The sequence below is a fragment of the Quercus robur genome, chromosome 10 (genome assembly GCF_932294415.1).
Source record: "Quercus robur chromosome 10, dhQueRobu3.1, whole genome shotgun sequence".
In the NCBI taxonomy this organism is placed as follows: domain Eukaryota; kingdom Viridiplantae; phylum Streptophyta; class Magnoliopsida; order Fagales; family Fagaceae; genus Quercus; species Quercus robur.
Window position 1 is genome coordinate 12,549,703 of NC_065543.1, and position 72,089 is coordinate 12,621,791.

Genomic DNA, 72,089 nt, shown 5'->3' on the forward strand with positions numbered 1-72,089 from the left:
TCTTCCTCCAACCTTTCTCCTCCCTTTTTGCCTCTTTATCTCCCCACTATTCTCTACTTTACCGTTACACTTCATCATTTTTTTTTCTTATATTTTGACTCTTCTTCTCTCCCATTTTATTTTTGTATAAATTCGATATCATTTATTTCATTCAATCCAAATTTTTCCTACGAAAAAACTGTGAGTGCTCTCTCTCTCTCTCTCTCTCGGTGGATTTTTGTTCTTTCTTATAACTCTGATTAAGGTTGATTTTATTATTATTATTATTATTATTATTATTATTATGTTTTGGTATTGTATTTTTTAAATTTTATGTCACAAAGTCTTCTCTCTCTCTCTTTTGTAGTTTTGGTTGAATTTTGGTTTGGGTTAATACTTAGTTTTTTTTGGAAATAGGAATTTGCATTTATATAGAAACAATCTACATGGCTATGAGTTTGAATATGCCTGCCAATTTTCTGAGTAATAAATTATTATAAAGTCTATTTTGTATTTCTTTGGTTTCATTTTAATTTTGGTTAAAATAATATTGTAATTTTGTGATAAGTTTTTATTATATTGATAATCTCCTTATTCCTTAAGAGATGTGAAATTTGAATAATAAATTTGAAACTTATAAAGTGTAGTTGCATATTAGGCAAATATAACACTTCAAAAGAAATTAGAAGAAGACAATTCACCTAAAAAAAAAAAAATTAATCAATGACTTTTATGACTGTGTAGGCTTGCTAAATTCCACAATCAATGACCATTATGATACAAATTTGAATGAGCTTTTACCTTATCTTTCCTACGAAATCCCTTCCACTGGTTTTGCAATAGGCACAAAGGGTCAAGGCGCAAACACAGTTTATGGGCTTGCCATTTGTCGTGGTGATATCTTAGAGAAAGATTGCAAGAGTTGTATTGTTAATGCAACCAACGAAATTCGGTAACATTGTCCCAATAATAAAGTTGCAATAATATGGTACTATTACTGAATATTGAAGTATCATAATTTGGATTTCTTTGGCCAAATTGACTGTGACACATTGTTCTTCGCAAATACCCCAGAAAACATGAATACTAACCAATTGATTAGACAAAAGAAAGGAGAGTGGTTGGCCCAAATTGCAGGGCAAGCTTCTATGAATGCACAAATGTTTTCAATCAGAGACTTCAATGTTGGAGACAATTACAAACTCCACGGGTCAGTTCAATGCCCTAGAGACCTTTCAAGCTTAGACTATATGAAGTGCCTCAATGATTCAATTGGGTTTAATCCAAAATGTTGTGACTTGAGTAAAGGAGTGCAGATCTTTAGTGCGACTTGTGACCTAAGATTTGAGACTTTCTACCACACAGTATAAATTTGGAAGTTGAAGTATTCTGACATCAATTCTACTATCAAAATGTAACGTTTAATTGGAATATACTTTAAGTTTGTCGGTGATGTACTTTTCTACTTTAAGAGTTGGTGATGAACTTTTGTCCTTTACAAGTTGTATCCAAACTGGTACACAATTGAATAAGATTTGTTGTAGTTCCTTAATTTTATTTTTCACTAAGCTGTGCCATGTATGGGGGGGGGGGGGGGGGGGAGGAAATCAACATAATATAATACTCTCTAGGTTGCATCAATTAGCTCATTTAATTTCTGTATAAATTCGATATTATTTCTCCCATTCGATATATATTTTTCCCACGAAAAATGGTGAGTACTCTCTCTCTCTCTCTCTCTCTAGATTTTTTATCTTTCTTACAATTTTGATTAAGATTGATTTTTTTTTTTTAATATGTGTTATGGTATTGTGTATTTAAAATTTCCCAATCACAAAATCCTCTCTTTCTTTTGTAGGTTTGCTTGAATTTTGGTTTGGGTTAATACTTAATTTTTTTGGAAATATGAATTTGAGTTTATATAAAAACACAATGTACATGGCTATAAATTTGAATATGCCTACCATTTGTTTGACTAATAAATTATTGTAAAGTCTATATTTTATTCCTTTAATTTCGTTTTTATTTTGGTTAACATAAATTGTAATTTTGTGATAAGTTTTTATTATATTGATAATCTCCTTATTCTTTAAGAGATGAGAAATTTGAATAATAAATTTGAAACTTATAAATTTTAGTTGTATATTAGGCAAATATAACACACTGCAACAGAAGTTAGAAGAATATGATTCACCTTAAAAAAAATATTAATCAAACATACAAAAAATAATATTATGATATATTTGTAGAGATAAAAAATACTTATAGATTTTTTTTTTAAGTTGAATCTCCCTCAATGGATCTTTGAATATTATAGAGGAAAATAATTAGTAGGAATACTTAGGGGGCAATTAATATTATTGGGTTATATGGAACTTAGTTTGTGTTTGATTTGGATTATGACCCGATCTAATATAAAAGTGTTATTATTTTTAATAGGAGATTTTCTGAGACTTAGTCCATAAAGCGGAAGCTTGGGCCGATTACGGTTTTTTTTACGTGTTTTTAGCCCACTGTGAATCCTATGTGTGGGATATAAATACCGTTGTTTCATATTAGAGTTTGTGTTGTTTTGAGAAAGAAACATTGTACTATTGCATCTTGTAGTTTTCTTTGAAAATAGTGAAATCACTAAAACTCTGTGAATGTAGACAAATTATCGAACTACGTAATTTATTGTGTTGTGTGATTGTCTATGTGTTATTTTTCTATCTATTTTTTTCATCTCTCACAAGATGGGAATTCATGTATATTCCCAACAATTAACATTATGAATTTTTGATAATTCAATATGTGGGGGAGGGATGTCTTATTGGAAAGTGGAAACACTAGAGGTGCTATGATGAATGGTTCTTGAGTTTTGATAGAGAATATTTGTTCTTAAAATGAATTCTACATGGCCTTTATGATGATAACTTGCCTAGCAGCATTTTTTTTTTCCCTTGGTAACTAGCTCACCATGGAGAACATGGGTATAGAATAGATATGTTAGATTCTAAAAGTTTAGAACAATTGGCAAACCGTGAACACAAACTTGTCTAGATATAGATTCTAGAATCTATAGGTATTATTAGACAATGCTCAAGGTGATTCAAGTCAAGATTCAAGAAAAAGTAAGCTGCAGAAAGAAGATTTCAAAATTTGACTGGTTCGACCGATTGAGAGATAGGCTTGATCGATTGAAATATGGGTCTGCAGAATTTTAAATTCGGCCCAATAGCAAGTCAAGCCCAAAAAGGATAAGGGTTTTAGATCTACTTCTTCTACTATATAAAGGAAACCTTAGGCATGTTTTATTATGACTTTGGAGGTGCTCTTATGAGATCTAAAAGGTTCTGTGCCTTCCTCTATCAAAGTTACTATCGGATATCACTCTCATATCTTTATAGTTGAAGATCTAAACTTTCAAGATTGGTCTTGGAGTCACAAATAAGAGAGTTTGTGTTGATAAACCTTTGAGTGGAGTCTCAAAATCACAAGTGTGGGTGCTTGTGTTGCAAAGCCTTAATAGAGAAGGAGTTTGTGGATTTGATACTTGCACGTAGTCGTGTAGTAAGTTCTATATGTGGTAACAATAAGATGTTAGTGATCTAAATCTTATTGTAAACTTCGATTCTTTATAATGAATTTGCTTTTTACCTTAAGGATAGTTAGGTTAAATCATCCCCAAGTTTTTTACCAGTTTGGTTTTCCTGGGTCATTATATCGTTGTGTTATTTATTTTTCCGCTACTTTGCATGATACAATTGTTTTGTTTTAACATAGATTCAGGGCCGGCTCTATGGTAGAGCAAAAAATGCAACCGCCTAAGGCCCCAAGTAAAAAAAAGGCCCCTAAATTTTAACCAATAGGATTATTTATAATCAATAAATAAAATAAATTTTTTTTATTAGATGAAAAAAAATAAAAAAATAGAGAAAAATGCAACGTCGTCCACAATATTTTTCACAACACCTGTACAACTAATGCTAAGTAGCAAGTTATTACAGCCTATTGTTGATGGCAAAAAAATAATTATAGTGATATTTTCAAATAAAAAACAAAAAACAGTTTAAAATCTAGGATTTGTTGTAAAAAATATTGTAAATGTTGCACTTCTAAAAAAAAAGAATAATAATAAGAGTTTAATTAGCAAACTTTTACTAGTTTTCATATAAATCTACCACTAACACCACTGTTTTACTTACCACTATCAATCTACCACATCAACAAGTATGAAAAATTTTGTCAAATTTTTTTTGTCTTAAAAATTCAAAAAAAAAAAAAAAAAAATTCTATGTAGTTCATGTTAATTAGTAGTAATTTTGCATCTAAATAAGATGATCAATTTTCACCTTAGGCCCCTAAATGCATCAAGCCGCCCCTGCATAGATTTGAATAATAAATCTAAGTATTCACTTGGTTAATTAATTAGGTTAAACAATCTAGTTTATAGGGATCAAAACCTAATAAGATATCAAGTGGATAGGTTTAGACAACCTATATGAAAAGACATAAGCTTAAGGGCAAGTGGGCAACTAAGATGAGTGGCATCAGAAAAATCTGGATGCCACTCAAGACTTGTCATGGGCGCTGTAACTTTAAAAAGTTCCTGTTTCTTTCTCTGATAAACGGAGAAGTAGGATGCTTACTATCATTATTTCTACGTTGATGCTTATTGATAAATTCTACCATCAAATTCCTTGTACTATGTCTATGCTTAGAATGGATTTTCAACTCAAGCAGAGATGTTTCCAATCAGGCAGCTAATTATTACATTGCAACTATGAAAAGCAGCCAAGACCACTGAGAAAAACAGCCAAATTCCATCTAATCAGGGGTAACTATTTGCTATTACTCTATGGAGCACATAGATACATGGGAATAAGGAAAACTATGAAGGAAACCTGATCCATGCTACAGATGTGCTGCAAAGTCGGAAGCATATGAATTTTTTTTGAGAAGAGAAGCTCAACATTCTTGGTAGGATCAACCATAACACCACATAATTGTGGCGAGAGGACCAAACTCTCACCTGTAAGACATTCGTCTAGTCTTTTTCTTTAAAATCAATTTGGAAATTTGAATCAGAAAAACAGTGAACACTTGCAGATAAGTTAGAGCCTATGCCCAGTAGAAATGATTCAATTCTAATAACGTGATAGCCTAAATATAATAATGTCTTAAAATCTATTGGGGTCAGTGAATTCCTATTATTGATTCTTTATAATGACCAAATTACTGGTTCATTGTTTTTTAGATTCCAAAGCCAACCTAGGTACTAAGCATGATTTCTTTTACAAGCTTAATATATTGAGATCAATCTAATACATGCACATCCATTTGGTGGACTAAAGGATTTTGCTAAAATCAGATGATTAGTTATATTGTAGCTAGGAATAAAAGAAAATGTAGCAATCTGAAAATTGGCTTGGAGGCTGGTACTTGGCAATGTTTACAATCATAGTTACACATTTACCTTTTAGATGTTATGGACATTGCTGTCATGTTTGATTAGCATAGAGGTTGCACAGGAATGATGCTTAGATACAAGAATAGCCTTTTTTCATCAACCCAAGTATCCCGCATTTAGATTAATGGAATATGAACTTAGGAAGGTGGGTAGCAAAAGCAATCAGTTCAGTTGGTATTTGATTTGGGATTCCTTTCCTACACCTCATAATTGCTTCTAGGCTCAACCCTCATGTTCTGATGTTCATAGCATTAAATGAAAAAAATTAGAAATGTTTTAAACATAGGTGATTATGAGGAATGAGACGCTGTGGGGTGGTGACATGCACATTTTGGTAATTGTTGCTAATGAGTTTGTTTGAGAAATGGAATTGATCTATCCCTTTGGCGAAGTCTGGGTGTACCTTAAACTTCATTGAGTGCATGATTTGATTTTGAATGGGAAAGGTAAGGAATTTACTTAACTATTGCTTTCCTGTATGTAGTTTTTACTTGTTTTATAAGCATGTATGATTTTAGATTCAAGGGTTTAAGGTTTCTCCATGAAAAAGATTGGTCAAAATTCAGAGACTTTTCCGAGTATATCCACTACAACAGCCCGCGCTTCACAACTGGACTGCCTCACTAGGGCCACATCCTAGCCAGTACCATCATGTATGCCTGCAAGATATGAAGATCTTTGTAAGCATATAGAGCAAGCTGCCTGAGGTTGCTTTTGGTGAATTTGATCAGGTGGTTTGGGTGCATACAAAGTCAGGTTGTTTAACTTGTGCATCAGCTTGGGAACTCATATATATAGTCAGATATAAGGCTCCTATGGTGAATCGGTGGAAATTGATTTTGTTTCCACAATCAGCTCCTAGGCATGCATTAATTTGTTGGCAAGACAGAGATAAGATAGAATTGGTGAATTGGTGGAAATTGATTGTACAAAGGGAAATACTTGTTCTTTGAGTGCCTTGTTCCTTTCTAATGATGATTGGTTTCAGCTGAAAAAGAAAACCCAAAAATTGATTGGAGAAGGATAATTAAGTGGGCTGGTCACATTTGGAAAGGGAAATTTTAACATTAAAGATCATAAAACTTCATTTATCTTTGTAGAGATACCGGATGTGCTATTGATAATAGAGTAGACACTGATTAAATCCATCATCTTTTTTACTCATACTAGTTTGCAGAGATGCATTGGTTTGCCACATCCATTCTCTTTGCTTTGGAGGTAATGATTCATCCATAACTCCATAATAGACCCCATAATTACTATAACTTCAAGTATTTTCTTGAGAAGATAGCTAGTCTATAACTTCAAGTTTATTACAAAGAAAATGGAAAAAAATTATTACAAATTTTAAAACAAACAACTTACAACTAATGTGGCAATAATATAATTGGTACCACATGATAATAAATGAATTATTGAATACATTTTATTTGTGATCATGCAATTTAGTAAAACTTTTTAGCATTCATATATGTTTTCCTAATATAATTTGAGAAATGCTACGTTCACAATATTTTCACTTCAAATCTTATATGATAAGCTGTTAATAATGAAAAAGAAGAGAAAAAAGTAATTTTTGTGGTGGGCCCAGATTGAAACTTATAACAACTTGTCATTTAGGATTTATCGTGAAAATATTATGAACGTATCATTATTCAAAAAAATTGGTATCACAACCTTATTTACATAATTTTGTGCATATGAAAATAACGATCATTGTGACAATATAGATAGCCCAAGTGACGTACTTGAAATGCTGTGTCAAGGAAATCGTAGTCGCAAGGAAGAATATTGTGGCAGCCAAAAGAATTGCACCTTGTTCTAGTACTTTCACAGCGGTGGGAGAAACTTTGCCAACAAATTTGGAAACAAAGAGAGCAGAGAAAGTGAGGACGTTTGCTAGAGAAAGCCATTGAAAAGATGGAGGAAATTGGGAGTTCATTTCCGTGGTCTGGATTGTTATTCCAATGGCTGTTGTGAAGCAAAACATCAGGACTATGTTTTGCCATTCTATATTCTTTTTATCAATATCTGAATTAATTGGGGCTGATTTTGGGTTCACAATGGGTTGTGAAGGTGGTGGCTGCATTGAAGTCTCTCCTAGTGAATCTGGGTCGATCTCCACTGAAGCCTCTCCAAGTGTATCTGGGTCGATGACAGTTTGTGAAGGTGGTGGTTGCACTGACGTATCTCCTAGTGAATCTGAGCCAATATGCAGTGAAGTCTCTCCTAGTGAATCTGGGTCAATGACGTTTTGTGAAGGTGGTGGTTGCACTGAAGTCTCTCCTAGTGAATATGGCTTGATGACAGTTTGTGAAAGTGGTGGTTGCATTGAAGTCTCTTCTAGTGAATTTGGGTTGACGGTTTGTGAAGGTGGTGGCTGCACTAAAGTATACCTTAATAAATTTGGGTTGATTTCCATTGAAGTCTCTCCTAGTGAATCTGGGTCTATGGTTTGTGAAGGTGGTGGTTGCACTAATGTATCTCCTAGTAAATTTGGGTCGATTTGCATTGAAGTCTCTCCTAGAGAATCTGGATCGTTGATGGTTTGTGAAGGAAGTGGCTGAACTGAAGCATCTTTTAGTAAATCTGGGTTGATGATTGTTTGTAAAGGTGGTTGTTGCACCGAAGTTTCTTCTAGTGACTTTGGGTCGATGAGGGTTTGTGAAGGTGGTGGCTGCACTGAAGTATATCCCAGTAAAAATGTTGGATTATTCTTATTTTTGCTGAACCCAACTTTTTGTAATTTTCAAGTCAACTTGTTCAACATTTTTATTAGGGCACAATAAATTAGTTCAACATATAAATAAATAAATAAATAAATATATATATATATATATATATATATATGTTTGCCAAGTGTATATATACAATTTTTTATAAGTCAAGGTGCTTGCATGTAGAACCGCCAGTGAAACTATTGCTCCTATCAACTATTTTTTTTTTTTTTTTTTAAATCTATTGCTAATGTCGTACTAAGGCATTATTATTGATTAAGAGAAGCTAATATTTTGAGATCAACTTAATTCGTGCTCATCCATATGGTGGACTAAAACATATTATTAAAACCAAAATCGAAGTTATATTATTGTAACTAGGAACATAAAAAGAAAATGTTGAAATGTCAGTAGTGGAATTTTTTTTCCTGGGATCATTAAATTATAGAAAATGTTCATGAAAACACTTAAATTAAACAAAATTTAATAAAAAGAGAAGCTGAATCTATCAAGTTATCGACAAAAAAACACACATATTTAGTTTTACAATTTCTTTTTACAAGATTTTTTTTTTTGAAATAATTACATGATAATTCATTATTAGTTATTATTATCTAGTACCATGTTATAGTTAGCTCAATTGGCAAAATTTATTATAGTAATTATCTGGAACAAACGCCATAGGTTGAAACTATCTCTCAAAAAGAAAAAAATTGTCATTATCTATTGTGAATGTGGATAGGCCGTAGGTGTGATCATTTTATTTTGTTAAATTTGTATAATAATTTTATTTTCATGCAGTTGTCATTGGTTTTATATAATAAAAAAAAAATCAAACTAAATGACAAAACTCAACCCACTAGCACTGTATTAATTATTAACCCACACAATCACTTTCATCCATACATAAATAATACATTAAGTATCTACTTAACCAATCAAATGCTTGAACAATCACTAACTTTATTTATTTTTTGAATCTCTAAGTTTATACCAAAAAGTTATTATAACATGATAACAATTAACACATGTAACAAACCTTATGTATTTCCTATTTATTAAATTAAATTATATTTATAAAGTTATAAATACCGTTTCAGTGGCCATTCCAGTTTGTTTGTTGGAACTAATATTCGGTATCGGATAATTTCAATGTATCGTTTCAAGATTACCACTATATATACACACACATTGTCTTATAGTTTATACCACATAATTTTATCAATTCAAAATTTTAGAAACAATTTATACCACATAATTGTAGTAGTAAACATCAAATATGTCATCAAAAAAAAGTATACATAATAATTTAAAATTTTATATTTATCTACCTTTAAAAAAAAAATTGGGAACACCCTGAATTTTTTTTGTACCAATAAAATTAAATTTTGGTCCATAATTTGAGCAATTTAACAATATATTAAGGTCTTTCAAGCAAAAAGAACCACATACTTTTATATTCTTTTAAGCCTATACTATGACTTTACTTTTAGTTTTTACTTTACTTGACACACTGTCATTGTACGACTACTTTTCCTCAAAAATATTATAATATATATTATACAACTAATTGGTCAAAGTCATGTAAATTTAGCTTTTTTCATTGTACAACTACTTTTCTTTTTTCTTTTTCCAATAATTCTGATTAAAAAAAATAGTAGTTTAAGTTAATTAAGTGAATAAACTTAAAAAGTTACTTAATTTTTATATAACATCAATTAATTTATTATATATATATAAAATAAACTTTTTATTTTTATGATTATAATTAAACATGTGATTGTCCATTCTAAGGAAATTTGATTAAATGTACACGAAAAGTGTCCCTAAATATTATGTTTTTACATTTTGCTATCATATTATTAGTAATAAACTTATTATATTTTTATTTATATAATTTAAAATGTTATTAATTATATTATTTATGACGTCACTGGTTCAACCATCGGTCGGATCTTGGTCCAACCAAAAAACTAGTAACCAGTCCCTTTTTTGATTCTTTCACCGTACTAATTTATAAAACCATGGAAAAAACCCAAAAAAAAAAAAAATTTGAAAAAAAATTTGGAAAAAAAAATTATAATAAAACCACTAACAAGACTCAAACCAAATGCCAATAGAAAAGCCCAGTACAAGATCAATCTCTTCTCAAACTAAGACTATCACTACTCCAACACCAACACAATTACGTTTTTAATTCAACAAATATTAAAAAAAAAAAAAAATCCTCAATGCCTTGTGGATTCACAAGTCATTAAACAATTTAAATTAAAACTAAATCAAACCTAAAGGCTAAAAGGAAATAAGAAACTTACTCTCCCTAGCCATCGCGGCCCATCCTTGTTTAACAACACTAATAACAACCACAACTAAACTTCACAAGCTTTATGTTGTAAAATTTTATGTATTTACGTGTTTTTTTTATTGTTGTTAAAATATAAAATTTTCTTTTTATTAGATTATATAATTTATGCTTTTTGAGAAATATTTTCAAAAAAAATTCTTGGAAACATCACAGTCAATCAGCCACCTCTACTCCCTTGGCAAGGTAACATACCAAAGCCCAAGCCCATAAAAGATACTTTCATGGGAGGACATCTACCTCCAGCGATTACTTTGAGACGTGCCAAGCAACTAAAGTAGTATGGCAACGGTTACATTGAAGCAATTAAAAGAGGTTATCAAGCCTTAATACTCACAAGATATATGGCACTAAAGATGCAATCAAAAAAAAAAAAAACATGACACATTGCAAAAGGGACTAACATAATTGTGTCAGTCTTAAGTGTAAATTGAGAATTCATTCCACAAGATGGGACACATACAATCCGACAGAATAGTCACCGAACAATTGTAGTAGTATCTTAAAAAATTAGATACTCTATTGGCGATCCCATTGGTTTGTACACATGTTCTTATTTTTATTTAGTGTTTATTGTGTTAACTAAGTTGTAATCCTCTACGTGTCTGGCAATTTATTTTACTTAGGAGTGTCAAATGGGTGGATTTGGGGTGAACATAATTGGGTTGAGTATATAAAACTCATTTACCCATTATAACCCATTTAACTAATTTGCTTCTAACCCAAACCCAACCCAACCCAACCCAATTATTATGGGAAAACCCCAACCTACCCAATTACCCAATTATCAAAATAACCAAAATGCCTTTAAAGTGAAAAACTCAAATCCCACTGCTCCATCCAGCCTTATCCTTCTCTGGTTCAAAAAGTGAGGTTGGAAAATTTCATCAAATCTCAAAAAAAAAAAAAAAAAAAAAATTCACAGTAATCCCAAACTCTAATTTTGCACCCAACCAACAGAAAAAATTGACAGACAATTCTATCAAGAACCCAAATAGACAGAACAAAATTGATAATCAGGGATTAGGATTTTCAATGTGAATAGGAGAAAATTTTCAGTGCGAATAGAAGAAAATTTTGCACCCAACCAATAGAAAATTTTGATCCGTTCCTCGTCCTTAGGGATCAACTCGTGCACGTTGATCCACATGCTGGTGTGTTGCCAAATTGACTTGATGATGCTCTTGGACTTCCCGATCACCCCTCTGGCCTCCATGTCGTGGCACAGAATCAGGAACAACTTCGCCACAGTCAGCGACAGGTCCAGCTGGGGCTTTGCGGCTTGACTCGACCCGCCTCTGTGGCGGTGGTGAGGCGGGCCTGGCGGAGCTGGAGCCGTCGTGTAGTGGTGGTTGGACCGGTTTTTTTGCTTTGCTTTGTCCCTTTGTTCTCTGTTTGTTTCTTGGGAAAATGGGATTTTTTTTTAAAAAACTTGGAAACCCTAGAAAATGAAAGAAGAGAAGGGAGGCTGAAAGAGGGGTAGGGATAAGTTATTTTTATTTTTATTTAAGATGGGGATGGCTGGATTGAATTTGGGTTAATTGTTTTTGAGTTAAATGGGACCCAATGAGTTTTTAGTTAAAAACCCAATAATTATTGGATCTAATTGGGTTGATGTCCATTTAACCCAAATAATAATTAGATGAGTTTGGGTGGGCAAATAGGTTTGGGTATATTAAATACCATAAATTAGGCAAATAGTAAGTTAAGATTATCTTATTCTTACCGTTAACTTGTGCATTTCACAAAAAGTCCTATTAAGTTAGGTGTTTTCAAACACTAGACTCTAATCCTCGAAGTCAGATATTTAATTTGAGAAAGTGTGAAGTGTTAAAATCTCAAGATCCACTTCGAAAAACCTAAAACATAATTAAGAGACTTAGATTAATATAAAATTTGATTTCCTATGTTAAGGAATTTGCAATCATGTTTGATTTGCAAAGTTTGCACAGGAATGATGCTTAGAAATGAGGACAGCGTTTTCATCAACCCAAATAAGTAGCATTTGGATTAATGGTATACGAACTTAGGAAGGGGGGTAGCAAAAGCAAGCGTTCACTTGGTATTTGTTTTGGTATTCCTTTTCTGCACCTCGTAAATTGAATGTAGGCTCTAGTTGGCATTTGACAAAACTAGACACAAGGACAACCTTCATGTCCATAGCATTGATCTGACTCTTGATAAACAAATTTTTTAGACATGGTTTTAGGTAATGTTAATATGAGGAATAAGACATGGTACTGGTGCAGTAACATGTGCAATTTTGTCATTGTTCTAATGAGTTGGTTCGAGAAATGAAATCGATCTATCCCTTTGGAAAAGTCTGTGGGTACCTTAAACTTCATCGAGTGCTTGATTTTGACTTAGAAAGGAAAGGGATTTACTTCACCATTTGTTTTCCATGTGTATAGTTGTTACTTGTTTTGGAAACTCCTATGCTTTTATGAGTTTCAAGAGTTTGAGCCTGTAATTTAATTTTTATAACAGATGATAATCAATTTTTATATAAGAGAGTTAACATCTTAAGCAAATTTTGCTGCAGGCTGTTCTGATGACGTTGGTTCTACATCCCTTTGATGTTTTCCATGTGTATAGTTGTTATTGTTTTGGAAACTCCTATGCTTTTATGAGTTTCAAGAGTTTGAGCCAGTAATTTAATTTTTATAACAGATGATAATCAATTTTTATGTAAGAGAGTTAACATCTTAAGCAAATTTTGCTTCAAGCTGTTCTGATGACGTTGGTTCTACATCCCTTTGAGATTGTTGTACTAATCTTTGTTCCATATATAATTCCATCTACATTTGATAGTGGTCTCAAAGATGCAAGTAAAAGAAGAAAAGATTTTTGATGGATTAACAAAATAACATATGATATTAGTGTTAGGATTAGTGTCCTAAAATCCTATTGTATGCCATGTATGACATTATGTTCTGTGTAATATACTTGTTTTATTATTATCTAAAATAGTGATAGCATGAATGTTTGGATATTATCATATAGTCCTTAAGATGCATAGTATGTGATTTAGTGACAGAAGATATAAATCACAACTTTTTTGTAAACTCAAAACCTTAGCTTGTAATCGGTGATGAAATTGGGCATTTCATTTGCGAAGACTATAACATATTAATTAAGTTGATTTGTCTTGATTATGGAAGTAGAGACTTCTAGTTAATATGTTGATAAAAGAGATTTTGTCTTAAAATTTGATTAGGAATTTGGGTTAAAATAAAAAAATGTAATGCTAAGTCCACAATATTTATTTTAGAATAAATTGTTACTTGTAATAATTTGCTACTTATAATTTATTGCGGTTTTTTTTTTTAGAATCAAGAATTTATTGTTGGAAAAATAGTATTGAGTGAATAAGAAATTCAAGTTTAATTTGTTCACTTGAAGATGTTATTAAAAGTGATGAAAATCCTAAGTCCCACATAGGAAAAAAAAGAAATAATATATGAGTTTATAAGCTCATGGACTAGACATTGGGTTGGGCTCTAGTATATGTGAACTGGTCCCTCTTGTCAAAATAATAATTTTTTATTCTTTTATTTTTGAGCCAGTTAGTCTGTGCATAGCAGTTATTATTTGAACCGTGTGTCTATTTACTAACATATATAAATTCATAGTTCCTCATTCATGAAAACTAATTTTTCTAGAAAAAACTCTCCTAGAGAGAAAATATTTTATGCATTTATTTTGAGTCAAAGAGAGAGAAAGAAAAATAGAGTAGTTCGTAGAGCACGGATCTTGTGTGATTATTTTTCATGCTGTAGATAATTTTATTCTGGAAGGCAGACGTATGTAAGTCTCAAAGCATCACCAAAAAAAAAAAAAAAAAAAAAAAAAATTAAGACAAAAAAACTCAACAACGGGAAAGCGTCCAAAGTAACGGAACTGGAGTGGTCAACAGTACGTGACTGGTTCTAAAGGAAAATCCAAACCCGAGTAAAAAGAATCAAATTTGAACCAACCCGACCCGTCCCGACCCGTAATTTTCGTCCAACCATATAAAACACAAAAAAATGATTTTAAAAAAAACCAAAACAAAACCCAGACTACATCCACTATAGTCATTTTAGCGTCGAAACTGCAAAACCCTGATTCCTCTCACATAGCGCCATCCGCCTCCGCCACAATGGAAGAAGTATGCGAAGGCAAAGACTTCTCCTTCCCTAAACGCGAGGAGGAAATCCTCCGCCTCTGGACGGAGATCAAGGCCTTCGAGACTCAGCTCGAACGGACCAAGGACTCGCCGGAGTACGTCTTCTACGACGGTCCGCCGTTCGCCACCGGACTCCCTCACTACGGCCACATCCTCGCCGGCACCATCAAGGACATCGTCACCCGGTACCAGTCCATGAACGGCTTCCACGTCACTCGCCGCTTCGGCTGGGACTGCCATGGCTTGCCAGTCGAGAACGAGATCGATCGCCGGCTCAATCTAAAGAAACGCGACGACGTTTTGAAGCTAGGGATTGATAAGTACAACGAGGAGTGCCGAAGCATTGTCACCAGGTTTTTCAATTCAATTCTAATGCTTGTTCATGCATTTTTTTTTTGATAAATACATTTATTTTTTTTTATTTTTGAAATAATAATCTGAATGTTTTTTTGTTCATAATGAATTAAAGATTCACTTCAATTATCAAATTAGGTCATAAAGATTAAATTTTCGTGAATTTAGCAACTCACTTTGTTAGCATATGAAGGCATTTAAGCAATTTTTTTTTTAATTTATAAAAATTTTAATTTTTTGTTAAAATGGTCCTCAGAAATAATAAGATATTTTAAATAATGTACTTATTAAAAAAATGATATTTTAAATGATGTATTTTGTGAATTTTTTAGTTTTAAAAAAATGTTTAAACTTCGTTGACAGATTTGGATAGAAAGATCAAATTGGTTCATTTTAAGGACTGGATTGACAAAAAAGTGAAAAAGTTTTACTTAAATTATCAAATTAGTTCATAAAGTTGAAATTTTGTTCATTTAGCAACTCAATTTGTTAGCAAGTAAAGGCATTGAATCATTCTTATTTTAATTTTCAAAAAAAAAATACTAACAAATAATAAGATGTTTTATAAACTTTGTTGGTTAATTTTTAATGAAAAAGAATGTCTAAAATTGGCTCATTTTTAGGACTAAATTGACAAACATTGAATTTTGAAGGTATTAATGATGTATTTGGTTTTGGTAGGTATGTGGAGGAGTGGGAGAAGATAGTGTGGAGGACAGGGCGGTGGATCGACTTCAAAAACGGGTACAAGACCATGGACTTGAGCTTCATGGAGAGTGTGTGGTGGGTCTTTGCCCAACTTTATGAAAAAGATCTTGTTTATAAGGGTTTCAAGGTCTGTATTTTTCTCGATCCGTTGATCTTTGAATTTTCTTGTTTCTCTTTTAAAGAATTTGGTAGTTACTAGTGAAACTGTTAACTGTTAAATATGTGCTTCTTCATATTCTAATTTGGGAAATGGCTTTCTTATTGAGTTGACGCGTAATGAATTTTTAATGAAATTTTTGGATTTCATTCTGAGTTCCTTTGGATGTGATATGATGGTTTCAATTATTGTTGTTGATGGTTCACTTTAATGGAGCTGGATAGTTTTAGCACTAGGAAGAAGCTGATTTTTTTTTTTTTTTTTTTTTTAAGTTTTGAAATAGTTATTTAATTTATGCTGGCAGTCAGTGATACTAGAAAGTTATAATGTCTGTGTTGTAATTTCTCATATGCAAATGAGCTGTAGTTCAAATTGGCATCTTCTCTCCTTGTAAGAGAGGGTGCAATTTTCAACTCAAGACCCATTACCTGCTTGTGGAAATTACCAACAACTAAGCCTCTGCCACATGTATGTTTTTCTCCATTCTATTTTATTTTATTTCCCACCACATGGATCCTCATCAGCCAAGCCTTACTTAGATGACATTTTATTTTTTCTCTCTACCTTTTTTTTTTGTGCCCTCAACTTGAGTCAAAATTATTTCTTACTTGTGTTAATTGAGTCCTTTGAACATGTCCAACTCATCTCAAGCAACTCTCTCTCATTTTTTATTGCTACGTCCACAAAATTCTCACTACAATTTACAACAAATCCTAAATGGGAAGTTGTTATTGGAGGGTAACGAAGTGATATCAGTGGTAGGCCAAGATTAGAACCAGCAACAATTTGTCATTTAGGATTTCTTGTGAAATGGTTGTGAAAATGTTTTGAACGTAGCATTACTCGTTCATCAATAGGGGCTTCTCCTGTCTTTAAGTGATTTTCCTCATTCTAAATTCTATCTTTCAATGTATTTTCACTTATTCATCTTAGCATTCTCATTTCAGCTGCACTTATTTTTTGAATATTTCTTCCTAATGGCTCAACATTCAGTACCATAGAGTATAGCTGATCTTATAGCAATCTTCTAAAATTTTCCCTTTAACTTAATAGGTATTTTACTTTATGATCACATAGTATTTTTAATGCTCTTCTCCATTGCATATACCCTACTCTAATCTGATGATTTACATTATCTACAATCTCTCAATCTTTATGAATCATTGATTCTTTATGATCACACAACTATGATTCACTTTATCTACAATCTCTCAATATTTAGGATTATTGATCCAAGATATCGAATGTTTTCCCTCATTCCTAATGTGCTTCTCCACTTCTTATATTGAATCTTTATGAATTGCATTTTCTAGGACTAAAAGAGATTTAAATTGAATTTTTATATTATTTTTACATATAAAAAAAAATTATTATTGTTATTGATAAATTACTTATTATACCAAAATCTTAAGTTATTTGAAAATGGTGAATTTAATCATGATAAAAATTCTAACATTTTTTCCTCACGTGTGGGCTCAACCCTCACCCCCCTAATATAAGGGGGACCCAGCACATGGAATTAGCATTTTATATGGAGGTAGAGTTGAGACAAGTTGAAGTTCATGACAACTTGTTCTGATATCATGATAAATTACAGATTATCTTTAAAGTTCAAGCTTATTAGGAATTTGTGAATTTAATTATTAAACCATAATTCTTACAATTATTATGGTTTTGGGTGATGGTGAGGTTTTAAAATTTTAAAGTGGGTTCAATTTAATTGCTTGGATGTTGTGTTTTTCAGGTCATGCCATACAGCACTGGTTGCAAGACACCTCTATCTAATTTTGAAGCCGGTCAAGAATATAGGGTTTGTGATCTGAAACTTCTGTTTACCATTCATATGTGAGGGTTGGTTGCTGAACTAATCGTCTTTAGTGTTTATTTATAACTTGTTCTTGGTATGATGTAATTTTATTTATACCTTGTTCTGTGATTGCTTAGCCCCTTAGGAGTGAATGTCCTTGGATTATCCGGCAATTGGTTCTTGTGGGTGGGGTTAGTTGTCCGTAGGTTTTACTGACTAGAGGTGATTCCAAAGGACTCTTCTTTAGAAAGGTTCCCTACTTTCTAAAAAAAAAAACTTATTCATGATTGGTGGCTGTGCCCAACCAGTCAAATTGGGGGAACTAGGTTCTGGCCACTCTTGTGGTAAACTATCATTTCGGTTTTAAAGCAATTAAATGACTGATTTTTATACAAATTCTTGAACCTTGATTATATAGATTCAATTATGTAACATTCTAGGAGTGATACAGGATGTCCCTGACCCTGAAATAATGGTGACGTTTCCAGTAATTGGTGATCCACACAAGGCGGCTTTTGTGGCTTGGACGACAACTCCATGGACCCTTCCTAGTAATCTTGCCCTTTGTGTCAATGCCAATTTTGTCTATGTGAAGGTATGTTTAATATGTTTAGTCAACTTATATGTGAGCTTCTGTGGTAGACTGTTAACACAGCTAGACGGAGTATTATGATATAAAATTTCCAAATTTACCCTTTAAATAAGATGATTATATTGGTTGTTGTTGGATTGGGTTGAAGGACTTATATTGGAAGGATTCTCCATTTTTAACATTTGTCCCAGCATAAAAATAAAATATTCTTGGGTTTTTAAAATTGTGGGATTGAAGGGTGGCTGTTTGAAGTTCTTTCTGTCTTTAACTTTTATTTAAATTTTTTCAATTTTTATTTTAATTATGTTTTCATATAGAAGTTGGGGTCCTTGGAGGCTCATGCCTTAAAGTGTCAGGCTTATGTGACTGCATTTGCATTAGATCTTGTTATATCTAAGATATTTGTGTATTTTAACATAGGTATCTGCTATCAAGTAGCAGAACACAGGTTTGAGTCTCCCTACTTTGCAAATTTGGAATTTTATTTACCCAAAAAAGAAGAAGATATATGGTGTTTATCAAGTTAATTGATAGTTCCTAAATAAATAGATTACCGAGCAGTATGTTTACTGATTATGTTTAAAGATTGTAAAGATTGCCACTCATTTTCTTGGCACATATTTACCGGTTTTTGTTTGTGGCTGTATTTAGCATTGTTGCTGTATAACTGTATAATGGTATCCGTTTCATGTCATATATATATATATATATATATATAGCCTACAATATGTGGAAGTGTTGTGTGTTATATGTTATTTTGGTATCTAATTTGAGGTGGAAAAGAATACCAGGTTCGCAACAAGTACTCTGGAAAAGTATATGTGGTTGCTGAATCTCGTTTGTCAGCACTTCCTAGTGAGAAACCCAAACCAAATGTTGCTAATGGATCTACAGATGGCTCCAAAAAACCCAATCCGAAGACCAAGGGATCTTCAACTGGTAAAACTGGAGATGCTTTGGATCATTTTGAAGTGTTGGAGAAAGTCTCAGGGGCTTCATTGGTGGGATTGAAGTGAGCACTACTGTTACTCTTTTTGCTTAATTACTATTTGTCATCAGATTACTTCCAGATGATTACCACTGTTTTTGTGAATTTTTAGTAAAATATGATTATGGGGTTTTGGGGGTACTGAAACTGGAAGGTTGTGTACTGCAGGTATGATCCACTTTTTGATTATTTTAAGGAGTACTCTGACTCTGCATTTAAAGTTATTGCGGACAATTATGTCACCGATGACAGTGGTACTGGAATTGTGCATTGTGCGCCTGCATTTGGTGAAGATGATTATCGTGTGTGCATTGAAAATCAAGTGATAATCAAGGTCTTCTTTTTTATTTATTTTTTAATTAAAGATGCATATAATGCTACAGACTTGAGGTTTTGGAAATTTTGATTTAGTACCTTTAGATGAGCTTGTTTGTATGTTCTGTGTGGTCATGCTTCTGACATTGTAGAAAATATGGTCTTAATGTTTGGAGTTCTTACATTTTGGGTTTGACCTTTCTGTTGAAATTATTATGTTCTTTAACATTAGTTCCTGTATTTTTGGTGGATTTTGTTATGTAATTCTATTCCACTTTTATATTATTTTGTTTGAACATTTTTGTTTCACATTTTATTCCACTACATCTTTTGTTCCCTCTCCTTTCCTTCCTAAACCCCTCCACTTTAGAATTGTCTAGTCATTGGACGTTTTCCATACATGGTGGTTGTCTTTATTATCCTTTTTTTTTTTAATAAAAAACAATGTGTGTATCTAAAGTACATTATATCGTGTATATTAAATGGGGAGTCCATGGACCATCTTCTCTTACACTGTTTAATTGCTTGGGAGATGTAGAAGCTTTCCATACATGGTGGTTGTCTTTATTATCCTTTTTGTTTTAAAAAATAAAATAAAAATGTGTCTTTAAGCACATTATATTGTGTAAATCCAATGGGAGTCCATGGACCATCTTCTCTAATACTGTTTAATTGCTTAGGAGACATGGAATCTACTGTTATGTCTATTCAGAGTTGGTTGGGTAATGCCTAATTCAGTGACTGGTATGTTGGGTTCTCAGAGTGGGAGTTTAGGAAAACTCAACAATGGGAAAACTTGGATGGCTGGTTTTAATGCCTTGTGTGGTGTCTTTGGAAAGTGGAATATTCATGCATTTGTGGAAAGGGAATTGCTGGTGCCACATATGAAGTTTTCTTTTCTCAAGACTTTAGACAAGTAGACTTCAAATTCTATTGGTTTCTCCATGCTTCGCTTCATAGACATTTAGGTGATTTATATTTTTGATGTTAATTTCTTCGTTTGATTTTTTTGTTTTGTATTTTTTGGGGCGGTCTCTCTCTTTGTATACCCCATTGTACCAAGACAATGCCTCTTTTTGCGCTTTTCTAATGTCATTAAGTTTCTTATAAAAATAAAAAACATCATATTGGATATGTATAAAAAAAGTGTTGAATCGGATTAGTTGCAGATATATAAAGTATGTCATACTAGAACAACTCCAACAAGCTTTCTTTGGAGTGGGTTGGGGGATGAATCAAAATTCCATTTGTTGAATTGGTCTAAGGTTTGTGCCCCTCTTCAGTATGGTGGATTAGCTGTTAGGAGTTTGAGACATTTTAATGAGGTATTATTAGGGAAATGGCTGTGAGATTTGGGACTGAAAGAGGTGTTTTGGAGGGTGATAGGGGTTAAGTATGGGAGTGAGGGGTGAGACAGGTGATCTTATCCTGTTACTAGTCCTTATGGTGTGAGTCTGTGGAAGACTATCACAGTTGGCTGGCCTGCCTTTTCTCATTATATTTAGTTTGAGGTTGGGTATGGGGCTAGAGTGAAGTTTTGGCAGGATGTCTGGCGGGGGATAGCCCCTTGAGAATGTGTTTCCCTATGTAGTTTCATGGATATTTTGTTGGTTGCCAACTAGGAAGAAGGGGTTTTGAGGTTAGTAGCTATTACTGGGTTTTGGCTTGTGTTAGTGATTTTTCCTTTCCTTGGAGGAGCATTTGGAAGCCAAAGGTCCCCTGCAAAGTGGTTTTCTTTGTTTGGACTGTAGCTTTGGGGAATATTTTGATGATTGATAACTTGCAGAAAGAAAAGTTTTGATATTGGATTGGTTCTGTGTAAAAGTAATGGGGAATCAGTAGACCACCTCTTACTTCATTGTCGAATTGCTGTTATGTTGTAGACTTTGGTGTTCGCTTTGTTTGGTGTTCATTCTATAATGCCGAAGACTGTGGTTGAGCTATTAGCTTGTTGGCTAGGAAAGTTTGGGCTTCATCACAATAGTTTTACTAGGAAGGCTGTCCCTCATTGCTTGATGTGGTCTATTTGGCAGGAGAGAAATAACCTGAGCTTTGAGGACACTGAAAGGACAGGATGAGACCTGAAACTTTTCTTCCATAAACTTTTAGATTGGATGACAGTTTTAGGTAGTCAGTCTATTGTTTTGGTTAATGCTTTGATGGATGCTTGTAATTTGTGTGTGTGACTGTATTTGTTCCCAGTTGTATGCATCCTGTATAATTAGGTCTCTTTTTTGGTTTCAACAAATTTTCATTATTCATAAAAAAATAGAGCACATTATACTCATACAAAAATCATCTTGAAAATCACCTGGTTCCTGTAAGTGATGTTGCTTTGGTGAAGTTTGATGCTCTGTTGCTCTGATTTCATGATGGGAATCTGCCATCATCTATGCACTTCAGTTTTTTACGCCCCAAAATGTAGTCCTCTTTGAAAAGTCAAATAAATAAAATTTCCCTCTTACCCTTTATTTTTTTTAAAAAGTCAATTTCATTCTTCTCGTGTATAAATCAATGAGGGCAGTTTTGGAAACTTGTACCTTTTAACTGATATACAACTCATTAAATGATGTTTCCTTAAAAAGTAGGATATTCTAAACAGGTCCAACCATTTGGGACGGAGGTAGTATTACTTATGTTGTTTAATGAGCAATTTGAAATACTCACCGTCTCCCCCCAAATATGTTGTAACTGAAATTTTATTACTTTTGCTCAGTCTGTTTGTTTTGGTGCACTCTATGTTTTGCATTATTTTTGGAAGGTTTCATTAATGTTTAAATTCCCCAAGAAATTTGTTCACACATGCTTGAATTTTCTGTCCTGTCTTGGAGATACTTCATCCTTTGCTTTGTTTTGTTCTATTGTAGGGTGAGAACTTAATTGTGGCAGTTGATGATGATGGCTGCTTTACTACAAAAATTTCTGAGTTCAGTGGGCAGTACGTGAAAGATGCAGATAAGGATATTATTGAAGTAATTAAGGTAAGGTTCAGACGTATTTGATTATGAGAGTGCTTAGAGGATAACAACAATAATATTTGTGTGGGTGAAAACTCTGAAAATATTGCTGACAGTTGTGTCATCATACAATTCAATACTTATCTTGTAATTGTACGAATTCCTTTATTTCTGAGTTCATGTCCTAAATCTAGTATTTGGATGTCAATGAATGAAAGATTAAAGTATCATTGTCAACTAAAGTTAAAAAGAAAAGTTTGAACCTGAAAACAAAGTTATGTTTTGGGTGGAATGCTATAAATTTTATACCCACTGTGTCATTTACTTGTTTTCCATCATTTTCTTTGTTATATTGTAATTTTTTGTATTTGCTCAGGGAAAAGGTCGGCTTGTTAAGTTAGGAAGCTTTATGCATTCATATCCCTTTTGCCCGAGATCAAAAACTCCTCTGATTTATCGAGCTGTTCCAAGCTGGTAAGTGCATTCTAACTAAGGTTTTTTTGTTAACCTTGACTGCACTTATATTGTAGCTAGCTGTTTTGTTAATTTCCCAAATCCAATTCTCTTTGAACTGATTTATTTATTTATTTAAAGTCATTGGGTTATGTATAAGTTTTTGCACCCACTTCATGAGGCTTCCAACCTTAAGCGGGTTCAATGGTTCAACTCCTCCCCTCTTGCAACCCCCCGGGGCCACTCACTCAGTTACCATAAAATAATATTTCAAAAACATGTCTGATTTTGCTAACAATTGCTGGCGTGACCCTATTCTGAAGGTTGTAAAATTCCAGCTATTGGGAACAGATGCTTAAATTTAATTTTTGCGTTGTTTTTCTATTCATTGGTTTGTATGGAATCTTACCAATATGGTGTTTTCTCCTGTACTTGATGCTGACATGGGAAGTCCTTAGAAATAATGGAGAGATAATTTCTAAGTTAAAATCATGGGAAGTTTCGTTCTGGAGGGATGTTAATGCTTACACTTTAAAAATTCTTAAAGCATTTTAAAAATAAATAACTTGTTGCGACTAATACTTCCATAAATAATAAATATGATTGATCTTTAGTAGGTAATTGTTAAAAGTAGAATGGATAATCGTGTTGACTGAATGGAAGATAGAAAAAAGCAAATGAGGGGTTAGCGCTATTCTGTGGATGTGCAACTCAATTTTACTTTGTAATACAATGCATGTTGATAAAGTGGACTGTATTTGTTGACTTGTCATTGATATTATCCATCTTCTTGGGATGTGTTTTGATATCACTCAAGAGGTTGGAAGGGATTGGGGATGTTACAGGCTCACACAGTTACATTACTTAATATGATGTCTCTTTACTCTCATTTTGTTGTATTTTTTTTTTCCTCCCTTTTCCTCATTTTGTGTTTCTGTGTGTGTTTTTACCGTTTATTCTTCCTGATCAAGCTATTCTATATTTGTCCAGGTTTATTAAAGTAGAAACATTGAAAGAGAAATTGCTTAGAAACAACAAGGAGACTTACTGGGTTCCAGATTTTGTGAAGGTATAGTATCTCCCTGCAACAATGGCCATGGCTTCTCAAAAAAAGCTGGCAGCCTTTTTGAGTCTACAATTGTTGAGTTTTAGATAGAATTTATGACAGCACAAGTTTTCCCATAAAGTTTCTATATGCTAGCTATTATACAAATGTTGACAAACTGAAACTAGCCCAATCTGTTTGGCTTCTGAGAGTGTAATAGTTTGGCCCGGTTGCAATTTCTCTGCATCCTGACTTTTTGGATTTGTGTACAGGTTCATATGTTTGTAATTAACTAATTACCAACCTGAAGACAAACCTGCACCACACCTAGTTGTTTGCTCACTCATAGTTTCTTAATTGACTAATTACTAACTGTTTTAAATATATTTTTTCATATAACAAAGATAATACACATTGTTATACAAAGAAACTGCATATACCTTGTAATTTTCTTAAATCAAACTTGTCACCAGGATGTTATTGAAGCCAACCAAAACAGCCCTAAACTCAAATCTCACTCTAACCCCATCCCCGTTCTCTGTACCTTTTCAATGCCACCTGTCACCTATGCCTCTCCAATGCTGCCATTGCCTCCTCCATTGTTGCTCCTGTGCCCATCAGCAGTGTCACTCTCTTCTCTCATATCTTCCTCTCTTAGCTGATCTCCTCTGATCTTGTCTATCATCTTTTCACCAACCTTATTCTCTCATTTGATCTCATTGATACACTCGATCAGTTGATCTTTGTCCAATTGCATTCTTCCTTCTGGCCATTTATTCAATCCTAATTTGAACAGACACAACATGCCAACCCGTACGATTGCTATTTGGTTCAGTTGTGACGTGACTTAGTTCATTAGTTATGTGATTGTAAATATTCCCTATAACTGATGAATTGAACCATGTACTGCCCTCATATAGGGGCACTCTGCCCTTGGGAGGAAGCTCAAAGTGTGTTTTTAAAAGGATCATGAATAATGGAATGATTCATAAAATATATCCAGAATTAGGAAATGTAGAGTGATTGTAATATGCATTTTTTGGAGATGCTTGTCTTTTATTATTCCGTAATAGGGTGGACTAAAGAATATCTGTGGTTACAGTTTTGGTTACTCCATAATGTGTCATCAGTTATAATTAAACTGTGGCTACATTATAATGGTGCCCTTCTTGATGAATATATATAGGTGGCATGAGCCCAAATATTTGGTGGTTAAGATTTCAGAAAATTAAACTACTTGAAGAAAGTTGATTATTTCTTTCAGCTGAATTATGAATCTTTGATTTTCTTGAACTATTCTATGTTATAATTATAAACAAGTTACAGATTATTTTGGTGTCACATTTATTAATGTTGTGGATAGTAGAGATATGTATCCCCTGTTAGAAAATATGTAATAGATTTTTTAGTTGTTGTAACACCTGCTATCTGTTCTTTTGTCGTGCTAAAGGAAAAACGGTTTCAAAATTGGCTGGAAAATGCAAGAGACTGGGCAGTTAGTAGAAGTAGATTTTGGGGTACTCCTCTTCCTATTTGGATTAGTGAAGATGGTGAGGAAGTAGAAGTCATGGATTCCATTGAGAAACTTGAAAAGCTTTCTGGTGTGAAGGTTTGATTTCTCTGTCTCTCTCTCTTTCTCTCATGGTTGATTAATTTCGTATCTTTATACATTAATGCATCCAACTTTGTATGAATTGACTATTTCACTTTGCAGTTTTGCAATGTAGAAATTGCATCTCTAATTGGTATTATTATTTAGAAAAAAATGGTAATTATGCACAACACTATCAGATTAGGGGGATTGTTGGAATCAAATTTGGGAAAACAATAATCTCAATAAAATATTTATTTCAATTTGCCCTGCCCCCTTTCAGGTTTTGGGTGGTGTTTTACAAATTTTGCTTGTAACTAGTGTGCACTGGATTCATATCAGTGACATCTCCTCCCACTAAAGAAGGGGAGCAGGGTATGGTTGTGGATTCATGACGATGCATGTATAACTTACCAAGACGCACAAATATGCACTTTGTTCATGCTGAAGTTGTGTCTGTGTGTATTAATGTTTTCAATGTCTTTGGACTGGGTACCTGATTTGGCTTAAACCTAACATTCTCCTAGCTGGACCCCTTCACTTATTAGTGATTTGAGGGAATGTCGGGCATCCTCTACTAAGCCTCAATCATGATATTACATAACCTTATCTTCTTGGTCTACTTTAATTATTCTTTTTGATGAACTTTCCATATAAATTGATACTTGTCTTGATGATGTAGTCCTCTCAGAAAGAGGTCATAGTACTCTTAAAAAGTGATTATCATGGTTTATCTCTATATCTAGATATAAAGAATTTTGAACCCCCCCCCCCCCCCCCCCTCTCTTTTTCCTCTAATTTTCTCATGTTTTGATTATTGTGCGATGATATATAGTTTCATGCTACATAGTTATTGTGATTGGTGATTTGAGATTACTTCATTCGCATGATATTTGGCATGAAAAGAGCCCATTGGAGCTTTTTAATTTGATTGCCCTGCTGTTTCCCAAATATCATTGAGAAAGAATAATTGAGTAACACACGCGCGCGCGCACACAGTGGGAGGAAGAAGAAAATAATTCCAAAATTAAGACGTTAAATCTATTTAGTAGATGTTAGAAGAGATGCAGGGATAGGTTTTTTTTGTAAGAACATCAATGTGTCATAGATAATCTGTAATATTTTTTCTTGTTGTACAAGAACCTTTTTGGATCTTAACAAAGAGCAGCACTTGTGCCATTGGGTAGTGGGTTGTTGGAAGAGCTTTGGTGGCACAGTGGCTGTAGTGTGGATAGCTGTCAGGTAATGCTTATGCGAAATCTGGAGTGTATAGAGTAGTTAAGTGGTTGACGTTGTTGCACTCCTTGTCTGTAAAATCATAATCTGGTTTTCTACGTGGCCAGGCAATGTCTTTCTTACTCATGTTCTTTAGATGATCTTGATTTCTGTTGCCACTTTTTTGTCTTGTCCTTCATCCTCTTTTTTTTTTTTGGGACAGAATATTGTGTACTTCCTGTTGAAAAATAAAAATAGAAGAACCCAAAAAATGTTTTTGACTTGATTATCTTGCCATTTTGAAGAATATTTGAAACCATGCATGTGTGCTTATCTTAGTGTCTGCTTTCTACAGGCGGATGATCTGCACCGTCACAAGATTGATCATATCACCATTCCTTCTAAGCGTGGTCCTGAATATGGTGTGCTTCGACGAGTGGATGATGTAAGATTTTTGAATTGGGCTATGCAGTAGAGTGCCTAGGCTTAAATCATTGGTTTTTGCTGTTTTAATTGCATGGCTACATTTAGATATATCACTCTGTACATACTTTAGTCTTGACCTCATATTTCCTTATTCAGAAGAAATAATAATGAAATGGAAGTGGTAAATGAATTGAAAGACATACATTAGCAGTAGCATTACCTGTCCACACAAATGGGAGTTTCTCATGACGTTGCGACTGTGTTGACTTGTGATGTTAATTATCCACTCCTATTGAATCACAACTTCTGTATTTTCCATTTTAAAATTATTGTCTCGCCTATCTATACAAATGGGTGTTTCTCATGACATCTGTATTTTTCCTTCCAGCAAAGCCAATTAGTTATTCCTCTTTGGGTGGTTGTGGTCTTCATTTGGGAGGAGTAAAAAGTCTTAGGCCTCTCAATAGTTGGGAAGAGCTATATGTTTTTGTGCTCTATTGTTTTTGGGTTCTTCTGTTCATTGTATTTTTCTCCTGTGGAATTGAGGTTGCCTTGAAATTTTCCACGATGCTTTTTAATGTGCCTGGAAGCAAGAAAAAAAAAAAAAAAATCAAGTGTATTTCCCTTCTTTATATGGTATATATGCGTGGCTGATTTTGAACAGATATGCTAATTTGCTGCATGGTTTTTTAATGTTAGAATGTTGTTTTATCTTTTCAGGTGTTTGATTGTTGGTTTGAGAGTGGGTCCATGCCTTATGCTTATATCCACTATCCCTTTGAAAATGTTGAACTCTTTGAGAACAACTTTCCTGGGCATTTTGTGGCTGAAGGACTGGATCAAACTCGTGGATGGTTGGTTTCCTGCCTTTTAGCTGTCTATTTTATGATACTTGCCAGGTTCTGATATATATGAATCCTTGATTTCATGGTAGTTGATGTTTCTGAATACCATTTCTTGATTGAATTTGTAACATCTGTTGACCTTACTTTCAATGGTGGAACATCAAACTTAATCAAATCATTGATATAATCCCTTCTTGTTTGATGGGATGTGTGTTCAACTTCTGATGATGAGTACTGAATATCTCAACTGCCTAGGAAGAATTTATTCTTATCTGCTTTGTACCAGTACTACACTTGAGGAGCATCTGTTTTTCCAAGCAGTTTACTTCTTTTAATCACTTTCTCATTCTACAGGTTCTATACTCTCATGGTGTTATCTACTGCATTATTTGATAAGCCAGCATTTAGGAACCTCATTTGCAATGGACTTGTCCTGGCAGAAGATGGAAAGAAGATGAGTAAAAGTTTGAGAAACTATCCTTCACCACTGGAAGTCATTGATAACTATGGGGCTGTAAGTTATTACATAATCCTTGTCTAAGTCGTCTTTATTTTTTATTTTTGGTGTTATTATGTTTGATAAAGTTGGTTGTTCTAATTTGTCTTTCACTATTTTGATCCGCTTACTCAAATGTTGTTTCTCACTCATGCTAAGGTGTATGTCCTATTTTCTATGTGCAGGATGCGTTACGATTGTACATCATAAACTCCCCAGTGGTGCGTGCGGAGCCCTTACGTTTCAAAAAGGAAGGGGTTCATGGTGTTGTGAGTATTGTGTTCATTTTTATTTTAGCTTTTTTCCTTAGAGTTCTGTTTGATTTCAATTTCAGTAAGCTTTAGTGATATCTATTTTGTGCATTTTTATCTTTTTATGCTCTAATTGATCCGAATCTCTCTTTCCTATGTTTGTGTTTCTTCCCAGGTTAGGGATGTTTTCCTTCCTTGGTACAATGCATATAGATTCCTTGTTCAGAATGCAAAGAGACTTGAGGTTGAAGGGCTTGCACCATTCATTCCTATTGATCAAGCCACTCTTCAAAATTCATCTAATGTGCTTGACCAGTGGATCAACTCAGCCACACAGTCTCTTATTTATTTTTTCCGCCAAGAAATGGATGGTTATCGCCTTTACACGGTTAGCTGTCTATTTGCTGTTACTTTGTAGTGGATACTTCATGCTTAGCCCTTGAAAAAAAGGACCATTGCATTTAGAACACAATGAATCATTGTCTGAAGTGAATTTTTGGTAATAATTATAGAATAGTAGATTTTTGTGCATAGGAAATGGTAAATTGCCGGACAAATGCATGTAAGAAGAATATATAAGAGAATTGGCTAAAATGTTCATCAAAATAAATTCCACTTTCTTTTATGTTGTGATATGATCTGTTTTTTATGCGCTGAGAATTTTGGTTTGTTTGGAAATGATGTTGATGTTTTCAGGTTCCGAAAGAACATTCTGGTTGGTATTAGAATAAATTTGATAAAGCACAACAGTAATATAAAAAGTAATTCTATGTATATATTTTTTGAACTAAACAGGTATTTTGGAATGGCAATGAGAACAACATTGTCAATAGTACATTATCAATATCGTGTGGGCTCTGCCAAATTAATGGTGGCTTGTATATATGTTTGAATGTATTGAAACCAAAGTCAGTTTTTAATGGCTCTATTAACTGTACAGGTGGTTCCATATCTCTTGAAGTTTCTTGACAACCTTACAAACATATATGTCCGGTTCAACCGTAAGAGACTTAAAGGTCGTACTGGAGAAGAAGATTGTAGGATGGCACTTTCAACTCTTTATAATGTATGATGGCAGTAACATATATCTTCTTTTTATTTTTTAATTTTTAATTTTTAGTTTAATTTAATTTAATTATTTATTTATTTATTTTTAAGTATTAGTCAATTTGGATTGCATGCCATTACGTGACCTATGGTGTCATCACACAATTAGTGCTATTTTATGTGGTTTGTTTTATTTATGGTCCTGATACTGCTAGTTGGTCCCTATTCCAATTGGCGGAGTCCCTGTTGCTATAGTGGTTTTATCCAGTAATCCCCATTATTTTAGTTACTGTGCCAGTTGTCTATCTACTTTGCATAGTTAATTTCATTTTTTAAGTACAATATGGCTCATCAGCTAGTTGCTTCATTTTACAGATTAGTTTGCAAATTGCTTGCCTGGTGGACATCCTGTAGATTTTTGTTGAAACATGAGCCATCTCTTTTATTAGTAAAAAAATTTGAATTTGTGAAAATATATACTATTCAAACTAAAAATTAGTCGGGTGTATTTTGTAAAGCACAAGAAAACTATATAAAATGCTATATTTAGATTTTATATTATAAGTAATGCTATGGACACAACAAAAAGCCACAACAATTTCACAACATTCCCAAATTAGTATGCCACATCATTGAAAAAGTTTACTTGTCAGGGTGCAGCCTAGTGGTTAGATCCCCGAAGTAATAGGCTTGAATTTGAAACAAGCTATTTTTTTGTATAATTGTATCTAAGCTTTCTGGTCATTCAGCAATTTATTCTCATCTACAAGCATAATATTATTAGTGCTTTTTTCCCCCTTTTCTCCTTCACGAGGGGATGTAAATCTTTCCTTTACCTAGATAAATGCTTATTCTGTACTGAATCTCTTCCTGATTACTATTTAATTATTGGAGAACTTGATTTGGATGGGTAACTTCCAGTCTTATCATCAAAGAAAAGGATCTAAACTCAAGCTCCTGCTGTTAATTGATACAGCTTGTAATTTGGGAGCATTGAAATTGTTCTAGATTAGGGACACTCTTATGTCACATTTCCAAGTGTTCTATTTCTGCTTGTTCATATTTTGGTGCAACGTGCTATTTAGCTATTGAGGAAATGCCTAGCATCATAACATTCACTTATGTTTTAGGTCTTTTTATGTGTTTTTTAGGTCCTTCTAGTTTCATGTAAAGTGATGGCACCATTCACACCATTCTTCACTGAAGTTCTATATCAAAATCTTCGAAAAGTTACCAATGGGTCAGAGGAAAGTATTCATTACTGCAGATTTCCTCAAGAAGGAGGGAAGGTATGGATTACTTTCATTTGGGTGATTTCCTTCTAATGTTTCCCTCTTCCTCTTATTCCATGTTCCTCTCCTTTTTAAAAGTCTGTGCTCTATTGTTTCCTCTATTTTTGAAGGGTTGATCAGGATTAATTCATGTATGCCGATCATATCTAACTGATTTTGTTTTCTAAAATTATTTTTGGTTATTCAGGCCATGAAATTAATGTTAAATTGGATATCTACTTGAAATAATCTTTCACCTAAACATTTTTCTACTGCACCAACAGTTGTCCCAAAATTTGTGCCATTTGTTTATAGAGTAGTACCTTACAAACAATTCAAGAGAGCCTTAATTCCAACTAGTTGTTTAAGCTTTTTTCCTTTTATACCTATATTAAAAAAGTTTTATTGAGATTCTAGTACTGATTTAATTTAGCGTTTCTAGCTAATTCTGATGTTGAACTGATTAACTTTTAGCAACTTCTGAAACCCTGCTATTGCATTTCCTTTTCGTTCTTTTTTTATTTCTTTTCTCAGAGGGGTGAACGAATTGAACAAAGTGTTGTGAGGATGATGACTATTATTGATCTCGCCCGCAACATTCGTGAGCGTCACAACAAACCTCTTAAAGCACCACTAAGGTTAAGCTTGTCTCTTGTTGCTTCTGCTGTTTCTTTGAGTACATGTTCTCATATATGTCACCCTCACTATTGTTTTATTCTTTTCCGAGCAACTGCAGGGAGATGGTAGTAGTTCACCCTGATGCAGACTTTCTTGATGACATAGCTGGAAAGTTAAGAGAGGTATACATGAATATTGTCAATTTATATTGTACTTCTATTTCTTTGTATTTGTATTTATAGTTAGTTGATCTACTTTGCTTCTAATAAATGCTATTTTTTTTTCTAGTAGTATCTCCTATCTAATCATATGTTGTAGCCTGTAACCTGTTACTCGTATTGGTATTGTTGTATGTCTAAATAAGTCTTTTGGTCTCAGTTAGAAGGTAAGCTAGTTTATTGGTATTGTTGTATGTCTAAATAAGTCTTTTGGTCTCTGTTAGAAGGTAAGCTAGTTTATTTTACCGATTTTATTGTCAGTCCCTACCAAATGTTCATCTAGAATTCCTCCAACTTCCTTTTCTTATTCTATTTTTCATTTTTAAAGAGTTTGGGTAGGCATTTGTATTGAAAAAAAGTGATCCCATGCCTTTATTTTTAGGTGAAAACACAATTTTGGTCCTTACATTTTAAGGTCACAGTCAATTTGATCTCTATTATTTTCAACTTGCAATCAATTTAGTCTTTACCGTTAACTCATTAACGGAAAGGGCTTACTTGGCAAACAGTGTGCACTGTTGGCACACTACACATCTACATGGCAATTGAAATAATAATAAAAAATTTATTTATCATTTAAAAATGCCATGTGAACATCTAAATGGGAAAAAAAAAAATTTATTTCTCAAATTTACGTATAGAATTTTTTTTTTTGATCTCAAATTCTTTCTTAGCCTTTGTTTGGCTGCCAAGAAAATGGAGGAAACAATTTATGACAGCACCATTGAAGCTCAGTCACATACACATCTACATATACAACATGATTGGCAAGACCCACAAGTTCCAAATGAAAATTCCACAGCCCTAAATAAACCTCGATTGAAACCCACCAGCCACCAACACATTTTGCAGATCCAAAACCAACCGAGGAACCCATTTGTTGAGAGGAACTCGGTCAAGTACGAACCATCTTGATTAGTAATTCCAGTGATTAGTGCTATTTTGTGTTGTGGGTTTGGAGGAGGAGATTCGCCGTTGGTTGTAGATCTGGATCTGTAATTGTTGTTCTCGAACTTTCACTCCGGGTGACCTTATTGTGGACCCCCCCCCCCCGGGCGAAAGTGGTTGGATCCACCAACTACAGTAAATAGGGTTTCACTTAAGGCAAACAAGAATGAAAGAAAGAATTCTAAAGATCAAACTACTTCTACTTATTCTTCGAAGTATCTTTCAATTAAAGGGACTTTATTTTTATTGTTGGGATGAGTGGGTGGTCGGCGGCTTCCCGGACTTAGCCGAGGTCATCCAGTACAAGATGGTTCGGGCTTCTGGCTCCTCGAGCTCAAACCCCCGGTGAAGCCTAGATTAAGCCGATGAGTAGCTGGACGAAGATTGATTCTCTTGCAAGATCTCTTTAGAAGACTCCGCCTGTTCCTAGAGCTTTCCTTCCTGTCTCTTTTTAAGCGAGTTAAGCTTGCTTTCCGGAAAAGACTCTTTAGAATCTGTGGCTAAGCCGAGTGCCCATCCACTGAATGATCTGTTTGCAACTTTAGCTCTACTCATGAGTCTAACTGAAAGATTTCTATTTTCTAGACAAGAAGTTTTCTCTAAGCTTTTCCGTTTGACAAGCGGATCAGCTCGACTACCGCTGTAACTAGACTGGCTGGACTTGCGGAAAAATTCTATAAGCTTTAGCCCAGGAGAGGAGATTCAGCTTCAATCGAAGATTTCCGCTGTTCAAGCTATCTCATCAGGTAATTAAGTAGTCGGGGATTCCGCTATAGCCTTAGGAATAGGGTACGAATTGGCTGTGGGCCCTGTTTCCTTAGTACCAAAAGCTTAGTAAGAGGAAGAGGGGGTCTTCCGGTAGCGAGAAGGCAGTGAAGTAAGCGGATATGGAGTACTCGAGGGACAGGCCCTGAAGCGAAGAACGAGAACGAGTGGGATCTCAGACGAACAGGAAAGAGAGAGTCAACGCCGGTAGAGGAGAGGACTAGCCTAGGCTCTTCAAGACCTTAAGGAAGTGCGCTTTACCTATGGACGTTGCTACCTGCCTAATTGAGATTCTTTCCTTCTTTTAGGACTGCTATGAACTTCCTTCCCTCACTTTCAGTTCTTCCAAGGTTTCTTCAATGAGAGTGGTTTGAATCTCTCTTCCTTGTGTTCAATTCCATCTTTGAAGATGAAGTAAGTCAAGTTCTGTAAGTGAAGGTGCTTTCGGTAAGCGGCAGAGGGAACAAAGAATTCCTTGTTCAGTCGTTTCCGTCCATCAGTTCTTGGGAGGGGTTGGGGAGGAGAAGGGAAGCTTTACTTCTAGGCTTACTGGAGGCATTCCAGCCCAACATACTCCGGTGAATGGGTCAAGAGAGATAGGGAGGGGAGTGGGATACAGGAAGTACAGTGAACAGTTGAGTGGCTATCCAACCATTCAATCGGCTATGGAGGGAGGTTTCAGCAAGCGGATAAACCGAGGATTACTAGTAAAAACTTAGGTAGGTTGATCGTCGTTCATCCCTCGTGTTCTCTCCCGTGAAGTGATTAATCCCTAAAATGGGCATGCAATCTCTATGGAAAAGCAAGTATTCCAATTGGAGGAAATTTCCACCCCCTCCTGTTTCACCTATCCCTTCATTCCGTACAACATTGTCGTTAAGATCGTTTGATCTCGGTCTGAAGGAAAAATGTGTGTTAGAGGGGGGGGGAAGAGGGGCTCTTGTGAATTGAAGGTGGTGATATGGGAGATTTAACAGTGGCTTGAAGAGTGCCTAAATGGGTTGTCAGTTGCTTGAGGTTTCTAAAACCAGTCTTGCAAATGTTATTAAACTTGAATCAGCAAGTCTTTGAAGGTTTGAGAATTGGTTTTAAAAAAAATAAAAATAAAAAACCTCAATTTAAACCAGACGGAAGCAACAAAGTTGAACCAGCCCAGCAGATGTTTTTACCGGTTTTTTTTTATTGTTATTATTATTTTTTCTATAAATTTAAGAAATGATTTTTTTTTTTTTCATTTAAATGCTTTTTTTAAAATTTAAATGCTTCTTAAAAAATGCTGATGTGTCATTTTAAAAATGATAAATAAATTTTTTATTATTATTTCAGTTGCCACGTAGATGTGTAGTGTGCCAATAGTACACACCGTTTGCCAAGTAATCATTTTTCATTAGTGAGTTAACAGTAGGGACTAAATTGATTGCAAGTTGAAAATAACAGGGACCAAATTGACTACTACCAAAATGGTGTTTTTGCCTTATTTTTATTATTTTTTACATTGTGGACTCTTGAGGTCGTGTTTGTTGAGCACTTCATCCAAGCTATATTTCACTTCTCTGGTCTAACATAGCATGACTGATGCCGAATGTCTTAAAGATTTTATGGGAATGGGCTTATTTCATGTCATCCAAGTCTGTTAGGTCTGTTTGATTCATTGCCTTAAGGTGAAAAAAAGGGACTATTGAGATTAGTTACCTTAACGTATGCTAAAGTATATAAATGATTTGTTTTTAGGTTTTCCAAACACGTTTAAAAAAAAAAAATTAAAAATTAAAAAGTAGAATTTGACACCATTTAAATTTTAGAAAATGAAACCAAAGAGGTTCTTCTGATGACTGGAAGCATGGAAAAGGAGGGAGTTTTAAGTATGAGAAAATTTCAATGTCATATTTGCCTCCTATTCTCTTCTTCATTTCATCCAAACCCGAATCCCTAGGGGTAGAGGGTGTGATAGGCTTTGTTGGGATCTTAATGGCAGTGGGAAGTTTGATGCTCGATCTTTCTATCATAAGATTCGTAATGCAGCTCACTCCACCTTCCCTTGGAAGGGTATTTGGAAAGTTAAGGTTCCTAAAAGGGTGGCTTTTTTTATGTGGACAGCGGCTCATGGTCAAATTCTAACATTGGATAACCTTATGCTTCGTGGGCGTCCTATGGTGAATCGATGTTATTTGTGCTGTTGTGATGCGGAATCTGTGGATCACTTGTTACTTTCTTGTCCGATAACTCATTCTTTGTGGATGCATATGCTTCGGTTGTTTGGGATCGCTTGGGTCATGCCAGGTTCAGTTGAGGACTTATTATTCTGTTGGTTTCATTGGCTTGGGAAGCATAGTTCTGATATATGGGATTTGGTCCCAGGCTGTTTAATGTGGACTATTTGGTCTGAACGGAATCGGCGGGCCTTTGAGGATGAGGAGAAAACGGTGGTTCAGTTCTTTGAGTTTTGCCAGAGGACCCTCTTCGATTGGTCTCATTGTTGGGGTTTCTCGGATTGTTCTACCCTTACGGATTTTATTTCTTCTATTAGAATAGTTTAGGGGCTGCTTTTTGTCTTGCTGTTTTGTTTTTCCATTGTTCACTACCGTGAACTCTTTTTGTTTCTCTTACTTTTCTTTTCTAATAATATTCTCTTCTTACTTATCAAAAAAAAAGTTTATTGTTTGCTAATTTTCTGTTACACCATTGGTGAAACTTGGAAGGCTTAATTTATTGATATCTGTTACACTATTTATCATGTATTTTTTTTAATTATATGTCATTTTTGTTAGTGCAAAATGTTGGCTTGCATATTGCTCTGGTTTTTTCCTGTTCAATAAATACGATAGCCTGTCATTGTATACATTGGATCACTGTTATTAATAGGAAAACTACACAAACGATGGTTCTTGTTTATGTAGTTTCACTTACTGGGGTGTCTTATCTTTCTTGTCATTCTTTCATGTTTTTATGAATCCTTCCCCAACTTCTGCAACCAGTGCTGCCATTTGATGTACTTATTTCCGTTTGCTTTGCAGTATGTGCTAGAAGAACTTAATGTGCGCTCTCTTGTACCATGCAATGATACCTTGAAGTATGCTTCTTTACGTGCTGAACCTGATTTTAGGTACGTTCATTGTTTCAACACTTGTGAAAGGCAAGGTATTTGTGTTTTGTACCTTATCAAACAGAAAAATAAAAAGGTATTTGTGTTTTGTGCTTTTGTTTGACTTCCAATCTATTGTTTTCTTCTAGTGTATTAGGTAAGCGGCTTGGAAAATCTATGGGAGTAGTTGCCAAGGAAGTCAAAGCCATGTCACAGGAAAATATTTTAGCCTTTGAAAAAGCCGGGGAAGTTATTATTGCTGGTCATTGTTTGAAGCTAACTGATATCAAGGTACTAATCCTTTTTTAGCTAAAACAATATATCATCAATATCTCTGTAACAATCTGTTTGAGATTTATATTTAAATACTGGTCGTGTGTGTGTATGTTTTGCCTTGGCAATATTTGATTCTTGATGCTGTTGAATGGCCAGCAAAATAGCAATAGTATCATTTAATACCTTGGAAATTTAATATGTTCCTTGGAAAAAGTGACCAATGGCTCAAAAATAATAACCTTGGTCTTACTATTGCTTCGATTTACACTAGCATAAATGGTGGAAACAATTTCATCAGAAATGCAATCTAACAAACATGGAAGGAGTTTGGATTTCAATTTGAAGATTCCTTTAAGAAGCTTAACAAAGTATTGATTGTCCTTACACCTAACGATACCCTTTTTTTTTTTAAGAAAAAAAAAAAAACTTTGGACTAACTTCAGGTTTAAGAAATATACAAGTGCTAAATGGGTAGTCCTAGCCACTTAGCAATGTTTAGGCGACAATAGTTTGATTTATAATGGAGATAACAATACTATTCCTGTCTCATTCAGTGGGGATGGACCACCTTGGGTTGGTCATGGCTCATTCATAGGAAAAAGTTATCTTATATCTCTTACAACATGGGGTGGGTCCCACATGTGTGAGGGTGGTCTTAGAGATACATGGGTGGGTCCCACATGTGAGAGGGTGGTCTCATGAGATACCGACTCCATTCCTGGTGTCTTTCATTTTATTTAAGGAGTGATGGGCTGCAATTGTGTTAACATATCAATTTTGTCAACTTATTAATTTTCAGGTTGTTCGGGATTTCAAACGTCCTGATGGAATGACAGAGTTGGAGATTGATGCAGCTGGAGATGGTATGGATTATTGACGACGTCTAATTTAATTTATCATGTGACTATAGTGTTGTCTTTACATAATCTGCATTCAATGGTTCAGGTGATGTTTTAGTGATTTTGGATTTACATGCGGATGAGTCATTGTTTGAGGCTGGTGTTGCTCGTGAGGTAAATTCAAACCATTGTTATGCTTATTATACATGCTGTGTTTATCCATTCTAGTCATGTAACTTACATCTATTTTTTGTCGTGGAATATATAGTCTACACTGATAGAAGTATGGATAGGCAATGCCAATTAAGAAACAAAAAACTAGTATGTGTGGGTCAACACTGATTAAAAAGAAAAACTAGCATGTATAGTCAACTTGTTTGTTATGTTATAATGACATGCATTTGTAAGTGTCCTTTAGACTATGATGTTGTTGGGGTGCTTCTTTAAATTGTTTGTGTTAGTATTCACAGAGGGTGTGATAGGGAGTGTGGAGTTTAAGCCCTCCTATGGGTGATAATGACAGAATGTGGAGTTCAAGTTTTCACAAGGACTTCAATGATCGGGAGTTGGCGGCTTCCTACTCCTTTCTTCATTTCATCCAAACCCGAATTCCTAGGGAAGGAGGGTGTGATAGGCTTTGTTGGGATCTAAATGGCAGTGGGAAGTTTGATACTCGGTCATTTTATCATAAGATTGGAAATGTAGCCCCTTCCACTTTCCCTTGGAAAGGAATTTGGAAAGTTAAAGTTTCTAAAAGGGTGGCTTTTTTTATGTGGACAGCAGCCCATGGTCAGATTCTAACTTTGGATAACCTTATGCTTCGTGGTTGCCCTTTGGCAAATCGTTGTTGTTTGTGTTGTTGTAATGCGGAATCTGTGAATCACCTATTACTTTTTTGTTCGATAGCTCATTCTTTGTGGATGTATATGTTTCGGATGCTTGGGATGGAATGGGTTATGCCAGGTTCAGTTGTGGACTTATTATTTTGTTGGTATCATTGGCTTGGGAAGCATAGCTCAGATATTTGGGATTTGGTTCCAGGATGTTTAATGTGGCCTATTTGGACTGAACGGAATCGTCAATCTTTTGAGGATGAGGAGAAAACGGTGGTTTAGTTATTAGAGCATTGCCAGTGGACCCTCTTCGATTGGTCTCGTTGTTGGGGTTATTCGGATTGTTCTACCCTTTTGGATTTTCTTTCCTCTATTAGTATAGATTAGGGGCTGCTTCTGTCTTTTTTTTTTGTTTCTTTCTTCCTTTGTTCACTACCGTGAACTTTGTGTGCTTTTCTTGCTATTCTTTTATTAATAATATTCTCTTCTTACTTATCAAAAAAAAAATAGTATTCATTGAAGTGCTTGTGTGTAATGTTATTGTAATACTGAAGTGGAACGTTTCTGATGATTGAATTTATTAAAAATTGTCCATTGTAGATTGTGAATAGAATTCAGAAGTTACGGAAGAAAGCTGCATTGGAACCTACTGACATAGTTGAGGTTTACTTCAACTCATTGGATGAAGATAAATCACTCTCTGAGCGAGTTTTGAATTCACAGGTAATATTGTCTTGTATATATACTAGGGCTTTCTACTTGAATTGTTAGTGATATGGGTTCTTCTTTCATCTGGTTGTTGCTTGAGAGTTTATATTTATAACTTACCCAATAACATCTATCATTCATTGGTTACCAGTTAAAAATTTGATGTCGTCAAATTGCTTGAAATTGTGAAGGATTGAGTTGCACTACGACAGCATGTGGAATGTCTGCTGTCCTAGTTGTGCACGTGACTCCCTCCTGTGCCTTCGTTGTACATGTGTATTAAAGAAGTGCCTCTCAATGTTTAGTTAAATGAGAATACTTTCCATGAATATTCTTATATGTCCCAGCTTTTGGGAATTTCTATATCACATGTTTCTTTAATTACTTTGACATTAATAATAGGTGTTAGCTTCTGTCTATGTTGCTCCCCACCCCTGCTTTTCTTATTTTTTCGAAGTTCAAACATTAGATTCCTTCCTTTTTAAAGGGATTTGATTGACTTTTCCTTGCTTTGCGGTCAATGGTGTTTTCTACCAAGTATTGTGTTATAAAAAAAAGAACTCACATGCTTCTTTGTGTGCTTGCATATCTTTTTTTATAATTTGTGCAAATATAAATCTTAATGGTCTCACACTTGTGTCATATCAACAAGTGTCTGACATGATTACCACTTACGCCCCATATTTATAGCTCAATTGTTTAATTTAATTGCAGGATTCCTACATTGCAGATGCGATTGGTTCCCATTTGCTTCCTTCTGCCGTGAAGCCATCACATGCGGTAAGTTGCATAGAATAGGCACTGCTTGTTTTAGTTTGAAGAGTCCTGATATTCTTTCTTTGTTCTTTATGCTTTTAATCTTCTTAAAAACAAACCTTTTCTTTTTTGAGTATAGAATAGGCACTATTTTTTTTACTGGAATAAACAATGAAAACCTGTTTTTCTTTCTTTTTTTGGATGAAATTATATGGTACGTACACTGCTTCTTTGGTGAAAAAACAGATTGAAAGATTGGGAGATGCAACAATTAATGGGGAACTATACCTTCTACTATCTAGGTTTCTGATATAGTGGAAGGACATTGGTTAATTATGGATCTTGGATCGCACTAGATGTAGATTGAGTTTTCTTCATCATCTTTTATTCTTTTGTGAACATGGTATATAAACATCATTGCTTCCCGATGGATCTGAGTTTAAGTTCCCAACATGGCATACTTGTGAATATTTTAGAGCTTGAAGGTTCAAGATGTAAATATGAATAGTTAACTTCCATTCCATGGACTAATTGTCTCTAATGGTGTGCGTAGCTTGTACCATGGATTAAATCTCCTGATCCGTCTTTCCTTTTCTGTTGAACATACAAGAATGTTTATGGGGAATAATGAGTGCACGGAGTCAGTTCTTAAATGCAATTTAGCTTCTGTATTTTCTTCACGGCGGTCCAGCATATGGTAAATTTTTATATATTTGTTTCTCATGCATTGTGTAAATTGCAGGTCATTATTTGTGAGGAGAGTTTCCATGGGATTTCTGGAATGTCATTTGTCATCAGCTTGACAAGGCCTACACTGATGTTCAATTTAGATGCAATTCATAGACTAAATGCAGGTTTGTTATCTCTCTCTCTCTCTTTCTCTCTCTCTAAAAAGTAGAGCCAAAGCTCTCTTTAAAAATAATAATGGAGCCAAAAGAAAGAAAAATCCCCATGCACTGTTGAACTGCTCATGAATTTGTCCATTTTTGTTATCTTCTTTCTATAGAATGATTTTCAATGGTTGCAGGAAATTCAAAATTTGCTCAAGGTCTTGAGACTTATTTGCTATCTAGGGATCATACAAATTTGAAGTCTGAGTTTCAACTTGGAAATGGAAAGGTCTGTTTGTGCTCTGAGCTTGTTTGCGCGAGTGACTATCCAAAGAAGTTTGTTTTGACTGAAACACTTGGTATTAGTCTCATGGTCCTTTCTTAATACCTCTTTTTTTTCCCCTGCAGATTACAGTCGATTGCATTGAAAATCTGCCTCCTGTTGATTTGGTATTGGGTGAACACCTTTTCTTGTCAGTTGGAGATTATTTTTCTAGGACAGAGAAATCTGAGTGACTTGATTCACATTGAACGGTCTTTTTTATTTTCTCTTATTTTTTCTCCTTGTACTACGCTTTTTTGCCCAGGAAAAAATTGAGGTCACCTGCAGGCAGTTAAAATTATCATTTTTGTTATTGTACATACACTACATGTATTAAAGGAAATTAATGCCAGTTGGTCTTATGCTTTGTTTCAATCACTTTGCTGCTCAGTGATTAATATAGTTTATAATGTTAGACTGCATAAGACATGTATAACCAAAAAGAAAACTGGTCCTAATGCTATTACTATTCGAAATTTCTTTTTTTTTTTATCTTTCATTCATCTTTAAAATAAAAAAGAAAGAGATGAAAAAGAAAAATGTAGCTTAACAAAATAGGCCAAAATTTTGTTATAATCTTATTCATCAGAGATTGATTACTAATTTAAAATAGATTTATTTTATAATAAAAAAAAAAAATTAGAGTTTTCAGCATGGTTTGTGCATAGGGGTGTACGATCATTATCGATCCCTTTTGCTTTAGGAAATCATGATATATTTTTTGCGCAGTATGTTGCTCAATCAAGGGACCTTACCTAAATATAAGTTTCCCCCAATGGTTCTTCAACTGTCATGGAGGAAAATAATTGATAAAAATACATAAATGGATGTCTTCTTTGATATTATGGAGTTGTGTTGTTTGAATGGCACCAGGAAAGTATTAGTGTATTTCTACGTAAATGCCTATGACTATCAAAGATACACTGTTAAAAATTTCGTGACACTTTTAAAAATAAAAGATGTCATATATTCTATGAAGAAATTGCAGCTAAGCAGCTCTCTTTTTATAACCCCTTAAACAAAACCCCCACAATCAACTACCATTAAACTCCATCTACGTCACCAGCAAGCACCTATAACTCTATATTACCCAAATAGAGATGGAGATTTTCACCTATTTAAAATTGACTCAATTGAAACAGTAAAATTTATTAAATAAAATCTAACTACTTATTTAACAATTTTAAACATGTCAAAGTCTTTTAGTAGAATTGTGAAAAAGTAACGTGATCCAGCACAAGAATATTATAATTTCTCCTAAAGAAGCTTTGTTACCCGAAAAAAGAGAAAAAAGGTTACGCATCACTGACTTGTTAAAGGATTTACTCCACGGTTAAACAATGCTACATCGTATTGGTTTAAAAAAGAAACTTCTATCAAGTCCAGATTTAAGCATATCACTACTATTCATGGAAGACGTTTATCCCAATTTTTTTTTTCCAAATATTCAATGGTGGGTCTTGTATTTTAATATTTTAATCGAAATAATTAAAAAAAAAACTAATATTCTTTTACTATACCTCAACTATCTTCTTTCTATTCCATCACTAAGACATTTTTATTTCAAACTGTAGGTCTAGGTTTCTACTACGAACCCAAATTTAATACTTTGCAGAATAGAGAAGGAAAAAAAGTTGAATTGTACATATTATTTAAAAGCAGTCAAAGTAATACATGTATACAACTTTAAATATCTAAATTTTAAAGAATAAAATTAGATATCTAAATTTAATGTAGTTAGATTAATCTCTTGTTATAAAAAAAAGATTAATCTCTTAGTTTAATTGTTGGTAATTATGAATTGGTTATTTTTGTTTCAATATGAAATATATATTTGTACGTAATTGAAATTATGGAAAATCATGAGTATAATAATGAGTCCAAGTCATGTTCTAAAAGAATTGGTATATAATTGTTTTTGTTTTTGTCTTTTTAAAAAGAGTATTTAAATTTTGCCCATCTGAATTAAAATCCTGATTCTGCCACTCATTAATTAATAGCTTTCAAAATTACTTTTATCTTTTTTCAAAAGAACCAAAAAAAAAAAAAAGACGAGGGGGATTAAATCTATAATTAATTAATGTAAAAATAAATTGTAAAATTGTAAAATTACCTATATTTTTTCAATTATTTTCTTATAAAGCTTGTTTTTATATTTATTTTCCCTTACTATTAACATATAGTCTAGCTTTAATTTTTTTTTTAAAGGAAAAAAAAAAACGTGGAAATCATGATTTTATAATTAATTTACTTACTAACGTAAAAAATAAATACAAAAATTTTAGAATTACCTACATTTTTATTAGACTTTTTTTATTCTGGGACCGACTTTGGTTAGTTTTAGCGTTTAGAAAAAGCAAAGGCGGTTTTCGGAAACTAATTCTTATTAGCTATTTAAAATTTAAAATAAAAAATAAAAGTTTCCGAAACAGAGAAGGATAGTGGTGCTGTGAGAAAAAGCAGAAATGGAGAGAGAGAGAGAGAGAGAGAGAGAGAGAGAGAGTTTTCATTTTCATTTTGCTGAAGAAGGCGGGGGTTTCAAATTTTTCAGGGAGTGGTATATTTGTCTTTTTCTGGTGTCGTATGCTGATCTGTTTCTTTTAGACACGTGTCACTTTTTTATTAGGCTTAGAAACACCAACGAGGTGCTGATGTTGATGTGGAGTTTCCGAAACAGATTCTGAGTACTCCGAGTTTGAAATTATCAGACCGTTAACTCCAGCCCTAAACCGACTTATATATATACTCAGCGTTGAGAATAAGAATCAAATTACTCTCTCTGTTTGGCTCCGTATGATCTGAAACAAGAACACTTCTATTTCCCCTCAAACCCACTTCTTGAAACTATTTTTTTTCTTCTACCATTATCAGCAAAGTTACTATTTTCTATAATCCACTTCTTGTTTCTCTTCGAACCCACTACTCGATACAACTTTCTACCATTGTTGCACAATAAATCGTAATTCAGAATCTTTTGGTCGTATCGTGGGAGGGATGAAGCGAACCAAAGAGGACTTCAGTGCGGGCGGTGAGGTTTCTACGGGTTACGGATCACCATCTTGGTGTAGAGGTCAATTGCTTGGCCGTGGAGGATTTGGGTCTGTTTTCATTGCGAAATTAAAGGAACCCTGTTGGAGATTTCCTTCAATCATGGCTGTAAAATCAGAAAACGCTGCTTCTGCGTCATCTTCACTAATGAAGGAAGAACTGGTTCTTCAGGCTTTAAGAGGGTGTCCTAATGTGGTTCAAAGCTTTGGATCAGACATCACAACTGACTGCTCTGGGGATTCCATCTACAACGTTTTTCTTGAGTTTGCTTCGGGAGGAAGCTTGTTTGATTTCATCAAGAAAACTGGTTCTGGTACTGGGTTGCCTGAGGTTCTAGTAAGGGATTGCACTCGGTCTATTCTGATTGGATTGAAGCAAGTGCATGACCATGGATTTGTTCACTGTGATATCAAGCCTCACAATGTCCTGTTAGTACCTACAGTAGATGGGTATCTTCCTAAAGTTGCAGACTTTGGGTTGGCAAAGAGGCACAATGTGAGAGATGGTAGTGGTGTCAAAGGCACACATTTGTTCTTTTCTCCTGAGATGGTGGTTTTTGGAATTCAGGAAGCACCTTCAGATATTTGGGCACTTGGGTGTACTGTGCTGATGATGTTGACAGGAAAACCACCTTGGGCTTGTACATCTAAATCTGAACTTTTGTCTCGGATTGCTACTGAAACACCAACGATTCCACACCATATTTCAATAGCAGCCCAAAACTTCTTGAGTTGCTGCTTTGTGAGGTATTCTGCGAAGAGGTTGACAGCTACTGAGCTATTGAGTCACTTCTTTTTACTGGAATCAGGTGACTGTAAAGAAGTATTCATTCAAGAATCAGCTGAAGTTTCAAATCAGAAGTATCTTGGAGTAAAGCCTCAATCACGGCATCATCCTTCAGCTTTGCCGAGTTTTATACCTGTTCCTTCTTCATCATCTAAAGAGGAAAAGGACATCCCTGCTGCAGTGGAGAGAACATGTTACAAACACATCCATCCTTTGGCAATCAAGGGCTGCCAACCTCCTGTCACTTTTACTGTTTGTGCCAATTGAGACATAGCAAACATTTTGTTTGCATTTGTAAATCATTTTTTTTCTTCATAGTAATTGATTTTTTATTTTTTGGTTTCAGAAGTTGAAAACTAATGAGTCAGTAAATATAAAGCATTTTGCATTTCTGGTCATTCACCTTTTAATGTTTTTATGTGCTTTCAATTTTCATTGTTCATTTATATAGTAGTAGAGGTAGATTCTAAATTTGGCAGTGTCCTTAGCCCTTAAGCAGGGTATCTGGCAGATGCAGCCTAAAGATATAGATATAGTGATCTACTTCAATTGTAGCCTTGTTTAACTTGTGTTCTGTTTCTACTTCAGTCGTAGTAATCCTGTTTCAATCTGTAGCTTACTGTGGTATCAAAGATAATAGTAAAAGAAGATAGATTGATGGAGTAACAAAAAATAGAATATAAGTGCTCAGAAAGAGATGGGGTTATCACTGTGCAAGCTAATACAAGGATGAAGTCAAAAGTTTTTTGGTTCAATTGTTTTAGTCCTTTTCATTTTGAGTGAACTATGTATTCAAAATTCAATAGATTTGAACAAATGAGCGAGTAGTAGTAGTGCTGGTACTAATAGATTTGAATAGTAATAATAATAACAAGGCCTACAGGTTACCTTGGTTCTTTAAGGGTGGCTTAAATTTGAAAAATTCAGATATATCTACATGGATGCGATGAACAAGCACACAGGTACTCTAGTATTCTGGTTATGAGATGGTTGTCTCATCAGGTTTGCAGTCATTTTCAATCTTCTCTAGCAATTCACGAGCCATCTTCTATTTTCCACTCTTTTTAAATGCATGTTCAAAAGCATCCTTGACATAGACTGGTGGACAAAAACCATTTTCAAGCATTGATTTTAGCCTTTCATAAGCAGCCCCTAGTTCACCTGCTTTACAGAACTTCTGCAAGATCTGGGAGCCCAATTTCTGCTCCAATTTGAATAACAAATCCAACTTTGCATTATCCCTCAAAAGTTTATCCACTAAACTATACGTGTGAAAATGTGGAGATAAGCCCAGTCCTAACATCTCAATCAATAAGCATCTTCCCAATTCCTAGCTTCACCATAAGCATCTTCCCATTTCCTAGCTTCACCATGAGCAAGGATCAATGCCGAATAGGTAAAATTATCTGGAAGGCATCTCTTCTTATTCATAATCTCAAAAACCCTTTTAGCATCATCTAAATTCCCTAATTTGCATAGCATTGAAAAAAACAGAATTGCAAATAACCAACTTTGGCTTCATGCCCTGGGAGAGCATCCTCCCAAACAAATGGCTGGCTTCCTCTACCAATCGGTGTTCACACAATGCCTGTATGACAATAGAGTAACCTTCTTCCACACAACTCAGCTTCCTTCCCTCAACAAGTTTCAACAACTTAACAGCTTCTTCCATTTTACCCAATCAGCAGAGCTCTGAAATTAGCTGCTTTATAACAAATGTACTAGGTAATAAACCCATCTCATGAACTGCCCAAAACACTGCATCTGCAGGCTGTACAGCACCACTGTTAGCACCCACATTTGGAACTAAAATTGTAAAGGGTCTATGAGCATCTTTCACAACTTTCTCAACAACTCCTTTTGCACTCAATGAACACAACTCTCCAATAAGAAAGTTCTCCGCAGACCGAGTAGGAACTAAACCAGCCCTACCTATTTCACCAAATACATCAAGTGCAGTCTCAAACCTACCAAATTTACATAAACCAACAAGAATATTACTATAAGAATACGTATCCGGAAATTCGATTCTCCTAAGAATCTTTAGTGCAAAATCAATTAGTTCCTCAAGACCTTTCCTTCTTGCAAAGCACATAGAGCATATTATTGTACACAAGATTATCAGGTTTACACCTAAATTGTGATTCCATTTCCTGAAACAAGCAAAGGGCTTCTCTAACTCTCCCTTGCCTACCTAAAAACCTAATACAAATCGAAAATGTTCGACATGAAACTCAACCTTTATGTAAGAACACCGTTACCAAAAGACACTAGATTCAACAAATAGCTTCGTCGTACCTATGAAACCCGCCATGTACACAACAACACAGTCATCAAACTGAAAACCCATTTACATTCCAGCCCAAGCAAAGAATTCCATGGTCTTAATCCCACCCAACTGCCTATAGTTCATCAGAATTTGAAGCACAAGATTAAAGTTCAATTTTTCTTTAAAACCCTTTAACAAATCATCAATATTTGTGAGGTGGTTGTTGTTGTTGATGGTGGTGGTAGTGGTACAATGAGTGAAGTGGGTCTTGTGGGAGTGGAGAAATTAGGTTTGGGAATTGAAGAAAATGGAGAGGAATTGAGAACGGGTGTGAGGGTTTTGAAGAGGTTTGAAGACTTTGAAGAAAGAGCGAGAGCTCCATGTTTAGTTCTAAAGATCATTCCTCGAATTTGGTTGAACTTGTGATAACGGGCTATGCATCATTCTTCACAAGGGGATTTTTTTTTTTTCTTCTTTTTGTCATTTTTAAAAAAATGGATATCCCCCTCTCAATTTAAAAAAAAAAAAAAAAAAAAAAAAAAAAAAAAATTCAAATTGACCTTTTTTAATTAAAATAAAATATTTTCCAAATTATTACTGAATTATTATTATTATTATTGTAAGGACACGATTTGTAACGACCCGTAACAGGGTTGGGTTTGCACATAAAAAGAGCCAAACAATATCATTTATAGAGCGTGGGTTTGAAAGGCTAGGCCCCAGTCACCAGACGGTGGGTTTTTCGTGGTGTTCATACATGGTTATGTCGTTTTCGCCCTGGGAGTCTTTCTCCTGGAGGTGGGCTGGGAGGCTCTGTTTTTTGGCCATTTTTCCCAGTCCCTGCTCTGGATTGCTTACTTTTCCTTTTATACTAGCATGTGTTCCTTATCCTTCGTCCACGTGTTGGATCAACTTTTCCAAGACTGATACTTGTCCCATCAGCCCATATCTAGAGTGGTTGGGGGTGGTTGTAAAAGTTGGAGAGTATGGCTCTGTCAGGCGCAGAGTATTGAATGGCAGTAAGGATAGCTTTCCCTGGTCGTTATGCTTTCCCGCGTATCCTCTCTTTTGACCCAGATATTTTAGATTTTTTCCAAACTGTTCCTATACCGTTTTTGCCATTCCTTCCAATGAGATCTCGGACATGCCGAGGACTGAATCATCCTCGGCTGTGCCCCAAGACTATTTTGTACTTGTATTACCTAATCCTGGGCCATAACCTTCCTCGGCTCGGGCCTTGGGCCCTAATGAATAAATGGGCCAGGGCCACAAATTATTGGGTCCCACAATTATTATTATTATTATTTGGTACTGAGATAATGAATAAAAAATTGGCACAACGTAGTAATTAAAATTATTTGATAAAATTTGTGTGTTTTTCTTAAACAATAAAATTACAGGCACTTGCATCCAAAAAAAAAAAAAAAAAAATTTATAGGCATAATATTTTCACAATAGAACCTATGCATCAAACAATTAATGGCATGTAAAAAAATGTGACAGTGATGGGTCCATAGAAAAATCAATAACAACCTTTTAGTCTTTTACTTAGATTTTTTTTTGTGAATTTGTTGTGAACAACCAACCTTTTACTTAGATTTTTTTTTTTTTTTTTTTTTTTTTTTTTTTTTTTTTTTTTTTTGTGAATTTGTTGTGAAAATGTTGTTCGTTGTGCCTACAACATTACTCTTTCAAAATCAAGACATAATTTTAAGCTAGTCCAATCTAATTTCTTCTTCTTTTTTTTCAAAAAAGTGTTTCCAAGTAGAAATAATTTTAAGACCTCCACACTCCATCTACTCAAAATCTCTCAACATGGTTGGTTCTTATGTGAGTGTGAGAGTATGTAGCGGAAATAATATCAATGGTAAATTGGGAGGGATGACGACGATTTCTTATAGGGATAAAAAATGATTCAATGGTAAATCGGGGTCACTGCGTCACTTAATATCAATAACACAAGCTCACAGTGCGACCAAAACAACCTAATTGTTGCCACCATGAAGCCTGAATCACCATGCCTACAAACTTCTTAAGACATAGCAAACATTTTTTTTGCATTTGTAAATCATTTTGTTTCATTGTAATTGATTTTTTATTTTTTGGTTTCAGAAGTTGTATACTAATGAGTGAGTATATATAAAGCATTTTGCATTTCTGGTTCTTCAACATCTGTTTTTAAGTGCTTTCGATTTTCATTGTTCACTTATATACTAGTAAAGGTAGTTTCTAAGTAATGGCAGTGTCCTTAGCCCTCAAGCACTGTAGTTGGGAGATGCAGCATAAAGATATTAGTAATCTACTTCAATTGTAGCTCTCAGTGTTCTGTTTCTACTTCAATTGATGGTTAATTTCCTATTACTTATATGCCAATGAACTCTTGTTGAAATGGCATCTCTTCCAGTGTAAGAGCAAGGTGAAGGTCACAATTTTGGATTTAAGACCCACCAGTTGCGTGTACTCTTACCAATAAAAGATACAATTTTTCAAGATCTTTTGATTTGATTTTTATTATTACTAGTGGCGGATCCCACACATTGAGCATGATAATATTTTAGATGGTCTCATTAATTTTTTTTTTTTTTTTTTTTTTAAGTTTGGACTAATTTAATAAATAGTATCGTATTTCATAATCATATTTTCAGTTATTATAGGGACAAGCACAAATGTAATTTATATAATTTTTGTCATACCAAAATGAAAACAATACAATTTTTTTTTTTCAGAAATTCAAAAGGTAGAAAAAATACTATTTTTTTTTAATAAAAATTACTTATAAAATTTTGTGTATCATTAAAAAGTATATAAATTTTGTAACTTATTTTTTTAGTTTTAAACAAACATTTTCAAACCCAAAATTTTCTACCGTACAATCAAAAACACCAAGAAACATATAAAAAAAATTAATAAAATTCAACAAAACTATAACTCAAATAAAAAAGAAAGGGAAAAATAGAACTCACATCAAAGTCAAACTCATTCTCCCGAATATGTAAAACATTTTAAACGTGATGTGATCAAGCCAAATATTCAATGCATAATCAAATTCAAAATTTTAATAAGGTTTTGAAGTAACACAATAGAAATATGTTACTATTCTAAGCAAAATTGTTGGTTAAAGCTTTATACATAATGATTGTAACTCTTTTTTCTTAACCTTTCAAAAAAAAAAAAAAATTAACAATACAAAGGGGAAAAAAGTAGAGAAACTTTTTTTTGAAAAAAGAAGAAGTATTGTGTTAATTTTGTCATAATATAACCTAACATCTAATCGAACATGTGAAAAATGAATAGATAAATAAAGAACTTAAAAATCTCAAAAAACACACTAATGAGATAAGAAAGATAAGCAATACAAAATATTCGTAAATGCTTAAAACAATTACTTAAGTATCTAAAAACATCATCTAATAAATACATAACTTGGTGCTAATTTGTTAAACAAAATATTTACAAACAATGAAAGGAAACTGTACAATGATCATCTTCTTCAATTGCACTAATTGTTTTTTATCATATTCTCCAGACTATCTAGCTATTTTCCAAATAAACTAAAATCTAGCAACAACACAAATTATGGACATATTATAATATAATTTTTCTCCAAATCTGGTCAACAACATTAAAAGTATTTAGTGTTGTAAATAAAATGACAAAAAACAAATTCTTGCATCAATGAAAACGTATGAATTAGTCAATAACAAGACAATGAGAGTACAAACCTCATAAAAAATCAAATGAAAAATGAATTTTTTTTTTTTTTTTTTTTTGAGAGAGAGAGAGAACCTTTTTGTGTGGGGAAAAAAATATGTATAAAATGGGAGAAAGTGACAAATTTATTGTAAGAGAATAAGAATAAGAAGAGCCAAAATAAAGGAAGATAAAAGGGGCAAAATTATATGCAAAATTAAAACCGTCTAAGAGGAATATGTATAGGCAATACTTAATTATAACATTAAAATTAAAGTAGATGTATATGTAAAGTTAAAACCTTCTATGATGAATTTGTAAAGTCAATGTATTTGTATATTTATTATTGTCAAAAAAATTAAAGATAAAAAATAAATACGAAAAAAATAATGATGTGGTAATGATGTGGAGGATAAGGTGGCTTAATAGGAGTATAGCAATAATAAATGTTACGCTTCAGTTTTTAGATATATATATATATATATACTATTATAATTATTTTGGTTTTTGAAGATAGGTAGGGTTTTAAATTTTTTTTTTTAAGTGGGTTCAAATTAATTACTTTGATGTTGTTGTGTTTGCAGCTCATGCCATGTAAAAACTTTGAAAGTTTTATTACAAGGCAGAATAAAAAAAATTATTGCATGGAATGTATAGTCCTAATAGAGAGAAATAAAAGGAAGACGAAAGAAAAATGAATGTCTTGAATATAGATAAAGAAGTTTAATCGAAATAATTAAAAAAAAAAAAAAAACTAACTAATATCCTTTTACTATACCTGCACTATCTTCTTTCTCTTCCATAACGGAGACATTTTAATTTCAAACTCTAGGTCCAGGTTTCTACTACGAACCCAAATTTAATACTTTGAAGAATCTTATCAATAAAAAAAATATAAATTAAAAAAAAAAAAAACTTTGAAAAATAGAGAAGAAAAAAAGTTGAATTGTACATATTATTTAGAAGTAGTCAAAGCAATATACGTGTATACAACTTTAAATTTTAAAATTTTAAAGAATAAAATTAGACATATAAATTTAATGTAGTTAGATTAATCTCTTATTATAAAAAGAAGAAGAAGATTAATCTCTTACTTTAATAGTTGGTAATTATGAATTGGTTATGTTTGTTTCAACAGAATTTGAAGCACAAGATTAGAGTTCAATTTTTCTTTAAAACCCTTTAACAAATCATCAATATTTGTGAGGTTGTTGTTGTTGTTGGCGGTGGTACAATGAGTGAAGCAGGTCTCGTGGGAGTGGAGAAATTAGGTTTGGGAATTGAAGAAAATGGAGAGGAATTGAGAAAGGGTGTGAGGGTTTTGAAGAGGTTTGAAGAAAGAGCGAGAGCTCCATGTTTAGTTCTAAAGATCATTCCTCGAATTTGGTTGAACTTGTGATAACGTGCTATGCATCATTCTTCACAAGGGGATTTTTTTTTTTCTTTTCTTTTTCTTCTTTTTATCATTAAAAAAAAAAAAATTCAAATTGACCTTTTTAAATTAAAATAAAATATTTTCCAAATTATTACTGAATTATTATTATTATTATTATTTGGTACTGAGATAAATAATAAAAAATTGGCACAACGTAGTAATTAAAATTATTTGATAAAATTTGTGTGTTTTTCTTAAACAATAAAATTACAGGCACTTGCATAAAAAAAAATTACAGGCATAATATTTTCACAATAGAACCTATGCATCAAACAATTAATGGCATGTAAAAAAATGTAATAGTGATGGGCCCATAGAAAAATCAGTGACAACTTTTTACTTAGATTTTTTTTGTGAATTTGTTGTAAAAATATTGTTTGTTGTAGACATTACTCTTTTAAAATCAAGACATAATTTTTAGCTAGTCCAATATATATATTTTTTTCTTTCAAAAAAGTGTTTCCAAGTAGAAATAATTTTAAGACCTCCACCCTCCATCTACTCAAAATCTCTCAATATGGTTGGTTCTTATGTGAGTGTGAGAGTATGTAGTGGAAATAATACCAATGGTAAATCAGGAGGGATGACGATGATTTCTTATAGGGATAAAAAATGATCCAATGGTAAATCTGGGTCACTACGACACTTAATATCAATAACACAAGCTCACAGTGCCACCAAAACAACCTAATTGTTGCCACCATGAAGCCTGAATCACCATGCCTACAAACTTCTTAAGACATAGCAAATATTTTTTTTTTTTGCATTTGTAAATCATTTTTTTTCATTGTAATTGATTTTTTATTTTTTGGTTTCAGAAGTTGTATACTAATGACTGAGTAAATATAAGGCATTTTGCATTTCTGGTTCTTCAACATCTGTTTTTAAGTGCTTTCGATTTTCATTGTTCACTTTTATACTATGAAGCACGGGTGCGTTTCGGGACTCGGGTGCGGGACTCGGCAATTTTTGAAAAAGGTGGGTGCGGGTGCGGGTGCGGCAGGACTCGGCAATTAAAAAATTATTAAAAATATTTTTAATATATTACTAAGCATGCTTTTTTATATAATAATAATAGAAAACTCATATAATAATAATAATAATAATAATAATAATAATAATAATAGTAGCAGTAGTAGTATAGAAATAATAATAATAAAATAAATAGATAATAATAAGTAAAACAAAAAAAGTAGGAGGCTCTCACGTGTAGGTTCCCATTAAAAAAGAAAAAAAAAAAAAAAGGGAAGATGTGGCTCTCACGTTTGGTCAGAGAGGCACAAAAAACAAAGAAGAGTTTTTAAGTGTTGTACTTATCAAAAAAAGAAACAGAAGTTACATAACACTTCCAAAAAAAAAAAAAATAGAGAACAACTCAATACTCACTTAAGAAGACGATGCAAAGAAGAACACGAAGAAGCAAAGATACGATTTCAGTCCACCGGTGACAGTGGCGTATCAATATCCAGTCCAGTCTAGTCCAGTCCACCGGTATTTTCGGTTTAAGTTTTTTTTTTTTTTTCCTTACCGGCCGATTTCCTTTTTCCGACTGAAACACATCGATATTCGGCCGATATGATCCGATTCGGTGCGAATCCATCCGGTTCGGCGCGAATCGGCACGGACGCGCGGTCTGCGGCGTCCCTCCCGCGTCGGACGCGGGTGCGCTAGGTCCGAAGCCGCGTCCATGCATCCCAGCTTTTATACTAGTAGAGGTAGTTTCTAAAAGATGGCAGTGTCCTTAGCCCTCAAGCACCGTAGCTGGGAGATGCAGCATAAAGATATTAGTAATCTACTTCAATTGTAGCTTTATTTAACTTGTGTTCTGTTTCTACTTCAATTGATGGTTAATTTAATGGCTGCTGGAAAGTTTTAGTATAAGGAAGATGTCAAAGTTTTTCGGTTTTGTTGTTTTAGTCCTTTTCATTTTGAGTGAGTTATGTATTCAACTCAAAGGCATCTAAGGTTGTCAGGTAGAGATTGATGTTGGCAATCCATGATGCTTGAAGGTCATAATTTCCTATTACTTCTCATATGCCAATGAACTCTAGTTGAAATGGCATCTCTTCCAGTGTTAGAGCAAGGTGAAGGTCACAATTTTGGATTTAAGACCAACCAGCTGCGTGTACTCTTTCCAGTCACTACAAAAAAAAAAGTCCTATTGGCTATAACTCATAAAAACGTGGCTATAGGACGATTTGGCCTATAGCCGCGTTTTATTATTACTAGTGGCTGACCTCGCATGTTGCATGTGATAATATTTTTAGGTGGTCTCATTAAATTTATTTTTATTTTTTGTAGTTTGGACTAATTTTGTAAATAATAATGTATTTCATAATCATATTTTTAGTTATTATAGGGACAAGCACAAATGTAATTTATATAATTTTTGTCATACCAAAATGAAAACAATACAATTTTTTTTAAGAAATTCAAAAGGTAGAAAAAAAATATTTTTTAATAAAAATTAATTATAAAATTTTGTGTATCATTAAAAAGTATATAAATTTTGTAATTTATTTTTTTAGTTTTAAACAAACATTTTCAAAACCAAAATTTTCTACCATACAATCAAAAACACTGAGAAACATATAAAAAAATTAATAAAATTCAACAAAACTATAACTCAAATAAAAAAGAAAAGGAAAAATAGAACTCACATCAAAGTCAAACTCATTCTCCCGAATATGTAAAACATTTCAAACGTGATGTGATCAAGTCAAATATTCAATGTATAATCAAATTCAAAATTTTAATAAGGTTTTGAAGTAACGCAATAGAAATATGTTACTATTCTAAGCAAAATTGTTGGTTAAAGCTTTATACATAATGATTGTAACTCTTTTTTCTTAACCCAGAAAAAAAAAATAGTACAAAGGGGAAAAAAGTAGAGAAACTTTTTTTGAAAAAAGAAGAAGTATTGTGTTAATATTGTCATAATCTAACCTAACATCTAATCCAACATGTGAAAAATGAATAGATAAATAAAGAACTTAAAAATCTCAAAAAACACACTAATGAGATAAGAAAGAAAAGCAATACAAAATATTCGTAAATGCTTAAAACAATACTCAAGTATCTGAAAACATCATCTAATAAATACATAACTTGGTGCTAATTTGTTAAACAAAATATTTACAAACAGTTAAAGGAAACTCTACAATGACCATCTTCTTCAATTGCACTAATTGTTCTTTATCATATTGTCCAGACTATCCTGCTGTTTTTCAAATAAACTAAAACCTGACAACAACACAAATTATGGACATATTATAATATGATTTTTCTCCAAATTTGGTTAACAATATTAAAAGTATTTAGTGTTGTAAATAAAATGATAAAAAAAAAATACTTGCATCAAGGAAAACATATGAATTAGTCAGTAATAAGACAATGAGAGTACAAACCTCATAAAAAATCAAACAAAAAATGAAAAAAAAAATTTGAGAGAGAGAGAGAACCTTTTTGTGTGGGAAAAAAATATGTATAAAATGGGAGAGAGTAACAAATTTATAGTGAGAGGATAAGAATAAGAAGAGCCAAAATAAAGGAGGATAAATGGGCAAAATTATATGCAAAATTTAAAACCGTCTAAGAGGAATTTGTATAGGAAATACTTAATTATAAAGTTAAAATTAAAGTAGATGTATATGTAAAGTTAAAACTTCCTATGATGAATTTGTAAAGTTAATGTATTTATATATTTATTATTGTCAAAAAATTAAAGGTAAAAAAAATAAATACGAAAAAAATAATAATGTGGCGATGACGTGGATGAGGTGGCTTAATAGAAGTGTAGCAACAATAAATGTTACGCTTCAGTTTTTAGATATATATATATATATATAGAGAGAGAGAGAGAGAGAGAGAGAGAGAGAGAGAGTATTATAATTATTTTGGTTTTTGAAGATAGGTAGGGTTTTAATTTTTTTAAGTGGGTTCAAATTAATTACTTTGATGTTGTTGTGTTTGCAGCTCATGCCATGTAAAAACTTTGAAAGTTTGAAAGTTTAATATCAAGGCAGAATAAAAAAAATTATTGTACGAAATGTATAGTTCTAATAGAGAGAAATAAAAGGAAGAAGAAAGAAAAATGAATGTCTTGAGTATAGATAAAGAAGTTTGTATGTTGGGCATTAATTGTTGGTTGATATTTTTTATTCTTGTGAAAACCTACTTTTGGGCCACATGGAAAAAAGAGCTTTATTGGACACTAATACCTAGGATACCAAGGTGATACACTGGACTGATACACAGTATGCTTGGATGATTTGAGGACACGAACTCTTGTATTGAAGCACTTAAAACAATTCATTCATAAATCATAATTAAAGGGGAAATGATTTTTTTTTTTTATACAAGATAAAAATTCTATTATAGCTTAATCTAAATATGTATATATGTGAAACTTCTTTTTAAATATTTGAATTTCAGCTCTTGTTCTCTACCTCCACAAGCACTTATACTTGTGGAATGACTATCATACCAATGGTGCATGGTGGTGGAAATAATTTGAAATGGAGTAGGATTTTTTTCCCCATAACACCAATAGAGAGGAAAGAGAATCAAGTCCAAATTTAAGCATATCACTACTATTCATGGAAAACGTTTATCCCAAATTTTTATTTATTTATTTTATAAATATTCAATGGTGGGTCTTGTATTTTAATACTTTAATCGACATCCAGGTTTTTACTACGAACCCAAATTTAATACTTTGGAGAATAGAGAAGGAAAAAAAAGTTGAATTGTACACATTATTTAATTAAAAGCAGTCAAAGCAATACGTGTATACAACTTTAAATATCTAAATTTTAAAGAATAAATTAGATATCTAAATTTAATGTAGTTAGATTAATCTCTTGTTATAAAAAAAAGATTAATCTCTTTCTTTAATTTTTGGTAATTATGAATTGGTTATTTTTGTTTCAATATGAAATATATATTTGTACGTAATTGAAATTATGGAAAATCATGAGTATAATAATGAATCCAAGTCATGTTCTAAAAGAATTGGTATATAATTGTTTTTGTTTTTGTCTTTTTAAAAATAGTCTTTAAATTTTGCCCCTTTGAGGTAAAATCCTGATTTTGCCACTCATTAATTAATAGCCTTCAAAATTACTTTTATCTTTTTTTAAAAGAACCAAAAAAAGAGAGAAAAAGATGAGGGGTTTAATTCTATAATTAACTAATGTAAAAATAAATATAAAAATTGTAAAATTACCTATATTTTTTCAATTAATTTCTCAATTCAAATTGATAATGCTTGTTTTTATATTTATTTTTCCTTACTATTAACATATAGTCTAGCTTTAATTTTTTTGTTTTTTTAAAAACGTGGAAATCATGATTTTATAATTAATTTATTTACTAACGTAAAAAAAAAAAAATACAAAAATTTTAGAATTACCTACATTTTTATTAGACTTTTTTTATTCTGGAACCGACATTGTTTAGTTTTAGCGTTTAGAAAAAGCAACGGCGGTTTTCGGAAACTAATTCTTATTAGCTATTTAAAATTTAAAATAAAAAATAAAAGTTTCCGAAACAGAGAAGGATAGTGGTGTTAAAGGCGGGGGTTTCAAATTTTTCAGGGAGGGGTATATTTGTCTTAAAACACGTGTCACTTTTTTATTGGCTTAGAAACACGAACTTGGTGCTGATGCTGACGTGGAGTTCCTGAAACAGATTCTGAGTACTTCGAGTTTGAAATTATCAGACCGTTAACTCCAGGCCTAAACCGACTTATATATATACTCAGCGTTGAGAATAAGCATCAAATTACTCTCTCTGTTTGGCTCCGTATGATCTGAAACAAGAACACTTCTATTTCTCCTCAAACCCACTTCCAGAAACTAAATTTTTTTTTTCTCCTACCATTATCAGCAAAGTTACTATTTTCTATAATCCACTTCTTGTTTCTCTTCGAACCCACTACTCGATACAACTTTCTACCATTGTTGCACAATAAATCGTAATTCAGAATCTTTTGGTTGTATCGTGGGAGGGATGAAGCGAACCAAAGAGGACTTCAGTGCGGGCGGTGAGGTTTCTACGGGTTACGGGTCACCATCTTGGTGCAGAGGTCAATTGCTTGGCCGTGGAGGATTTGGGTCTGTTTTCATTGCGAAATTAAAGGAACCCTGTTGGAGATTTCCTTCAATCATGGCTGTAAAATCAGAAAACGCTGCTTCTGCGCCATCTTCACTCATGAAGGAAGAACTGGTTCTTCAGGCTTTAAGAGGGTGTCCTAATGTGGTTCAAAGCTTTGGATCAGACATCACAACCGACTGCTCTGGGGATTCCATCTACAACGTTTTTCTTGAGTTTGCTTCCGGAGGAAGCTTGTTTGATTTCATCAAGAAAACTGGTTCTGGTACTGGGTTGCCTGAGGTTCTAGTAAGGGATTGCACTCGGTCTATTCTGATTGGATTGAAGCAAGTGCATGACCATGGATTTGTTCACTGTGATATCAAGCCTCACAATGTCCTGTTAGTACCTACAGTAAATGGGTATATTCCTAAAGTTGCAGACTTTGGGTTGGCAAAGAGGCACAATGTGAGAGATGGTAGTGGTGTCAAAGGCACACATTTGTTCTTTTCTCCTGAGATGGTGGTTTTTGGAATTCAGGAAGCACCTTCAGATATTTGGGCACTTGGGTGTACTGTGCTGATGATGTTGACAGGAAAACCACCTTGGGCTTATACATCTAAATCTGAACTTTTTTCTCGGATTGCTACTGAAACACCGACGATTCCACACCATATTTCGATAGCAGCCCAAAACTTCTTGAGTTGCTGCTTTGTGAGGCATTCTGCGAAGAGGTTGACAACTACTGAGCTATTGAGTCACTTCTTTTTACTAGAATCAGATGAGTGTAAAGATGTATTCATTCAAGAATCATCTGAAGTTTCAAATCAGAAGTATCTTGGAGTAAAGCCTCAATCACAGCATCATCCTTCAGCTTTGCCGAGTTTTATACCTATTCCTTCTTCATCATCTAAAGAGGAAAAGGACATCCCTGCTGCAGTGGAGAGAACATGTTACAAACAGATCCATCCTTTGGCAATCAAGGGTTGCCAACCTCCCGTCACTTTTACTGTTTGTGCCAATTGAGACATAGCAAACATTTTGTTTGCATTTGTAAATCATTTTTTTTCTTCGTAGTAATTGATTTTTTATTTTTTGGTTTCAGAAGTTGAAAACTAATGAGTCAGTAAATATAAAGCATTTTGCATTTCTGGTCATTCACCTTTTAATGTTTTTATGTGCTTTCAATTTTCATTGTTCATTTATATAGTAGTAGAGGTAGATTCTAAATTTGGCAGTGTCCTTCGCCCTTAAGCATGGTATCTGGCAGATGCAGCCTAAAGATATAGATATAGTGATCTACTTCAATTGTAGCCTTGTTTAACTTGTGTTCTGTTTCTACTTCAATCGTAGTAATCCTGTTTCAATCTGTAGCTTACTGTGGTATCAAAGATAATAGTAAAAGAAGATAGATTGATGGAGAAACAAAAAATAGAATATAAGTGCTTAGAAAGAGATGGGGTTATCACTGTGCAAGCTAATACAAGGATGAAGTCAAAAGTTTTTTGGTTCAATTGTTTTAGTCCTTTTCATTTTGAGTGAACTATGTATTCAAAATTCATAGATTTGAACAAATGAGCGAGTAGTAGTAGTGCTGCTACTAATAGATTTGAATAGTAATAATAATAATAACAAGGCCTACAGGTTACCTTGGTTCTTTAAGGGTGGCTTAAATTTGGAAAATTCAGATATACCTACATGGATGAAATGAACAAGCACGCAGGTACTCAAATATTCTGGTTATGAGATGTGTTATAGCAACAATACAAAAATGCAGGAATAGAAACAATACACTTCTTGCTGATGGTTTATTCAGAACTTCTGAATTCTGTCTTATCAGGTTTGCTGTCATTTTCAATCTTCTCTAGCAATTCACGAGCCATCTTCAATTTTCCACTCTTTTTAAATGCATGTTCAAAAGCATCCTTGACATAGACTGGTGGATAAAAACCATTTTCAAGCATTGATTTTAGCCTCTCATAAGCAGCCCCTAGTTCACCCGCTTTACAGAACTTCTGCTTGATCTGAGAGTCCAATTTCCGCTCCAATTCGAATAACAAATCCAACTTTGCATTATCCCTCAAAAGCTTATCCACTAAACTATATGTGTGAAAATGTGGAGATAAGCCCAATCCTAACATCTCAATCAATAAGCTATAAGCATCTTCCCAATTCCTAGCTTCACCATAAGCAAGGATCAATGCCAAATTGGTAAAATTATCTGGAAGGCATCTCTTCTTATTCATATTCTCAAAAACCCTTTTAGCATCATCTAAATTCCCTAATTTGCATAGCATTGAAAAAAACAGAATTGCAAATAACCAACTTTGGCTTCATGCCCTGGGAGAGCATCTTCCCAAACAAATGGCTGGCTTCCTCTACCAATCGGTGTTCACACAATGCCTGTATGACAATAGAGTAACCTTCTTCCACACAACTTAGCTTCCTTCCCTCAACAAGTTTCAACAACTTAACAGCTTCTTCCATTTTGCCCAATCGACAAAGCTCTGAAATTAGCTGCTTTATAACAAATGTACTAGGTAATAAACCCATCTCATGAACTGCCCAAAACACTGCAAGTCTGCAACTGCAGGCTGTACAGCACCGCTGTTAGCACCCACATCCGGAACTAAAATTGTAAAGGGTCTATGAGCATCTTTCACAACTTTCTCAACAGCTCCTCCTTTTGCACTCAATAAGAAAGTTCACCGCAGACCGAGTAGGGACTAAACCAGCCCTACCTATTTCACCAAATACGTCAAGTGCAGTCTCAAACCTACCAAATTTACATAAACCAACAAGAATATTACTATAAGAATACGTATCCGGAAATTTGATTCTCCTAAGAATCATTAGTGCAAAATCAATTAGTTCCTCAGACCTTTCCTTCTTGCAAAGCACATGGAGCATAAGATTATCAGGTTTACACCTAAATTGTGATTCCATTTCCTGAAACAAGCAAAGGGCTTCTCTAACTCTCCCTTGCCTACCTAAAAACCTAATACAAATCGAAAATGTTCGACATGAAACTCAACCTTTATGTAAGATCACAGTTACCAAAAGACACTAGATATCAACAAATAGCTTCGTCGTACCTATGAAATCAGCCATGTACACAACAACACAGTCATCAAACTGAAAACCCATTTACATTCCAGCTCAAGCAAAGAATTCCATGGTCTTAATCCTACCCAACTGCCTATAGTTCATCAGAATTTGAAGCACAAGATTAGAGTTCAATTTTTCTTTAAAACCCTTCAACAAACCATCAATATTTGTGAGGTTGTTGTTGTTGTTGGTGGTGGTGCTGGTGGTGGTACAGCGAGTGGAGTAGGTCTTGTGGGAGTGGAGAAATTAGGTTTGGGAATTGAAGAAAATGGAGAGGAATTGAGAAAGGGTGTGAGGGTTTTGATTCTTTTGAAGAGGTTTGAAAAAAGAGTGAGAGCTCCATGTTTAGTTCTAAAGATCATTCCTCGAATTTGGTTGAACTTGTGATAACGGGCTATGCATCATTCTTCACAAGGGGAAATTTTTTTTTTTTTTTTTTTCCTTCTTTTTATCATTTTTATTTTTAAATGGATATCCCCCTCTCAATTAAAAAAAAAAAAAAAAACTTTCAAATTGACCTTTTTTAATTAAAATAAAATATTTTCCAAATTATTACTGAATTATTATTATTATTTGGTACTGATATAGAGAATAAAAAATTGGCACAACGTAGTAATTAAAATTATTTGATAAAATTTGTGTGTTTTTCTTAAACAAAAAAAATTACAGGCACTTGCATAAAAAATAAAAAATTACAGGCATAATAATTTCACAATAGAACCTATGCATCAAACAATTAATGTCATGTAAAAAAATGTGACAGTGATGGGTCCATAGAAAAATCAATAACAACTTTTTACTTAGATTTTTTTTGTGAATTTCTTGTAAAAATGTTGTTTGTTGTAGACATTACTCTTTTAAAATCAAGACATAATTTTAAGCTAGTCCAATATAAATTTTTTTTTTTTTTTCAAAAAAGTGCTTCCAAGTAGAAATAATTTTAAGACCTCCACACTCCATCTACTCAAAATCTCTCAATATGGTTGGTTCTTATGTGAGTGTGAGAGTATGTAGCAGAAATAATACCAATGGTAAATCGGGAGGGATGACGATTATTTCTTATAGGGATATAAAATGATCCAATGGTAAATTGGGGCCACTGCGTCACTTAATATGAATAACAAAAGCTCACAGTGCCACCAAAATAACCTAATTGTTGCCACCATGAAGCCTGAATCACCATGCCTACAAATTTCTTAAGACATAGCAAACATTTTTTTTTGCATTTGTAAATCATTTTGTTGGCAAAATTTTGCCAAATAGTATGTTTTTAGAAAAATTTTAGGAAAGCAGTGGATTGACTTCAAGGATGGGTACAAGACCAAGGACTTGAACTGCATGGAGACTGAATCACAGTCTGTATTTTACTGAATTCATTAATCATTGAGTTTACTTATTTGATCCTTGGCTCATTGAATGTTTCTCCTGTGGTATTGAGGTTGAGGCTTGCACTATTCATCCTCATTGATCATGTGGTCTTCAAAAATAATGATTTTGACCTTTTCAGGTTCTGAAAGAACATTTTGGTCGATACTGGAATAAATTTGATAAAGCACACTAATAAAAATAATTCCATATATAAAATTCTTGAACAAAACCACTATTTCTGGAATGGACTGTAAGAACAACATTGTCAATAGTACGGGCTCTGCCTAATTAATGGTGGCTTGCTCAGGCACTATTAGAATATCTTGTCAAAACAAGTATGATCCGTGATTTTTAAAGTTATTTCTTTTAGTAATTGCTTGAAAATTTAAAATTGCATGGCTTACTGTACCTGAGAAAAAATATAGTTTAATTTATGAGAATTTCATAGTAAAGCTTTTATTGCCAAAATCGTATTTGTTACTCTCAAAACTAATTTTAGCATTATTGAATGGGGGCTTTAGATATTTTTCTCGGTTGAAGCTGGTATTCAGTATAAGTTCAAAGAACAAAATAAATCTCAGTAATGCTACACAACTTATTGCAATGATAGATTATAATTAGTGCGGCATCTCTATTACATTAGACTACCATTGACACCGTTTTTATTCTACACCAATCACAATCAACAACCTCAACAATGTAAAATTTTTTGTAGACACTTTATATACCCAAGCCCCCCCAAAAAATCGGTATAAAGTTTAATCCGGCCTGTGGTTTCAAAATATGCAGACTGATACTGATATCTAAATTGAACCCGTGTCATTAAAAGGTGATCATTAAATTACTCTGAACCTACATTTTGCATTTGCAAAAGGCAACTACATGGCCCCAAGGGACCAAATGTATGTCGTACCTAAGTCCACAATGACGACATAATTTAAAAAAAATAAAAAATAAAAAATAAAAAACATTTTCTACTTCAATGATAGGGTACAACATGCACTTTCTGTGATTTATCCTGAACTGGAAGCAGCTTTCTCACAAGCCTCTGCTTCATAAACATTTGCCGCAGCATCATCAAAACTGGGGGCTTTTGGAGTAAGTCCTAGCACCTTGAACATGAGTTGATCAGCATCGAAATCATTGTTAGGAGTAGTCAAGAGCTTCTCCCCAGTGAAGATCGAATTTGCACCAGCAAGAAAGCACAATGCTTGCTCAGGCATGGAGAACCGAACTCTTCCAGCTGACAGCCTGACCATTGCCTTGGGCATGACTATGCGTGCTGTGGCAATCATTCGAACCATCTCCCATATTTCAACTGGCTGAACAAAAAAAAAAAGAAAAAGAAAAGAAAGAGGGTCTTTTAAGCTGCTAAAAACTATAAACAATCTGGAAAGAATTTTGTGAATGTTAATTTCATTAAAGCAAAAGAAATAGAAATAAGTAGATTTAAAGAATAAAATAAAATAAAAAACTAGCCTTTGAGCATACACTCAAGGAATTGTCAATTAAGCTACAAGGCTCTAGGCAAATATAAATATAATTAAACAATTTAAAAAGGGTTTATTTTCTTTTGTTTCTACTGCTAGTGGTGGGTACTTTAATGACAATGACTATAGAAGAATTACTTTTTTTTTATTAGTAACTATAGAAGAATTACTACTACTCTCATTTGATAATTATTTCATCATTAAATGATTCAAATGTAACCCTAGTAGAAAGAAGCATGGGTGATGGACGCAGCCAAAAGCAGGTATTGATACAATGATCAGCCTCTTCAAATTAATTTTGCCTGTTTTCATATGGTTGCCTTTTTAACTTTATTTTGTTCTTTACTTGCTTCCCTTCCTATGATAATAAAGCCTTAATCCCTACCAGTTGCAAACCTGCAATATTCTAAATATGAAGTACAGAATTTTTAACTTCAATAAAAGTATAGAGTCGATATGTTCAATAACATATTATGAGCATGCACAAGAATTGGCAGATTGACAACCAATATTATAAACTCTAAGATAAACAGATTAAGAACAATTTACCTTCTGATCTTGAAGAGGTGTGCCTTTCACTGCAAGCAGTGCATTGATGGGAACACTCTCAGGGTGACTAGGGAGCGTTGCCAATGTATGTAGAAGACCAACTCGGTCCTCTTCTGCTTCTCCAAGCCCTATTATTCCTCCTATTAACAGAAATTAAAGAGTGAATCATCATTCCTACATAATATAGCGACTCATAATGATATACATTTTTCCTTTTTTTTTTTCAAGCAGATTTAAGATTGTAATTTGTGAACACAGAGAAGATAAGCCAAAGGCTAGGGAGTCACCCTAATGACAAACAAGGTTTTTAACAATCACCCATCATATGTATTATTTTTTCAAATTATTAATTACCTTAAAAAATACAAATTAAAAAGCTAGTTTGAGCCAATTTTGAGAACATGTTCAGAGTAGGAAGCTCTAAAACAACAAATAGAAAGAAAAATATTTTTCCCTAAGCAAAATTTTCCCTAAGCAAAATAACTAACGTTTCTAGTTGTGATACAGAGAGACTATTATATGACATTATTCATCAATACAACCATAAAAATAAAATGAAAAAACCACCGTCCTTTTGGGCCACTTTTGAATTAACGAATTTTAAGTTATTAAGAATTTTTAGTGAGGTAACCTCCTTAGTTCTAGAAATCTTATGGTTAAAGTCCACCAGAAAACCTCTGTCCATATTAGAGAAGCCTAAGATTTTGGTGACAGTTTTGACACAGCTAACACAGTCAAGAAAGTTATAGTTGAACCTATGTTGAACTCCATTTTCAAGAATCCTTTGAATTGACTTGGAAAATACATAAAGCAAATTCAACAATGCCTTTGGAGGATTGGTTACCGATCAAATGTAATTTCACATGCCTCTTGTAAACTGACACACCATGATAAGACCTGAAACTGGCATGAAATATAGACCACATAAAATGAAGTACTGAAATATAGACCACATAAAATGAAGTACTAATGATTTTACAAGCTAACTCACTGGGTCAAGAATGTCCTAAATATCCTAGCATGTAGGGGAAGAAATTTCAAGCTTAGAAAAATAACTGCAAGTGAGACATGAGTCTAGCAGACAATTCTTTAGCTATATATGGGAACAGATTAGATTCTTTCCACTTTCCACTATCAAGAGAGTGCTCTATCCTGATAAAAATGAACCAGCATAAACGTTTGGCCACTTTTGTCATTTTATGAAATTCTATTTACATTTTGAATAAGAAGAAGAAATTAACCACATTAATTTGGCTTGATTACAATAGACTCCTCCAATTAATGTGTCTGATCGTAATATATTCAAGAGAGTAACTAAATTACCTGAACAGACATTAATCCCTGCATCACGAACAAACTCAAGGGTTTCTAGGCGCTCATCATAAGTCCTTGTGGTGATGACATTTGGATAATACTCCCTTGAGGTATCAAGATTATGATTATAAGCTGTCAGGCCTGCCTTCTTAAGTTCTACAGCTTGCTGCTTCTCTAGCATGCCCAAGGTGCAGCACACCTCCATTCCCATATCCCTGGTACATTATAGATACCTCTGACATAAGTTAAAGATAAGATGGAAGTATAGTGTGAACATAGGTTATAAAAATTCAAAATATTTTTTATAAGGAAATGAAAATTCAAATTATTACAGATGCAAAAATAGTATATTAAGAACCAGTTCAATAATTACAAAAATAGCTAGCTCAATTTTTGGGGCTTGTCAAACATCCTCCAAATTTTTTTTTTCCCTTTTCCATTTAAACAAAGATTCTTTTATTTAATTTCTCAAAAAAAAAAAAAGGTTCTTTTATTTAGAGTTTATGCCATTTAACAAAGACATGTCAGAAACATGGTCATGACTTATCAAAAAAATATCAGCACTGCTCAGAGCTCTTACTCTCTTCTCTCCTTTTATTTTCCTTGATTTATGCTCTTACTCTCTTCTTCTTATTGGCATGTGGGTGGCCCATATTTGACTTGATATGATATGCATTATTATTTTTTTTTTAATTATAGGAAAAAAATATTACATATCAATTTTATAATTATATGCTGACCCCAAAAGAGAGAAAAACTTAATAAAAAAAGTCTATTATTAAAAAATTTTCTTAGTTTATTATGTCTTTTCTCTGTAACAGTCACATTAAGAATCATCTGGCAGCATCTTCTGCCTAGTGATTAAAAAAAAAAAAAAAAATCCATTTCTTGAGGTCCAAATGCTGGGTTTTTTGTTCTTTATTTTTTTGGCCTAATAAGTGGATATGATCCTGGAAGCATTATAAAACAAGTATTAAATCACCTAGGAGACTGCAGCCTCTTCTGACCATGCATATATTTCACTTTATAGCCAACAAAAGAAAAGAGTGTAATAATTTGAAATGAAAATTTTATTAGAAGGGCAAAATAATTCAAACTCATGACTCATTTATTATAATTTTAATTTACCAATTTACCAAAGTGTGAATTAATGTCTTTGAGATCCATACGGAGTGATAAGGGTTGGTCATTATAAATTAATTTTTTACTTTTTTACAAAAAGCTTCTATTTTCTAAGTGCTTAGTATGTTCTATAAATGACATGTCATTACCTTATTTCTTTTACATATTCAAGGATCTGTTTGAAATTGGTTTTTCTTCCTACAGTGTCTCTCCACGCAGCACCCATGCAAAAACGTGTGCTACCAGCCTCTTTTGCCTGCCAAAGAATGAGAACATGTCCAAATGATGCTCCAAGAAAAAGGAAATGGATAATGTGCAGCAAAAGGATTTCACGAATACTTCAAAAAAATTCGATTTAATCAACAGGAAAATTTAAACTGCTGATCCATAGGCTGGAGCTCAAAAAGTACTGACATCTGGTTGTGCAGTTTAGGAGAAAACAACTCAAAGTGTGGCTTTTTTGATAGCTCAAACTAATTATATCAAAATTTAATTTGGGAAGACTGGTTACTTTGCCCATTATATTTCTACCTTAACACAACCTAAAGTAAACTATACTTCAAAATATTATCAGCTTTGAAAAGCCAATGGACACAAATTTCATAACTTGCCTAACTTACACTTTATTTTTTTGAGTAATCAGCACTCCCTTTACTCATCCAAAATCAAGAATAATTAGTACTCTGTTTCCATTTACTTTATTTGATTTAAATTAAGGATGACATTTTTAGAAACTAGTGACTTTTTAGTTCAAGGGGAATGAACTTAATTTAAATAATGACATATTGCCTTAGGTAAAAAAATACAAACAATTCAGACATGAGGGCACAATGGAAATCTCCTACAAAAACAAATAGAAAAAAAAAAAATCCTATATCATATTCTTAGTGCCCCACGGACTTCAATATGCCATGTGTTTGATTATTTTCCATTTTAAATTTTGGTTGCTTTACAAGGAAAAAAAAGGGCATGTGTGCAGGTTGTGATTGGTGGGGGCATAAAGTAGAACACTTAAGTGAGACAGAGGGTTTTTATTCAACATTTAGGATATAAGTAACATAAAAATAGTTAATTACATTAGTCTATTTAAAAAGTCTGAACTTTAAAAGGCAAAATGGCAAAGCATCTAAAAGCAAAGAGATTGAACCTTTGTTGCAGCCTGCAGAACAGCCTCCTTGGTCATAAGCTTTTGGGCTTTTAGTCCTGTGGCATATCTAGAGGATTGAGGACAATAAGAACAATCCTCACTACACCCACCCGTCTTGATAGAGAGCAGAGTACATTGCTGCACTTCCCTAAAGTTATGTGCATGTCTATGAACTTGAGCCTAAAACACACAAAAATTATATTCACTTTATGAATTAAATTAATTTAAATAACCCTAACAATCATAATAACAATAATAATTGCAATACATTTTTTTTTTTCCATATAAGACAAACTCAGCAAGCATTTATACACTTAAATTCACAAAATTTCTAGAAAGGCCTCACAGAATCGCACATAATGTACAGGATGGAACAACCTTTTCCTTTTCCTTTTCTTTTTTTATTTATTTTAAAATGTTCTAAAAAGGAACACAATTACACCAGAACATTTTTTTTCATTGACTTTCCTACATTTTCCCAGCAATGAAACATAAAGTTGATGCGCACACTTCAAACAGCAGGATATAACAATCATAATAACAACAATATTTCAAAAAAGAGAGAAACTTTCTAGTTTCTACAAAGCATCTATACACTGAAATTCACAAAATTTATACAAAAGCATCACAGCAATTGCACATAATGCACATAAATGTACAGCATAGAAGTTTCTTTTCATTTTTCTGTTCTTTTCAAAAGGTTCTAAAGAAGGCAAAAAATTAGTAATTACACTAGAAAGTTCATTTTCCGAGCAACCAAACAGAGATTTGATACACATACTTCACAGAACGAACCAGAAATAGCGTATATCAAATGTAAAGCAAGAGAAACAGACATTCGAAGAGAGAATCGAAACTCACTCCGTGGAAAAGGAGATCGAGAACCGGAGAGTCGTAGACGGATTTGATCTCGTCTCGTGTCCAATCGTTTCTCGGACCTTCGCTTATCGCTCGCTCGGCTTGCACCGCAGCAGCGGAAGAAGTAGAATACGAAGAAGAAGAAGAATGCAGTAGGAGGATTGAGCGTCTTAGCTGGAGAGCGAGGATTGAGCGAACCGAAAACATGTTTGATTAGTGAGAAAATGGAAAAGACGTGGTTTTATAATTTTCTCGGGAAAAAAGAAAAACGATTTTCCCGGAAAATGGAAGGAGGAAAGGAAGGGTAGAGAGAGCGGACTGAGAAATCGAGGTGTAGTAGTAGGAATGGGAAACGAGAGTTCGCTCACCTAACTCAAAAACACAAGTGGGGCACAAAGACAACTGTGACTGTTCCATCTGCCACGTTGGCTCAATGACGTCACCTACTACCCACTTAGCCTGTCCTTGTCTACGAAAAGTATTTTGTATTGCTTACCAAATAATGCTTAATCAAACGAGAGAGAGATATATATATATATATATATATATATATATATATATATAAAAATAATTATTTCATTAACAAATAAAAAATATATTAAAATTGTGATATATGTCTATTTTTGGATATATGTTTAATTTGAACTTTTTTGTAAACATGTTTTAGGCTTATTGAATTTTGAGACCATTAATATAATATCATTTGATATGAAATACAATCCAGGGTTGGACCTGTTTAAATTTTAAAATTCTTTGGGGTTTGTGGACAGTCAGACGGTAAATTGCTTCTTTCTTTTTGTTTTTTTCAAACCGGCATTTCCATTTGGTGAGCCAAAATATCTCTTATTGTTCACGAAAATGCACAAAACTACAACATTCGAGGAGCTAAAATGGAGTGGGACAGCAAAAATAAATACAATATGCTACTGTGAAGATCTATATTTAGATCTTCCTACAATTTTTTTAAATAATGCTTTGGGTATTGTGTTTTTGTTGTTTGTGTATTCAGTTTGGTCTCATTATAAAAGTAGAATTTTTAGATTATTTTAATGCAATATATTATAAATAGAGTATGGGATGTATGATGTATTGTTGAAATACAAATCTAAAATAAATTAGGGATAATTACACTTTATCCATTTATGATTTGCCTATAATTTGATGTACCTACCCGTAGTTTAAATTTTGACACTTTACTCACCTGTGATTCCCATCGTTACTGTGTCGTAACCCATCTCTCTCCCAGTCGTTACTCTAACACAGAATATGTAAAAAACAAAAGCCCAAATAGATCAAAACACTCTCACTCAAATCTTGACCACGAAGAACAAGAACCAAAAATCTGAAAAATTACAGGAAGCTGAACCCAAAAACAACATCCAACACAGGCCCAATCCTTGAGCTGATCGACCAGCAAGAAAAACAAAAGAAAAGAGAAGAAAAGAAAATAAGATCAAAACACGCTACTTCAAACCCAAGAATATGAATCTGGCTCAAATCAAATTTTTTTCAAACCTTTTTGATAAACTGCAATAATATTCAACGGAAAAAAAAAAAAAAAAAAAAAAAAAAAAAAAAAAAAAAAAAAAAAAAAAAAGGATTCGGACATCTTCCTTACAAGCAAGACCAACACAATTTGGAAGAATGTCTGAGGATAAACAAAAAGGACACAAGATTCTTAATGCGTACTGTGCTACCTCATGTGCAACAACATTTCCACTTCTTTTAACCCAACAAAACATACAGAGAACAAAAGACTTTACCAAAAAAAAAATATCAGAAACAAGGGTGGAAATGGTCCACAGCGAGCAACCCATGTTGTCAAGAATGGCATCAATGTTGTTCTTTGAATCACTTTCAACAAGGTTACTCTAGAGTTCTCCTTTAGCTAGCTGCAACACCCAAAGACAGCTGACCCATTGATGTCGGCCTGTCACCACCTCATTCTGTTACCCATTACACTCCAAAACCACCGGTCTGCCCCAAAATTACATCAAAACATCACAAATTTTCCGACCCAACACACATCTCAAATCTCAAGCCTATGAATCCAAACAAAGCTGTCAAGAGGATAGAAAAGATTGAAAAAGAAATTTGTGGTGTGTTTGATTTGGTTTTAATCTTTGGTTGCAGTGGCTGTGGGTTATGTTCAAAATTTATGGGTTTAATTTTTGGTTAATCTTCAAGATTTTTGGGTTTAGTTTTTGATTTGGTTGCCTTCATATCCTTTTTCCCATGCTTTCCGTTGGTCAACAACCAACAAAAGCTCGCACGATCTTTCTGCACAACTCCTACAGGAAGGAGTCTCTGTTCAAAAATTCTGGGTTCGCTTTTTTTTTTTTTTTTTTTTTTGAGATAATAGACAGAACTATGTTAATGTAAAAGAGTAACCGTATACAAATATACAAATATACAAAAAAA

The 72,089-nt window shown here is 33.5% G+C and overlaps 4 protein-coding genes and 2 pseudogenes across 4 annotated transcripts; 3 read left to right on the plus strand and 3 right to left on the minus strand.

Moving 5' to 3' along the window:
• The first annotated feature begins 14,562 nt into the window (after window positions 1-14,562).
• LOC126703574 (isoleucine--tRNA ligase, cytoplasmic) lies at window positions 14,563-41,766 on the plus strand. The gene is made up of 28 exons (XM_050402530.1): window positions 14,563-15,031; window positions 15,714-15,867; window positions 17,642-17,707; window positions 18,156-18,299; window positions 19,088-19,308; window positions 19,453-19,618; window positions 22,467-22,580; window positions 22,933-23,030; window positions 24,000-24,078; window positions 25,505-25,663; window positions 27,216-27,305; window positions 28,007-28,140; window positions 28,486-28,645; window positions 28,813-28,896; window positions 29,054-29,266; window positions 29,819-29,944; window positions 31,077-31,214; window positions 31,731-31,834; window positions 31,933-31,996; window positions 36,760-36,848; window positions 36,977-37,118; window positions 37,903-37,966; window positions 38,049-38,116; window positions 39,376-39,498; window positions 40,198-40,263; window positions 40,982-41,093; window positions 41,267-41,358; window positions 41,478-41,766. The coding sequence occupies exons 1-28, from the start codon at window positions 14,652-14,654 to the stop codon at window positions 41,583-41,585; spliced, it is 3,558 nt and encodes a 1,185-aa protein (XP_050258487.1). The 5' UTR covers window positions 14,563-14,651; the 3' UTR covers window positions 41,586-41,766.
• Window positions 41,767-44,299: 2,533 nt separating this feature from the next.
• On the plus strand, window positions 44,300-45,492 carry LOC126703845 (mitogen-activated protein kinase kinase kinase 20-like). Its single transcript, XM_050402913.1, has one exon. The coding sequence runs from the start codon at window positions 44,386-44,388 to the stop codon at window positions 45,490-45,492; it is 1,107 nt and encodes a 368-aa protein (XP_050258870.1). The 5' UTR covers window positions 44,300-44,385.
• A 540-nt stretch (window positions 45,493-46,032) lies between these two features.
• Window positions 46,033-47,773, minus strand: LOC126703846 (pentatricopeptide repeat-containing protein At5g65560-like; annotated as a pseudogene).
• A 10,858-nt stretch (window positions 47,774-58,631) lies between these two features.
• On the plus strand, window positions 58,632-59,738 carry LOC126703847 (mitogen-activated protein kinase kinase kinase 20-like). Its single transcript, XM_050402914.1, has one exon. The coding sequence runs from the start codon at window positions 58,632-58,634 to the stop codon at window positions 59,736-59,738; it is 1,107 nt and encodes a 368-aa protein (XP_050258871.1).
• A 508-nt stretch (window positions 59,739-60,246) lies between these two features.
• Window positions 60,247-62,066, minus strand: LOC126703848 (pentatricopeptide repeat-containing protein At3g06920-like; annotated as a pseudogene).
• Window positions 62,067-63,985: 1,919 nt separating this feature from the next.
• LOC126701467 (biotin synthase, mitochondrial) lies at window positions 63,986-70,003 on the minus strand. Its single transcript, XM_050399581.1, has 6 exons — window positions 69,672-70,003; window positions 68,811-68,990; window positions 67,813-67,919; window positions 66,551-66,756; window positions 65,228-65,367; window positions 63,986-64,510 (listed from the first exon to the last, which is right to left on the minus strand). Exons 1-6 carry the CDS (start codon window positions 69,873-69,875, stop codon window positions 64,202-64,204), a joined length of 1,146 nt encoding a protein of 381 aa, XP_050255538.1. The 5' UTR covers window positions 69,876-70,003; the 3' UTR covers window positions 63,986-64,201.
• Window positions 70,004-72,089: the final 2,086 nt, after the last annotated feature.

Bases quoted from the DNA above. Each gene is read 5' to 3' on its own strand.
- LOC126701467 (XM_050399581.1), bottom strand. From the start codon at position 69,875: ATGTTTTCGGTTCGCTCAATCCTCGCTCTCCAGCTAAGACGCTCAATC. The intron at 67,920-68,810 runs GTTCAATCTCTT...ATTCTTTGGCAG, and splicing joins TTCTGCAGGCTGCAACAAAG to GCAAAAGAGGCTGGTAGCAC. The intron at 66,757-67,812 runs GTAATGACATGT...ATAATGTACCAG, and splicing joins GAATATGTAAAAGAAATAAG to GGATATGGGAATGGAGGTGT.
- LOC126703847 (XM_050402914.1), top strand. From the start codon at position 58,632: ATGAAGCGAACCAAAGAGGACTTCAGTGCGGGCGGTGAGGTTTCTACG.
- LOC126703845 (XM_050402913.1), top strand. From the start codon at position 44,386: ATGAAGCGAACCAAAGAGGACTTCAGTGCGGGCGGTGAGGTTTCTACG.
- LOC126703574 (XM_050402530.1), top strand. From the start codon at position 14,652: ATGGAAGAAGTATGCGAAGGCAAAGACTTCTCCTTCCCTAAACGCGAG. The intron at 28,897-29,053 runs GTGAGTATTGTG...GTTTCTTCCCAG, and splicing joins AGGAAGGGGTTCATGGTGTT to GTTAGGGATGTTTTCCTTCC. The intron at 41,094-41,266 runs GTTTGTTATCTC...CAATGGTTGCAG, and splicing joins AATTCATAGACTAAATGCAG to GAAATTCAAAATTTGCTCAA.